This window comes from Rhipicephalus microplus, chromosome 3 (assembly GCF_043290135.1).
Source record: "Rhipicephalus microplus isolate Deutch F79 chromosome 3, USDA_Rmic, whole genome shotgun sequence".
In the NCBI taxonomy this organism is placed as follows: Eukaryota; Metazoa; Arthropoda; class Arachnida; order Ixodida; family Ixodidae; genus Rhipicephalus; species Rhipicephalus microplus.
In genome coordinates this window covers 219124498-219196586 of record NC_134702.1, presented here as the reverse complement: position 1 = coordinate 219196586, position 72089 = coordinate 219124498, and the positions used below count along the sequence as shown (strand labels likewise).

The 72089-nt window shown below is 46.7% G+C and overlaps 1 protein-coding gene across 1 annotated transcript; it reads left to right on the top strand.

Annotated features, from left to right (window-relative positions):
- Positions 1 to 14190: 14190 nt before the first annotated feature.
- On the top strand, positions 14191 to 67807 carry LOC142803138 (uncharacterized). The gene is made up of 4 exons (XM_075888240.1): positions 14191 to 14218; positions 14795 to 14860; positions 56744 to 56911; positions 67149 to 67807. Exons 1-4 carry the CDS (start codon positions 14191 to 14193, stop codon positions 67805 to 67807), a joined length of 921 nt encoding a protein of 306 aa, XP_075744355.1.
- The last annotated feature ends 4282 nt before the right edge of the window (positions 67808 to 72089 follow it).

The window sequence follows — 72089 nt, the reverse complement described above, 5'->3', positions numbered from 1 at the left end:
TCCCGAGGCACGTTTTCTGTTCGATGGCTATAAGATGTATGTCACGGTTTTCTATATAATATTACTACAAATATACCACTGTATATACTTATCTACCATCTAAAGAAAATGCGATAGACCGTGCGAATATACTAAAGAGCGAGTAAATGTAATGCAAGTAAACATCCAATGTTTGCACTCTCCTGTTTCCAGTGCCTTTTTACCAAATGCGACACCAATGGTAGAAAGCGACTAAATCCTGATAAAACTGGCAACTGAAGCGCAATACGACTAAACCATATTTACATTTGATGGTTCAGTGGATCCAGCTCTTTGAAGGCTTTGTGGTTATGATTTCAAAACACTGTGTTCGTCTTGCACAGCTGTCTGGCTTTAGTAGCATTGTTGTTTCTGCTGACGGCGTTGGAGAGTTTACGTGCACAACTGGGTCCCCCTGCTTACTTGTGGTTCAAGAATAAAGCTGCTCAGAAGGTTCACGATGGGTAAGTGAGCTTGCATTTTATGCTCAATTTGAATGAACGGAAAATTTGGCAGAGCCCACGTGCCTCGCGAATTCATGTTATACGAAGTATGGTGATGAAAGGTGACTGCGTTAGAATCTTTAATGAACAACACTTTACGATCTGGCATGAAACATATGTACAAATTTTGTAGGCAGAGACGTATGCTAAAGAGTCGCGTGCGTTCTTATAATGAGTGATTTACAGTAGTGTAAAAATGTCAACAGGGACACAAATATTAGAAACATCAGAAATGCTAAGCTGGTATCTACGCTTGTGCTATGGTAGCCGTGGACTCTGCTACATAAATCAACTTGACTTGATGTCGCTTACCTCTAATCGACGTTAACGAGAAGTAACGGCTTTGTCATGGTAATACTTTTGTGATCTTTTTGAAATGGCGTGACCAGCACTGCCACCAAAGTGGTCGTTTTACGAACATGACGCCTGCATAGGGGCTGTTTCGAAAGGAGTTCTGAGATCTGGCGTGGCTCTGTGGTAGAATACTTGATTGCGCCGCGGAATGCATAGATTTACTTGCCGCATTCCTCGGGTCAATGCTGTCGTAGTCGTTTTTTTAGATGCGAAGCACCTTATGGCGTAGTTTAGTTTGGTGGGCGGCGTAAACACCCTTACTGCGACTGCGCAACAGCTGGCCCAAACACTGCCAGAAGGCGCTCACGTGCTATTGCGTTCCGGCCTAAGTAAGGGGCTCATTAAGGCGCTGTGGCCCTTTACACTCCTCAGCGATCATATGACGGCGTCGGGGAACGAAAGTCCGCAAATGCACGATGAACCAACGCGTTGCATTATATTCAGAACGCTTTCACACGTGCTAGCGTGTTAGGGCCTGCATAAGTGGCTGTGTAGGAGGCTGCGGCCTCTCTCCCTTGACACTCTCTGAGCCTTAGATGGTCAAAGACAGATTCAAACGCGGTGTGCACTTCCCTCATTCTCCTTCACATCTCCTTATGTTCCCCTTTAGCGGGAGTTGAGGTGATGTTTTTCTCAACGTGCGCATATAAGTTATCATTGATGTATCTTGTCATCATACCTTGGCAGTTATAAACTGTCAAACGTTTGCGCACATACCCGCATACCTGTGACACATACCAACCCATGACTTACGAGTTTGTGCCATCGCGACACGTGTCTGGTGGGAAAGTTCTTACAAAGTACTCTACATGATTGTCACACTATTAAAGTCATCACCAACGGTCGTATTGGCGCAAACCATCTTACCATCCCATACTAATTGAGGTTTACAAGTTAAGGAGGTGGTCAGAAAAGCACCCAGACGTAGGCGGATAGATAGATGATAGATAGGTGATAGATAGATAGATAGATAGATAGATAATAGATAGATAGATAGATAGATAGATAGATAGATAGATAGATAGATAGATAGATAGATAGATAGATAGATAGATAGATAGATAGATAGATAGATAGATAGATAGATAGATAGATAGATAGATAGATAGATAGATAGATAGACGGACGGACGGATGGACGGAAGAACGGATGGGCGGACGGACGAACGGACGGACGGACGGACGGACAGACAGACAGACAGACAGACAGACAGAGAGAGGGGTAGGCAGGCAGGCAGATCAGCTGAGGTACCTGCAGTAGGCAAATAACTGCTTTGCATTTAAAACTATGGTACTAGCTTCTAACGCAAAGTAGTTTCAAGGTGGGGTCCACGAAGCCTTTAATGACGTATTGCCATCGCATAAATGCCACAGTAAATAATAGGTGTCTGAAAAAAACAAATACCAAGCTTCTTGAAGTAGTTAACTTAGGCGCCGAACGCATGACCTCATGGTCTGAGACAATCGCCGTGTCGTGCGCTCTTCGCGTTGCGCAACCGACGCTCACGCGTGATGCCTACTTGGAATACATGGGGCACTAGCGCCATGTATTGATGACGCTTTCTCCTTTTCAAGGTGAATTTGGAGGGGGCAAGCGGTGTTGTCGTATGGGATCGGCGTAATACTGCATGATGACACTGATAAGCTCCAGCAGTGAGGGCAGTGGCATTTTTAGCATTCGGTGCAGCGGGAAGCTGAAAGCCTTACGAGTTCACGTTTCAAGGAATGAACTGTGCCTCTCGCTTCTAACGTGTTCTTTCATATATGCGAAAGCACTGACGTATGTTGCCTCAATGCTGGGGAGGGCACACCTTAGCGTTTCACTCCTCTAATGATGAATCTTCCAATAAATGCAGAATGAGTACCAAAGTTGCTCGCTTGTTGATGCCATTTTGCTCGAGTTTCAGCTACCCCAACAGCTACTCCATCCGCGACAAATGGTGATATAACTGCCAAGCCCCAAAGGCATTGTTGAAGACATTGCACTTTAGGATTACTATACCGATTGCTATTAGGCAGGGATCACTCATGTTGCTTTCTTTTTTTGATTTTTACTGTATTCACATCACGTGCACGACTTGTTCTTCAGTTGCCGTCTTGTTGAGGAGGGAGGGGGGGACAGCATGTTATTCAGTTAACTACCACTTAAGGTGAACAGCCTAAAACATGGTTTACATCCTACACTAGAAAGTTTCTGTTTACTCTTCGCGTAATCATGATATAAAATTATTCTATAACGTACTTTGTGTACAACGTGCCGAGGTGCATGTTCTTTCCATTACATAAATTTAAACACCTTTTTCATTCAATAACTTTGGTACACGCTGTCTTTAAGCGTTAGATCTGTCTTTAAGCGTTACAACTGAGGCCATCGACACCATGTACCTGTGTCCATTAAAAAATGAAACCTGCCTAATAGCCAAGCATGCACATATTTTGTGGTTCTACGCGTGTGTATTCGCAGCAAATTGAAATCAAGCGCAATTACCTCTAAAACTGTTTTATGAGAAACATCTGCTATTACCGCTTTTTGTTTTTCAGGGGATACGTTCGCCCCGAGCTTCACTCCGACTGGCTACAACAAAACGGATCCTGATTTTGCAGGTGAACCTCTTTTTTTTTCAAAGAGTGAATTGAGTGCTACAGCGGCATTATTTATGTATGGTATGTTTGCCTCATCGCTCATTCTCTTTCGATTCACTACCATCATAAAAGTAGCTCACCATTATCTTTAACACTTAGCGAGAAGCAATCATAGTTTGTAATCACATTTGGATGCCATTTCTGCGCTATATCGGCAAGGAAATAACCGTGAACACAATTCTACAGGAAACTTTGACATTCTTGTTTACTAAGGTTTGTTTATATCATTCATGTTCGCCTCGAGCGTTCAAGTGCTATGGTTCCCGGCTGCTTACCCGAACATCGTGGTTCAATCACTGCTTTGACGGTCACATTTCGATGGACGCAAAATGGCAGGGGTCCGTGTACTCTGCGACGTCAGAGCACTCCAAAAGAGCCCCAGATAGTCTGAAGCTCTCCGCTACGGCGTCTGTCATTACCATATGATGGTTTTTGGACGTAACCTTCAGATAGCAGTAACATTGTTATTTGTATCGTTTCTGGAATAATAATTGTGACACGGTGGATATCTCAAGGCAGTGCAGTGTTTAACAAAGTGGCTTTTTTTTCCCAATAGCCCATCGTTTTGTTTTTGATCTCTGTAAAATGCTGGACACAAGCACAGCTATCTAATCTCATGTGAATAGATTGTTAAAATTATTTTCTGACGAAATATACCGTCACGCTATGTAATAATATAGATATTCGCATGGTGTGCAATCCAGCTGCAATTCCTATTCGTTGCTATACTTGTACTTAGAGTATAGGATTTAAAATATACTATAAATAATTCTAGCAATTACACTTGAGTGGGGCTCAAGATTGTTGGTCAGCAATACAAAATTTCGCACATTTTTAAACAGCCAAAAAGTAGCTTGTTTGAAAGGTATAATAGCTCTGCTTTGTGTCACCTGACTTTGATGTACGAACGAGAAAAAGTTTATTGTTTATGACGTCATCTCTTTCGACGGCACCTTTAGTGCATGTGCTAGAAACACAGCCTTCATAAGCATTCAAACAGTCAGATTGAAAAAAAAATTTAATGAGTGTTTTTGCTGTTTTCTTGTTACCATCAAAGTTTATATACCCAGCGTTAGGATTAACTAATATTACGCTTTCCGAAATATCTTTACGTGGCCCTTGTGAATTAAGTCAATTCATATATTTAAGCTTAAGAAGTTTTGAACAAAAGAACGGAAAATCTCAAGGCGGAAATTTCAGGAAATTTAACAGACAGTGTTTATTTATTTATTTATTTATTTATTTTCAATACTGCCAGTCTCATTCCGAGACCATAGCAGGTGGGCGTACAGATTGTACATGCAGGTGGTACATTAACAGAAATGTAGTGAAATGACAGTCATCACAAAGTACAAGCGCGAAAAATATACAAAGTATGTGTTGCCAAAGTATGTGTAACAGATTTAATTAGGAGTGACTGCAACGCAAATGTAAAGAAAAAAGAGTGGACGAAAACATGACGTGTTGCGTGCCGAGTAACGTGTCCGAGCATTGCATGCGTTATTCGAAAATGGCAAGTTAGGTGCCTGCTCGCGACAAACTATCTTTTCGTTCATTTTTTTTTCTCTGCATTTATAATACTCTAATAAGATACTTATACATCGCTTGGCCTTTTTGTCAGTTAAATCTCATTAACATTTAGGTGGCTATGTATTTTGCGAGAAACTTCGTGAGGTGCATGTTTTACGCCGGTGAATTAACGTATCAATTTTGTCACTCTCATCATTTTCGTGAACCTTCCGTTATTTTCATTTTGTTGTGTACACGTACCATGTGACTATGAATATTAGCTTTCTTTAGTTTTAAAACACCCACTTTACGAAAAACACTCACATTTTTCAAGATCTTTAAAAAGAGTGCAGGAAATCGTAAGACTGCAAGCTGAGATGTTACGACGCTGCTTCTTTAACGACACATCACAATAACCAAATATATGCTTATACTTCGAGCAGCTTTATAGAGGCTTAATGTGTTCCTGATAAAACCACGCACAATAGCCATGATCTGTTTGCATTATTACCCACAATGCCCTTTCGAGCGGTTCATTGTAAAGTAGTATGCAAGTTCACTCTTTCGTTACCACGTCTATTCAAATCGATCACCGGTGATCAACGCTTTGAATCGTCGATTTTCACATGTCGAATTAGTTTCTCCTGCACCCAGTACTTTTCAGTAGTTAGTCCAGCCATTTATCTTCCAGAAATAGTTTGAATTTGCCCGTTCTGCCAACGTACAAACTTTTGCCCGTACCAATGTTCATGTGTTGTTGAAAAATGAACTTGGCAGACGAACTTGACGGAAGTGTGTGCCCCGCGTGCTTATGCTGCAGTACCATCACAATTCTGTAATAAAAAGAGCCTTTGCAAGTCAAATATCAAATTAAGGTATAAGCTTCGCAATCTGAGGTTGTTGAGCAGTAATAATTGCCAGAACGTGACGCCAACCATTCAACAGACAGCTTTTGCTGCGAGTCAGAGAAACTTTATTCTACAAATTTATATTTCCGAAGGTCCGCCGCACTTAGAAAGTGTAGCGGTGACGTTCTCAACCAGTTTCCAGCAGCTTCAGTTTAGCTCGTATCATATCAGCCTCATGGCCGCATCTAGTGTCACTATAGTCGCTCCTGTGGCGGCGTCATTACACGGACATTTGTGCGCACCTGCGCCGGAAAAACACCTGCAGCTCGAAACTGTCTTGCCAACCACACCTGGATATAGTGTAGACGAGCTTAAAGTCTAAGGATGACCGCACCTCCACTTCAAGCGACATCATTATAACAATGATGTTTTGCGTCAGCCTGAGACTTCACCAGCCGTTTATGTGTTTGTTTTGCTTATGGCCTCAAGTTGTCTCCTCCGCTGCAATTGCGTAGCTGCTGACGTTTGTGCTCAATACTATAGCTAGTCTGGTTACGTGGGAGGTCCACACGTCACTGAGGCCATTGAGCCGGCAATAGAGCTCCTTACGACAAGAAGGTCACTGGAGCACATCTTGGCTCTCACTACAGAACACCGCGAAACGTTTTAGAACTGCGGGTGGTATTGTGAATTTTATAATAAGCAAAGAAATAAGCTTTCATGCATATTTCATGTAAAATGCCAGCCAATGCTGAGTGAGGTGGCTCATGAAAAGAGGTGATGCTAGACGAAATGTCACAGCGAAAGCGAGAAGAGCGGCCTTGGGGAGCCTTTTATACGCTCATTGGGTGACTGCTGAAAGCGCATTTCAAGGCTACCCACTACGCCATTATTCCTTGTGTAGCATTCAATATGCCATCCTCCGTCAATCTTCAGAGAAGCGTGGTATCTGCTGCACACTTGCAAGGAAAATTGTGCAATTTTAGTGTGCTGTGGCTGACGACGATGAGGAATTATGCCAGAAGCTTTTGTAATCCCCACAATCCTCCACAGTGGGCATGCGCCACAGTTCATAGGTGAACAAGACCAAGTTTTGTAAAGGGTTGGAGCAACGATTCACTCGTTGTGCAATTAGCATTATCTGACACGTAATCGTTCCTTTGCTGTTCTGTAAGGCTTTAATAGTATCGCGATTTCTTCTTTTTTTTGCATGGCTAATTTGCAAGGGAATTCCAAGCACCGGCGTGGCTCTGTGGTACAATACTGGGCTGGCATGAACTCAGTTCCCATTGCGTCCGTGGTGTTTTATAATCTACTGAATATTCTTCTTAATTCGTGCGATAGTGGTTGCGAAAACCGGCGGCGGCAGCAGACAAATATGGCGTGCACGTACCCGTGTTGTGATCTCATAGCAGCTTTCGCTGTAAAGAAGCAGTTCATCGAGGTGAAAGGCGACCCAAAACATCTGCGTTGCACTCAACTAATCTACGTTGTGCCGCATTAGTGTTATCGCTGCGCATCGCTTGCTGCATCAATGCCTTTAACGCTTTCAAAAAAAAAAAAACGCTGCTACCTTATCCGACTGCCAATATTAAAAGTGCAAATTTATTTTATCGCTTTCAGAATGTGCTATGCCACAAGTGCACGCGATCAAAACTGAAATAAGCAGCAAAAAAATTGGAAACTACACATTTATTGATATTTATAGCGCGCACTATACAAAAGCATTCCTATTCTGCTTAGACCTATCACGTTGCCTTTTTCATTTCTAAACATAGACAGAAGTCACCGAAATTCTAATAAGAGATCTTGTGCGGCATCGATGGATAATTGTCAGTCCATGTGTATTATGAACTGTCACGCCGATAAAGCCCTTGTGCGCACCCACATTCTGGCGAACAGTAGGGGGGAAGAGGGGGGCTCCTCCCCCACGCGTGTTCTCGGGGGCATGCTTTACAGTTGCTGCGCAAGTTAACAGTTATAAGCGGCCGCGGTGAGTTGTGGGCTGGGCGGAACCAACGTGCTGTTACGTCCAGTACCCACCTCTATTTGGAAACATGGAGTAAGGGGTAGGTCTACAGGCCTTTCTCCACATTGCTACCTTGTCAGCGCCGAATACACGTGACAACCCCCCCCCCCCTGCATTGCCACAGCTGTGACGTAAGCCATTGTGCTTCCGCGAGCAGGCTAGCAAGGCATTTTTTTTGTCTCCTGTGAAAACTTAAAATTATGTGCTGACAATCATAACCACATGGCTTCTACGTTTGTATGTGCTCTTGGCGCAGAAGCTAAAGACAGCGCTAGTGTTCTTGCGGTAAATATTGGGCACATTGATCGAACGGGCGTGGCCGTCCACCATGCATGGCGCGTGCATACATTCAGAGGGGTTGAGAAGACCTACAATACCTTTGTGCCCATTGTGTCCTCATCGCTAAGCTTGCTTTCTGCCTGTCAGTAACATGAAGGTCACATCGCTCACTGCAGTGGCCATGTTTCACCACTTCGTGGAGTTACGCCTAATGATATGACATCTAAGCACTTCATGTAAGATTACATTTCCTTTCTAGCACGTTCATTGCTTCAAAAGGCAGTTTTTTATGTATAACATGCCAAATTTATTATGTATTACTGCCATCTTGCGCGGTGATGTGTTTGCGCCCATGCTTGTGTTTTTGTGTTTGTGTGGCCTATAGGCTGGAGATCCGTCATCAGTGAATGCACAGCCCGTCAATTTCTAAGGCTAAATGAATGAAACATATTTTTGGTAATATAAGATCAGCTACAAAAATCAACTTATACTCTGAGTTCTTTATACTGGCAAAGTTTCGGCGAGGGTGGTGTTGCAAAGCAATTTCTGAAAATTCGTGGAGCATGTAGTGCAACACGAAAATGAATATATATGAATTTCATTGCAACGCAATTTCTCATGCAGCGTCATCGGCAGCCGTAAGTGTTGAATAAAAAGAAAAGCAGGTTTTAGCTGTGCACACGCTGCTGACAAAGGACTTTATTGTATATATATATATATATATATATATATATATTTGGTTCTTGCTATTTTTTCCTAACCCGTGCTTTACATTGAAAGAAAGCAGGACGAACTGGCCATATAAAAATACGACGGTTGAAATGTGACGATCGAATTCATTTTGCTTATGTTCTTCCCACTTTATGCACATCAATTCGAATCTTACACTGTTCGAACAGCAGAAGCCCTTATTATAAAGTAATCACTGCAAAACAGATTCAAGGTGGCCCAGTTTTTTGTTAAACTGTGATTAGTGTTCCTAGGTATGTCACTTATATTACCAAATAGGTGAAATATCAGTAATCATCAGTAAGACGAAATGAAAGCCGGTGTTAGATTTCACAAAGCTTTCAGGTGTGTAAGGTGCCTATTCGTAATTATTACATGTCATTAGGTAACATATGCACTCCAATTGGACTGTATATTACTCTGGATTTCTCTATTTGTTTTCAAAACATGAAAAAGCCCCTCTATTTGTTTTTAAAAGATAAAAAAGCCCCTGTATTTGTTTTTAAAAACAAATAAAACATTTTTTGCATACATTATTTTAAACAAACAGTTTAAAAGCCCTTTTATTTGTTTTAAAACTAAAAAATTGTATTTGGGTTGTTCCTTCGGCCTAGAGGTTCAGCGAAAATCGGCGTGTGTAAACGCGATGTCTAACGTTGATATGACGCTGATCCGCAGGTCGCGAGTTCGATCACGGTGGCGGCAGTCACACAAAGATGGTGGTGAAATGGTTGACTTCCGTGTGCTAGGCGATGTCACCAAACTTTAATGAAGAAGAGAGGGTTGCGATTCCCGGAGCATTCCGCTACAGCGTCTCTCTTAACCATATGGTGGTCTTACGACGGAAAACAGCAGATAATAATATTGTTATTATTCGTAATATTGATATTAGAAGCGAGGCAGCTTAATGCCCCTTATAACGCTATCCCTCCATACGAACACGTCGCGCGCCGCAGGTGAGGTCACGCCGCAGCGGCGCGTTCATGTCACGCTTTCCCTGCAGTGCACACTGACGACACTTCTCTCTCTCGCCTGCCACACGCTCGCCGCCACGCGCGCCCACAACTGCCGTCTCGTCCGTTCGCCAGCAACACTTACCACGACCGCCGCTCGGAACACCGCTGACTTGTCAATTCACGTGATAAACATGACGTGAGCCTTAGGTACGCGCCGCAACATGTCTCTATGTGTCCCCTACAAGACCTACGCCAGCCATCGCTTCAAACGAATTTTCCAGCGCTCACCACAGCTGGCGCATTCATCTCATGTTCCCACCCGTGCGCAACGCTACTGCTTCGCATCTCATCAAGGTTCCCTTCGGGAAGATAGAGTGAGTTTCTCGTGCAGCGCGCAACCAAGAAAAAGACCTTTTTCAAGCCCAGCAGCACCGCCAACGGGCGCGCAAGCGCCTATGGGAATAGCTGGTACGCCGCAGCTGCCGCCGCGATGAGCGCGCGGGCCTCACGCTGCACTTTTTCGTTTGCACCGGGCAAGCGCTTCTCAAATTAAGTGAACTTGGCGTGATATATTACTGCTTGATTCACTCACAAACGGCACTGTTTGGGTGCGATGTCATGCCAACGATTCGCACTTGTCCCCATGTTCAACTAGCTGAGCGGCTGAGAAGCGTCAGCTAGCCTGTCAGTTAATTATTCATATCCTTTAATGTCAGTCCGCCTTTGACAGAAACATAAAACAATACAACTTCGTTGCCTAAAAATGCAAGCACTGTCCACAAATTCATGGATGCATTAGCAAATAATTAATGTCCTTTGACGCTGTTTACGAGTAAATTGTACGGTTCTGGTTTATTTAAAGGGTGCTTTATAGATAAGCGCAATTTTGTAAATTAAAATACATTCACTAGAGCAATGCAAGCCGCTCGCAGCATATGCATCTACCCACTTCCCTTGGAACTGTAACTGCAGGTTGAAATAAAGCCTAAAGGCTGAAAAAAAGATGAACGACAACGAAATAATTATGCACATCGGGAACGCTCACTCACGACTAAAACATTATCGCACCTGTTAACAAACATATGTAACATATTAGAAAATTGGGGTGCATCGCGCATATCACAAAGAGGTACATAAAAAATTGGAAGATCCCACGTACAGTGGGAATCGATGATATGCGAAGCACGAATGAGAAATGTTAATATGTCACATTAAAATCAGTACAACGTTACCAGGTGGAGGTAAATGATGTCGTAGATTACTTCCGTGTCATAATTATTATGTTTGGATGTGCCGTTTACCTTCGTCATTAACGTCACCTGATACCAACTTTGGTATGTATAGAGCTAACGAAACGGCCGCGAGTGTGCTATTAGTATAGAATCAGTCATGTTTTACATGAAATCTATATCATAATTATCATATTTGGACGTATAATTTAAGTTCATCGTCCATTCATGTCACGTAATACCAAATTTGGTATATGTGGAACTAGTGAAACGGCCACGAAAACGCTATGAGCGTACCATGTTGTAATGTTTTACATGAAACGCATATTATGAATTTCAGGTTTGGACGTGTAATTTACTTTTGTCGTCTATTCACTTCAGGTGATACCGAATTTGGTACATGTGGACCTAGCGCAATGGCGGCGAGCGCGTCATGAAGGACCCGATATACTCCGACGCAACGTTGACGCGCGCGCAGGCTGGCCGCAGCGACGCCACACTAGCAAGACGCGAGCACTCTATTGTGTAATTCCAGGCGTGACTGGTGCGACCAGCATCTGTCGGCGCAGCCGGGTGGCAACCGGCGCAAAAATGCGACATGCTGCATTTCGCGCCGACGACATTACTTATGGCGTATTCAGCTGGCCGCTCTGGTCCTCTAGCTCAGAGTCGCCAGATGCAGAGGCCGCTCGCAATCCGAGCGCGAGACGCAACGTACCAACCGAATAAGACCCCAAGGGTGTATCAATGGTTTAGATGCAGGAGTGAAGCCCGAGGAAAGTTTCTCGTTTCTACTTCACAATCATTTTAGTGAATGACGCTTGGCACCTCTCTGAAGGTAACAGTGCAAGGCAATGACAGGGAGCACATGCGAAGTGTCTGATGTTCATTCTCAGGACTTCTACAACAATGTGAGTTTGTATCGGATAGTCACCAGCAATTGCAATTGTTGCCTCTGTTGACGTACATCTGGGCAGACCAAGGCATACTCTCAGTGCTTGGACTTGTACTGCCTGTAGAACACAAACATTCGTCTTGCAGGTATTGCTAAGCACGGGCAAGCTATGTTTCAGGAAACCGAGAAACAGGGCTCTGTAGAGTTACATTGTTGCGTCTACTGACATCCCCCATGTCTTTCCTGTAAGGAACTTACTTGAACAAGTGGGAAATAGCGGTCAGGTGCTTCTTCATATAGGCCACATGCGGACTGTAACAGAGTTCCCTATCAATAATGATGCCCAAAAACCGGTGGGTTTTGGTATAAGAAATCGGTCGCCCACATATTGAGATGACATAAGGGGTCATTGTTTTGCGAGTGAAGGCCACCAGCGCGCAATTTTCTGGTGATATGCTCAGACCTTGTTTTAAGAAGTAGTTGGCAGTCATGATTGCTGCTCTTTGAAGCCGGGAACATATCTGAGGACGAGTGACTGCCGAAGACCAGACACAGATGTCGTCCGCGTATATCGAGATTTTAATTGTAATTGGCAAGTATTCAGCAAGGCCAATTAGTGCAAGCTCGAATAGCGTCGGGCTAAAAACTCCGTCTTGAGGAACTGGCCTGGTAGTATAGCGTCGCGTAGTTGGGCCATATTCTGTTAACACAAAAAATGATCTTGCAGCCAGGTAACTCAAAATCCACCGCAAGACTCGACCACCAAGGCCAACCACTGCAAGAGCAGCCAAAATGGCTTCATGTAGGACATTATCATACGCGCCTTTCACATCTAGAAACAAAGCTGTAGACAGTCGCTTACGGGATCTTTCGTGCTGAACGTACGAAACTAGCTCAATGACATTGTCAATAGAAGAGCGGTCGTGTCGGAAACCAGCCATGGAATTCCGATAAATCTTGTAGTATTCCACATACCTCTCCAGGCGGCCTAGTATCATCTGTTCCATTGTCTTCCCTACGCAGCTGACCAGTGCTACTGGGTGGAATGAGGCGAGTTCGAGTGGGGATTTGCCCTGCTTTAAGATGGGTAACAAGCGGCTTACTTTCCAGTCGTCAGGAACCTTGCCATCCTGCTACGAGATGTTGTAAAGGCTCAATAGTTCTCTCCTTGCACCTTCCCCAAGGTTGCACAAGGCTCGGTACGGAACACCGTCTGGGCCCGGAGAAGTTGAACGCCTGCAGAGAGCTAGCACCGCCTCGAGCTCCTCCATTGTAAAAAGGAGGTCCATGTGGCAGTCATGGGAACGGGGGACGTCACCTCTCACTCTGGAATCTGGATGAGTGGCTCGGCTGATATTCTGCGCACAGAAATCTTCTGCGATCTTCAGCGACATCGATGTCTTGCCTCCTTTGAAATAGCGCGAGCGTTTTGAATGAAAAACGCTGTTCCGTAGAATGACGCAGACCTTGCACCGTTTTCCAAATACGTGAGAGTGGCTTGCGAGGGTCTAGTGACTGGCAAAACGTTGTCCATCGTTCCGACGCTAATCTATCCATGTGACGCCAAATCTTCTTTTGAATTCTACTGGCTGCCCTAAGATCATGAATTGATTTCGTACGCTGATACCGACACTCCGCCCGGCGTCGAAGTGCTCGGAGTCGCTCCATCTCTATGTCAAAGTCGTTTCGTGTGGAAGATATTGTCACCGTGCGAGTGGCGTTTTGCAATGTGCTCTTGATTGTTTGCTCTAATCCAGATCTTAGGCCATCGCTGCAAGCATCTTCCATGTCAGATTTGAAGTTGGTTCATTGGACTGCTCGAATGGTCGTCTGTGGACCACAACTAGACAAGCCTTTGATGTTAAAGTAGATCGCATGTGATCACTTCCTCGTGTCTCAATATCTGGAAACCACTTGACGTATCTCGCGAGGGAGTTTGAGACAAAAGCAAGGTCGATACAGCTGTCGTATTCTACCCCTCGATGAAAAGTGGGCCTACCGTCGTTCAGGACAGTAAGGCTATAGTCGCAGGCAATGTTTTCTAACCTGCGTCCTCTTTCATTCGTCGACATACTTTCCCATGCGTGCTGGTGCGCATTAAAATCACCTATAATGACCCATGGTGCAGACCACAATCTCAAAATATGTGCTAATTGTTTGATAAGTATGAATTCAGTGTTCCAGCTCACATTCTTCACGATGGCGTGTTTCGACCACACGTATGCAGGTACGTACATGCAGGTAGGTTAGGACTCTATCTAACAGGTGGCCGCAAGTTTCCTTCGTTTTGTGCTCGCACGGCGCCAGTGAGCAGCAGGAAAGAACGGCCGGTTTTCTTGGCGTACCAACTTTTTCCATTGCGATCCGCGCGCCCGCGGGGCGTTGTGAGATTGCTTGAAAAAAGGTCTATTATCGTGGGATCTCCGCGAGTACACGAGCTATTCGATACACGTCTAGCACCGAAGCTCAGTAATGTTGAAGCATGGCCGCTGGACAAAAAGGAACCTTCTCTTTAGTAATATTATCATTATTGCTAGAATAATAATAATAATAATATCATTAAGCTTATATGACAGAGTTCTACCATGAATTTCCTCATCGTTCATAATGCAAATCTGCTTTTGAATTAACCGTGTAGAGCTTTTAGAACTAACGTATTATTACCTTGGATGCTTGCGTTCGTTCTCTTCTTCACTGGTGGAGCTTTGTTTTACGAGGCCCAGCAAACTTTCATTGCTGCTGCAAGGATCCACAAAAAAGACGAACCAGAATTGTGCTAATCGAGATTGGTCTTTTATTTCAGACGACCCATATCTCCTCGAGTCGAGTGAATTCTTTGCTGAAGAAGTTCCTGAAGCTGAAGTTGCAAGTAAACGTATTTTGTGACGTTAATCACTGAATTATTTTATCTTATTTATTGGTACAATAAACGTAAATAGTTTAAGGGGCCTTATTTGAGTGAGTTTGCATAAATCTGCATTCCACCGGCAATAATGCTTCTTCAAGACGTAAAGGTGTTTAGGGCAAAAAATGCTTCAGAAGGACAATTTTATTGCCAAATGGGTAAAGTATTGTCACAATTTACCAGTATTTGTGCAAGAACATAGAGACTACGCGGAGAAATACACAGTAGAGTGAACTTAAACACTACAACACTCATATCTGCGTGATCTGGTCGAAAAAACTCATTAAAAACACACATAGCACATATTAGGATAGGATGATCAGATAACAAAAGCGAAATTGCTTTCTCTAGCAAGTTACTGCAGAGTGGCTAATACAGCTTTCTGTCTTTCATTTCAATCCTAAAGGCTTCCTCCATCTCTATGCAAATTTGTTGTGATGTCTGCTTCAATGGTAGTGCCACTAAAACAAGGCATGTGTGTGTCCTCATTGTGATGAGTGATAGTATTCATTGTGATGCAGTGATAGTCATTGTGACGCCGAACGGTAGTATTGCTTAAAATTACACTTGTAAACAGCGCTAATACACAATACCACTCGAACAGTTGCGCAAAATAAACAAACTGTGGTTCATTGTCGTGTAGTCCCGATACGTTTTGACACTTTCTAGTTTACCTGCATGGTCTTGCACCTACAGCGATATCTTTTTTTATTTGTGTGTTTGATAGATAACTATCAATGAAAGGCCTTGATGGGCATTTACCCTTAGGGCCCAAGTTTTCTTCATTTTGTAAAATAAATAAAATTTACTTGAGTTCAACATAGCCGTTTTCAGTTTATGCGTATACGTTTTAATGTTACCGTCTCACAGGGATAGCGTGTTGCCATTTCTGTTTTAGTTGAATGCATGGTATAGCAAACTTTCAGCTTTCCATGCTTGAAAGCTTATTTACATACTTATAAATACACTTTTACGTTTGGAAAAACGACTGAATTATAATATTGGTGCTTACACTGTGTTTCATTTTGATAACAAGCAAGCAGCGCTGTGGCAAAATGGTAATACTTCTGTTTCAGCTCCTTATGAATCCGAGTAAGTTGAACCTTGCACCAGTTTTAAGCGTTTCGCTTATACCTTGCTGTTCCCTCACGCATAATAGCGCGTAATGCCATGTTACTTATTTGGCAGTTCTCTGAAAAAGAACTGACGCTTCTTCTCGAATCCCCTTTAAACAGAAGCCTTTTTTCTCAGTTAACCCTTAAAGATATGCGAGCGCAGACCTTCTGCGCCACAACTTGTACTGCAAGGTGCTACCGAAAGCATCGCAGCCAGTTCAGAGGGTACCGGGATACAAAAGAGACGTTACACTCTCAACTATCCTGGACCCTCCAGTCATTATAACATCATACGATTCCGCAAGACTACTGCCAGGCCAGAGTCATCTGATGTAGAAGGCGTTTTGTAGAAGGCCACCCCTAGAATGTAGAAGGCCACCCCTAGAGTGGTTGCACTCACTGTCATGTGAGTGCAAACCACTCTAGGGGTCCAGCTTGTCCGTCTCTAAAGCTCAGGTGACGTCATCAGCCTTGCAATCTAGTGGTTACTGTGGTCCCAAAATATGGCTATCAAACTCCAAACTAGGCTAAAATAAATTAGCAAGATCTAAAGGATGCGATTTATAGAAATAATGAATGAATAACATGGAAACATGGGCTGACACCCGCGCCCGGTGAAGAAGGGTGCCATCGCCTTCACAAGTGAAGCCCCTAGAACTTTGCAAAGTAGCGACGTATGTGGTTATTCACGCACATCCTGTCTTTTCTTCCTCCTGTGACCTCTCCGAGACCGGCGCCGGGTCGGTATTGGCCAGATGCGGTCACGTGGGACCGCTCGCACTGTTCGTTTGTTTACAGTCGCTCGTGGCTACGCTCTTTGCTCTTGAAGCGCGGACTCCTTGGGGCAAAGCGCATCTGTTTGACGGATATGAACTTGTTCATCCGTGTACACGCCGTGCTGTGAAATACTTTTTATCGAAAAATGATGACTCTGCTCCTTATCGTGGCTGATTGTTGTGCCTTCTACTGCCGGCACAAGTCTAGTCATGACCGAAACGTCTTTATGATACCACCGATTACGCCCAACGTGTTGCGACAAAAAACATGTTTACATGTGATCGGAAGTGAGAACTTCAGGCCGTCATTTTAGAATCCACTTCGTGAAGTAATTTGCGCGTCTCTCATTATGAGTGTGGTTCAATATCTGCTAAATTCAATGCTTGCTTAAACACCATAAACAAGTCACAGTTATTATTGGGGGACGTCGCGATCTTTCATTGAGGTTTTATTACCGCTTCTACGGGGTCTGTTCATTGTGTCAACAATACTGGCTTATGTTTTCTGCTTGTTGTTATACGCCGACTGGTTTAAGACGACATTACTGGTTTGTACGCTAGAATTGTACGCGGAAAGATGCCCGAAATTGTGATTACGAAACTTTAGACCTTTCGAATCGCTGTTTTGAATAGACATAACTAGAGTGCAGTAACTCACATTTTGATTGATACTCTCCGTTAGTTTTTGTTGCGTGATCGTGTATATTTGGAAGCCAATTGCTCTCTGTGACTCTTTTACCTTGACCGTTCATCCAGAGAACTCACGATGCGAGGGCAGCTACGCAAACCGTGCGTGCCTTCGAGTATTTGGATGCGTGCATCGTTCAGAAGCATCACACATACGTGTCGTTTCGCGTAATGGTTTATTTGCTATTTTGTGTGAAGATTTATATGCACGAGCGGAGCTCTCACGAAGTAATCACGTATGGTGGCCATTAGTTCATTCATAAGCTAGCTCATTTTTTAGGCAATATAGTTCGTATAGGAGGTACGTTCACAAGGCGTACTTCCAAAATATCAATGGTGTGTTTGGCAACTTCACGAAACAACCACAGCTGTTCGAATGTATCAACTGTGCACCTCGTAACACTTTAATAAGGCCTTAGAATTCTCATCAAGCGCAAGAATTTGCCGTTGGCGGCATCGCCGTCTCGCGTCGACAGGGTCAACACAAGCTGTTGCTTTCACTGCATGACAATCACCGCGAATGCTCTCTGAACATATTTTGTACCCTATATACGATGATGCGTGTACCATCCACATGCTGAGTAAGGAAAGACAGTCACACTGTCCTTTCGGGTGCTATTGCGCCACCTAACAGAAAGCTTAGCCATTACAGCCTCACACGATCGTTTGAGCGATATTTTTACAGTGTAAAGCTAATTCATAGACGTGCTTAACGATGGGCCAAGAAAGAAATCCAGGGTTCTCTCTAACGATCAGAATTTTACTTTTGCGAACGTACAAACTAAGGGTGGTGCGCACAAAGTTAACAACTGGTCACTGCGATGCCGAGGGAGTCGATCAAGGCCTCATCACAGGTCTGCGTTGCACGTGGCACTAAACACAGCTGATATGGGCTAATGCTACACTTGTTAAGATAATTTTACGATGATTTACACAGCTGTCGCGAATGCTCTCAGTTTTCTGCGTGCCGAGCAAGCGCTGTCTTTGTGAAAGGGCGCCTACTACGCAGGAGCAAGGCAAGTGGCGCCACGTTCAATATGCGAGTGTGAAGGAGAGAAGATTGAGGAAAAACGCAAGCGGAGAAGGAGAATGTTGCTACTTTGCAAAAATGTACGGGCTTATTCTTAAACGCATGACTGCGCCACCTATGAGAACTTCTGCACTGCCTTCACGGCTACATCTGGAGGAGGAGACAACATGACAGACCCCTGTGCAGATGGAATGCAGCATCTAGACTACCACAACAATTACTGAATCAATAAATCGTGACAAATGGTTGAGCTGAAGTCGCATACTGAGTTTGATAATTTTCCTAACAAGATTTTAGTCATGCTGAGAAAGCACCACAAGCATGCCTCAAGACGTCATCGACTATTTGGTAAACGGAAATGTTGCAACTTGAAGAACGGAAATAGCGGGATGCTCATGCTGCGCACATTCCTAAAGCTTCGAAGTACTGATGTTACATTTAGTGCAAGTGTAAAATTACAAATCGCTTCTGGGTTTTCTTTTCATTGCTATTGCGTACTTCTCACAATGACGCGACTTTCTCTGACGTTCGTCTATATGTCGTGGTGTCACACGCCGGGTTGTGTGCGTGGTGTTTTGACGCTAATCACCAGTTTGTGGGCAGGTAATAGAACACCTAGATGGTTTCATTGGTGTCAACAAAAGCTCTCACCAAGTGGCAAAGTTAGCATGTAGTCAGTACGGTGCAATAATTATCTCACACTTCGTCATACGTTGCAGTGATTCGAAAGGATCTGGTGTTGCCGCTGCGTGCCTGAGCTGCCTGTTGTACCTCGGCATAATCTCTCTTATTTTCTTCCTGTTGACTACGGCGGCGGGCAGTGGTGAGTGCAGCGACATACAAGCGTGTGGGAGTGCGTGCGTGTGTGCGTGTATGTGTATGGGTTCGTGCGCGTTCGTGTGTGTGACAGGGTGTGCGTGCACGTGTGTGTGTACACGTGGTGGCAGGGAAGGTGAAGAGGATGGACTTGAGAAAACACATCCTTTTTGCTCATTCCCAATGACCGTGATCGCACAGCTGTTTATATAGCTATGCTAAGAGCACAAATGTGTCCTACAACAGTTATTTCAATGCTACCAAAAATACAAACTAGTTAATTAACCATTTATTCGATTGTGGAAGGAATGTCTTAGCAGATGAGGATTGGCCTAGATATTTCCCGGGTATTCTCAGCAGGTGAAGACAGATATTTTGGAAAACGTAAGGCGACATTGTTATGCGTCTCGTGAGTTGAGAAATCAGGCATCCGGCATTACCGGCGCAGAAATACATGTGCCGAAATCACTGCATGTTTCACCATCAGTTACGTGCCAAGCCGTCACCTATGCAAATAGCTAACACCATTCCTGTGTATCTCTTCAGACCATTGGCTTTCCCCTTTGCTCCCACAAGTATCCCGTCCGAAAATATCACTTCTTTGTCCTCTATGCAGTTGTACTGTGGGCTGAAATTATAGCAAAATACGTTTCGACAGTCCGACCCTAATTGAAATTGGCTGATTTAGTCACCGGCAACAAATTTAGAAAGTGTCCGCTTTTGAAGCATGCCATTTTTTGAGCCAGTTGGTTTATATTTTAGTGGTCGTTTTGGAGCCGTCACAAAACTTAATTCATCACTTTAGGCCTTCGCGGGATAATTTTATGAGCTTCTCGTAAATAAATTATAGGCAATCTTTTGCATGACCACGTGCTTCAACAATATTGACGTAGCAAGGCGGTACTGAAGGCACAACACTCCATTTTTGTTTGATAAGTTCGTATACGTGTCTCTACCTCGTTTAAATGCTTTTTTTCAGTGGTGTCAGCATATTTGAGGTGGACGCACGAAAGAGAGCGAGATATTAGGCCCGATAAGGCGAGCAATTCTTACTGAAGCGTTTACTGACTGGAACAAACATGAATTACAGCGTGCAGTATTGCATTGCCAAAGTTATTCAATGACTTGTACTTGTGAAACCACGCAAAAAGCTGCGGTGCTTTCTTGACCCTCTACATTACATCATCGTTAGCCATTTTTAAGCGTGACTTTTTTCTCACACAAAAAAGCGAGTGCAGTCAACGAAGTAGGACCGCAAGAATCACCTGTATAACCTGACGAGTCTGAAAAATCATTCAAATCATTTGACAACCTAAGGTTCAGTAATGTTCATGATAACCGCCACAAACAAACATAACGGAAAAGAGTCTTCCAACTTTGTTTGTAACTCGCGCACTCAGGTCATGACCCATAGAGTTTTGAGCTTTTTGTATTGGAACTTGATGTTGCTATTCTGCCACCGTGCGAAGGACAACATGAAAGTTTCGCAGATGCTTAGAACGTCTTCAAACAACACCAAAATTGGCTCGATTTTCGATTGGCTGTAAATCGAAAATACATTACTTGATAGGTAAACCCCTTCGACAAAGAATTCTGATTACAGTTTTTATGGCTATGGCGGGTGGTGCGGATTGGATCGATATGGCCGCACGTTGACCGTGGAACTCTTGCCTTCTTGTCTTTGTCTCGCCCCATTTTGAAAGATAGGGCAGGAACTGGTAGATTCGGCAAGGCAACATGAAGCAGCATAAGCGGCGCCGGTGCCTTTCACAGTGGGTTGAGGTATGCCTGGGCGTCCTACACGACTTCTGCGTCAGTGTAGAGTGAAGTCGCACTGACCTTCGACGTGGCTGGTGCTTGTGTAGAGTTTTCACTGGTGGTCTCTTTAAAGTTCTCCAATCAGCAATTCTTGAAACGTCACTGCGCAAAGGCGGGAGAACATTGTCGGATGCTGTTGCAACAGAACACTCAGGCTCCAAACAAACTGGTTCGATAACGTTGACGCCAAAAATCTCACAGACCTTCGTGTATTCTGAAAAGTCTTCTCTGAGCAAGTCATAAAGGCTCTTACGTTCGGCTAATGAATGTGTCACACGCAGATCCACATCCGTCAGGTCACTGATGGACATAGGGAAATCCACAGGCGCGCGCGTTTTATGACGTAGTATAACGTCCAGTAATATGGAAGCTGGCGCCTCAGCCTCTACCGGATGGACTGACGACTCTACGTCCGCCGGATGGCGTTCGTTGGGGTCTGTCGCAGGACGTTTCGCAAAGCTTGCCGTGATGGACCCACCGGACACAAGTGCACCATCGGGCTGCTGCTCCTCGACAGTGGAAATGTCTGTAAAAGGCACAGTTACCCTGTCGTGATGGTGCTGTTGACCTTGGCCACGGTGGGTGGCAAGATGGTAGTTGCCTGAGTTTAATCTTTTGGATTGGTACTAATACGAAACAATGGGCTAATTAGTTTCCGATTGGGCTCTTCCTGGGCTTTATCTTAAGGGGAGGTCGAGTTGCACAGGCAGGAAGCACAGGAAATCGGACCAAAAGCCGCAATGATTTTAGAGCTCCACTGCGCCAATGACTGCTGCCTCAAGCATTCATACCGGTGCGATGCCACTGCACCTACCCGAAGACGGTCTACTGCCACGGACCATTTCTGAGTATCCATCCAGGCTTCGCGTGTTAGTATCGCGTTGACGGTCACCACCCGGTCGTCAGCGTCACTCTCTAAGCCGTGAAACTCTGGTGTTTGGGCGACGCCTTTCTATGATATAACGGCAGGTGAAAATTCAGAGAGCGCCAACGAGAAGCTGCCCAGCTGGTCTGAAAGCTTCATAAGGGCATCTCGGTGCTCTCTGAGTTGCTCGGTTGGGCTGGCCTTCAGGGTATGTGAGGATGCTACATCGAGCGTGGAGTCGGCCATGCTCAATGCCGGCAGGATGGCAGGAAGCGCAGAGTGTGACGCTTTTAAGGCATTCACCATGCCACGGAGTCGCGCGATGATAAGCCACAGGTTCACGGTGTTGTTGAGGGTGAATCCTAAAGAGACAGGGATCACGCTCGGCGATTATGAAGTAGTTCCCCCACTAACAATAAAGAGATCCCCGAGAAGGGAAGCCCGGACAGTACTTTTTTGGCGGCCCGTAAGTTCGAAGAGAACTGGCAACGGAATGCAGGCTGTGGGAAGCATGAACAACATTCCCAAAAGATATGACTCCGTGCGTACTCCTGCCGCAAAGTGGTAGCACGGTGTCCGTTAGGCCATGCCCTAGTGCCGCAGGGGAGGCATGGACGCCATTCACTGATGGTCTAACGGGAAGCTGAAGTGGCAGCCAGATTGATGACTCCATCGTCAAGGAAGCGTGGAAGGCATTCCTGGATGGAAAAGCCAGCGCTGCCGATGACCAACGAGGCTGCGTACAGATGACATTCTTTATTATTTATTTATTTATTTATGAATACTGCAACCCTAACACTGGAAGTGTGGCAGCTTGGGCTAGTTGGTATGGCATGACGATAGTTATAGCGCGAGAACAAAACGACGACACAGAGACAAGAAGTGTCGTCGTTTTGTTCTCGCGCTATAACTATCGTCAGGCCTAACACTGAGTTTTGGCAGGGTGTATATACGTTTGATAAATTTCCAAATTGGTAAACAAATAAATATAAAACAGGTAAGGCATTTACACACTTTCAGAACGGAAAGAAAGAAGTGGTTTGTAATAAACCTGCATAAGAACATATAGAGAAAGGAGCGCTACATTCAAGATGACAACTTGTGGAGAATGGTTACAGTGATCGAAATAAACAACAGGAGCACATTTCATAAAATTTACACACTCACTGCTAGAGCTGCGCAGAAAACAGGCTCAAGGATGACTGGGAAACAACTTCGTTACAAAGGTTATTCCATTCGGTAATTTTCCTAGGGAAGAACGAATACTTGAATGTGTTATTACGGGTGGAAAATGGGGTTATTGTAAAGGTTTGAGCCTCAATTGTCAAGCTGGGCGATTGTAATGGAGTAAGAGAGACAATAAACAGCACTGTTGCTGTGGGCCGGCTGTTCTTTCCTACGCTTTTTACACCTCGCTCGCCTAGCATGCGTGTCTGTGCCAGAGGGCCAGTTTCAGTCTTCGTCATTACAATATATATATATATATATATATATACCCTCTTATACGCATCGTTTAGAAGAATAATGACACCATTCCCGGCTTCCTTCCTGCTTCAGCTACACTAGTTCTGGTACATTCGTTAATGGAAAGAAGAAAACCTACCGTTCGTCTGACTCCCGCTTCTTTTTAAGCTCTGTGAAGTTTAGATGAACCAGGTCGAAGGGCATCTTTGAACATTCGAGGTTCGTCATGACATTTGTAGACAGCTTGTACTTCACTTTGTTTACCTGGCAAAGATGGCACGTGCTGATATAATTAGTGGCATTGTTTTCCCTACCTGGCAATGCGAACTTCATGAGCAATTTTTTGTATGTGCGCCAGGAGCCATCGTGTCCACCTGATTCAAGTTTGGCATGGTAGAGTTGAATAATCTTTTGAGCCAGGGTGGTTGGCACATGATACATTCCATCAATAAAATGCAGATTTTCTGTACCTTCATTTAGCTGATTATGACCGATCATTTCTGAATGGCAGTAAGACGGTGAGTTGGGTCCGTTGGTTAGGATCTATCGTGAATTTATTTACAGCGCAATCATAAAACACAGGACAGCGCCATCTTTTCTTTCTCTTTTGATCCTCTTCTCTGTGTTTTCTGGTGTTGCGCTGTCAATAGGTTCACGATGCCTTTCTGAGTTTTAGCTAGTCTCATGAACAAGCAATCTAGACAAAGCTTCAGCATCGGCAAGAAGCGGGCCGGGACGGCCCAAAACGGTGAAATCGGATTTCTGGAGTCAGTAGACCCATTTAGATATGCGTCTTGAACTGAGCCCCTTGAAAGTAAGTTCCGAAATACAAAACTCTTTCTAAGATTGCCAGCGCTTCCTACTATTAAGTAGAGTAATTAATTTCTGTGGACTTAAACGTGGAGCTGTATTATCCCACCACGTAATTCTTCATTGGATCGGCCTATTTTGAGGGCCTATAATACAAAACTGCACGGGTTATGTAGTGTGATGCGTTCGTATTCAATACGAAAGGCAGAGTCCAGTATGCGCAGAATGGGATCCAATGATATTACCTCTACAAGGTCAGACTGAACAGCATCGTACTCCTTATTCCGTTGCAAAGGTACGTCTTTTTGAGGCGCACATGTAGAGCATCTTGTCTTCCGAGCGTAATTTTTGATAAAGGCTCTGAAGTGTCCCACCAGCCCAAGAAAAACACGCAGAGAGTGCACGTAAGGCTTTGCCAACTGAGAAATTCTTTCTACTAATTCCTGTTTCGTGCTTGTGGTACGCCCGTCGAACACTCTGCTGAGAAACACAACTTTGTTTAAGAAAGCAGTTTTATTGAAATTGACTTCAAATTGTGAAAAACTAAAAACACAAAGAACTTTTGAAAGACGATCACGGTGGTCTCCTTATTTTGTGTTTCAATACACAATAATGTCATCAGTGTAGACTTTGAAAAATACACCCAAATAGGGTTTAAGAATATCAGTCATAATTCTCGGAAACTAGGCCGGAGAATTTCCGCAACCAAATTGTAAGCAGTTGTATTCAAACAGGTCAAAAAGGGTTAAAATGCGATATACCTTTTTGTTTCTTCTGTGAGTGGGATTTGCCCAAACCCTTGTAAACGTGTATTCTTGAAAAACAACGGCAGCCACCACTCTCGTTAATGATATTGTCGATCCATAGATAGGGTATGAACTCTGTTTGTCTATTAAGTGCCCGGTAATATGCACAGAATCTGGCTATTCCGCCTTCTTTTGACGTAATAGTTTTGAAGAAGCAAATAGAGAAACAGAAGGGTGGAGAACACCAGCATCCAAGATTTCTTCCAGCTCCTTTTTCTGTCACTCTCTTTTATCTCTGGGCATGGTATAAGAAGCTCTGCGGACAACATTTCAAACTTAGTGATCGCTCATTTCAAACTTAGTGACTTTTGTCACTAAGTTTGAAATGAGCGACGTGAGATTTCATTGCCGGAGGGTAGCTGCCCATGCATGTAAGTTCTACTTTAGTTTATTTTACTATGGGTCGGAAATTATCCTTCTTTTGTTAGACACCTCAGGGAGATCTTCTGGTCTCACGTTGTCCTGTATACTTTGCCAGTCGTTCGAAGAGATGTTAATATTGTCACGGCGCAACGCGAACAAAACACAAGTACATTTTGAGACAGCGAAAACAACGTGTTCTCGACAGCTGAACCGCAAAATCATCTTGTACGTTCTCGAGCATACCCAGAGGCCCACTACCTAGTGTCCGCTCATAGACGGGTCTCATCCACCCTTCTATTCTTACTTTTCTCTTCTCTCCCCCCTCATTCCACTTCCTCCTCTTTCGTGTGCCTATTGCAGACGACTACAAACACACACACACGCACACGCAAATGCACACGCACACACTCATACACACACACACACACACACACACACACACACACACACACACACACACACACACACACACACACACACATATTATAATGTAAATGCAAGGTCAAAAGCCGTGTCAACGTCGGTACAGAAGCAGCAAGAGCTAGCCGGATATACGGGCAGCGTCGCAACAGCAACCACACAGTCTTAGCTTGTGCCTCGCGCCAATGTGTCGATGTCGCTGCAGTAGTGGGCATTCCTCTACACTACACTTCGTCCCCCGTCGGAAAAGAAGCCATCATGGCGACTCACGGTGAACAGAGTACGAGCGGATCGTAATAGGGTTTTGGCCGCTGTACGTGAACAGTTTCACGTCCCCGAAAGCGCTCGTCTGTGGATGGCGTAACGGGTTCGACGATGTAGTTAACTGGTGAAGTCTGCGAGACAATGCGGTAGAGTTCCTGGTATTTTGAAAAAAACAACTTCGAGGAAAGGCCTGTAGGCACTGCAGGAACCCAGAGCCACACAAGTGTGTCCGGAACAAAGTTAGGGTACGGGTGGTTATCGTCACGCCGAGATTTTTGTCTCCATTGGTCGATGGTTGTGAATGACTGGACGAGCTTACGGCATTCCTCGGCGCGTCGGCCAGCTTCAGAGATGGGCGTAGACTCGGAGGAATTGGGATGGTAGGGCAGAATTATATCTAGTGTGGTGAAAGGGTCTCAGTCATATAACAGGAAAAATGGTGAAAAGCCTGTAGTCGCCTGTAGAGCAGTATTGTAGGCGTATGTCACAAAAGGCAGAATGAGGTCCCAGTCGGAGTGGTCTGAGGCAACATACTTTGATATCATATCCCCTAGGGTACGGTTGAATCTTTCCGTCAATCAATTCGCCTGCGGATGGTAGGTGGTGGTAGTTCGGTGAATGATACGGCATTCGGCAAGGAGTGCGTTGGCGACTTCAGAGAGGAATACACGTCCTCTGTCGCTGAGAAGTTCACGCGGTGCGCCATGACGGAGAATGAAGTGCCGCAGGATAAAAGAAGATACGTCGCGTGCTGTGGCAGCAGGCAAAGCAGCTGTTTCTGCATATCGCGTCAAATAGTCGGCAGCGACAACAATCCAACGGTTTCCGGAAGCTGTAAATGGAAGAAGCCCGTACAGATCGATCCCAATGCGGTCAAAAGGCCTGGCTGGGCAAGGGATTGGCTGGATCGGACCAGAGGTATGATGAGGCAGTCCGTCGATGGCACTGCGGGCATCACTGAATGTACTTGCGCAAAAAGGTGTACATGCCTCGCCAATGAAACCGGGAGGAAGGCCGAGCGTATGTTTTGAACATGCCCGCATGTGCGCACTTAGGGTCAGCGTGGAAACCTGAACATATTGCAGCACGAAGATGGCGAGGTATGACCAGTAATCACTTTCGGCCATCAGGCTTGTAATTCCTGCGATAAAGGAGGCCATCGCGGACCTCAAAGTGAGCCGCTTGACGACGCAACGTTCGAGAAGATGGAGAAGTCGACGGATCTGAAAATAATCGTAGATGAGAGCTGATCCAGTCATCCTTGCGTTGCTCAGACGCCATGTCACAGTTTTCTGGGAACGCAACCATTTCGCCCACGGCAGATAAACATGCAGAGCTTTCGGAGGTCATAGGTGAGCGTGATAGAGCGTCGGCATCAGTGTGACATCGGCCAGACCTGTAGACAACACGCATGTCGAACTCTTGCAACCGCAAAGCCCAGCGAGCTAAACGGCCGGAGGGGTCCTTCAATGTGGATAACCAACAAAGCGCATCGTGATCGGTGACTATGTCGAAAGGGCGACCATAAAGGTACGGTCTAAATTTACCTAGAGCCCATATATTTGCCAGACACTCCTTCTCTGTCACAGAACAGTTCTTCTCCGCTTGGGTGAGGGTCCGGCTTGCGTATGCGACTACGTACTCCTGGAATCCCGATTTGCGCTGCGCGAGCAGGGCGCCGAGTCCAACACCGCTGGCATCGGTGTGTACCTCCGTCGGAGCAGTCGGGTCGAAATGACGCAAGATTGGCGGTGACGTTAACAGGTGGCACAACTTTTCGAAAGCATCGTCACAGGCGGGTGACCAAGCGTAACTTTTCGAGTCTCTACGTAGAAGTTCAGTGAAGGGGGCGGTGATAATAGTGAAATTCCGAATAAAGCGGCGGAAATACTAGCAGATGCCAAGAAAGCTGCGCAGATCCTTCAGAGACGCAGGTTTAGGGAACTCTGCAACTGCCCGAAGCTTGGCGGTGTCAGGAAGAATACCCTTTTTAGATACAACATGACCGAGGATGGTTAGCTGACTTGCGCCGAAGCGGCATTTCTTCAGGTTGAGCTGAAGGCCGGTGTCAGTTAGGCACTGCAGCACTTCATCTAGCCCACGGAGATGCGTTGGAAAATCCGGTGAAAATATAATCACGTCATTCAAGTAGCACAGGCATAATTTCCACTTCAGGCCACGCAAAAGAGTGTCCATCATCCGCTCGAATGTTGCGAGTGCGTTGCAAAGACCAAAAGGCATGACACAGAATTCGTAAAGGCCATCAGGTGTGACAAAGGCCGTCTTGGGCTGATCTTCAGGTGCCAGAGAGACTTGCCAGTAGCCACTCCGTAAGTCAATAGAAGAGAAGAGCTCCCCACCTTGGAGGCAGTCGAGGGCATCGTCGATTCGCGGTAACGGGTAAACGTCCTTTTGAGTTATTTTGTTAAGACGACGGTAGTCAACACAGAAGCGAATTGACCCGTCCTTCTTCTTAACGAGAACGACTGGAGATGCCCAGGGGCTGTTCGAAGGCTGGATGTCACCACGCTTGAGCATGTCAGCTACTTGGTCATCGATAACGTGGCGCTCGGCTGCGGACACGCGATAGGGTCTTTGACGCAATGGCGCATATGTACCCGTGTTGATGCGGTGACACACGGCTGACGTGCGGCCGAGGGGAGTATGCTGGCAGTCGAAGGAATAACAGAACTTGTTCAGCAGTCGTAGAAGCTGAGCACGTTGCGAAACAGTTAACGTGTCGGCGATGGAGCTGCTCAGTACGTCCGGCCTAGTAGTCTGTGGCGAAGAGGCACAGGTCACTCCGGCGACTTCGTGTTCGGCAGAAGGACCAGCCGGCATGTCGATAATTGCAGAAGGGTCGAGACTGTAAACACGCCCGACGCACTCCCCCGAAGTAGTGTTACATGACATGACCACAGGTTCGAGATGAGCAGTCTGCTGGCACCGTCATGAAGTTATAGAAGGGCATAAGGTAGCGGTGAACACTTGCGACGAACGAAAAGAGCAGATGGCGTGAAAAGGGCACTAGACTCGGCGAGAGAGTTGCAAGACACCATGGTAAAGGCAAAAGAGTGCGGCGGTATGATGACGTCTTCAGCAACAAATGGTTTGTCACGGTTTCATGAGCATCATATAATGGAGCGTCGTCAAACACTTCAAATGCCACCTCAGCGCGAGAGCAGTCGATGACGGCCTTATTAGCGGAGAGAAAATCCCAGCCCAAAATGAGGTCATGGGAGCAGGAATCTAACACTAGCAATTCAACGACATAAATGAGGCCATCAATCGCGATGTGAGCAGTACAAGCAGCGGCCGGTGTGACGTGATCTGCGCTGGCTGTACGAAGGAATATACTTGCTAGTGGCGTCATAACTTTTTCGAGCAAGCGGCCGAGTCTAGCACTTACCACTGAAACTGCCGCACCAGTGTCGACAAGAGTGAGTGCAGCGACGCCGTCCACATGTACGTCCAGAACATTCGTTGGTGAAGTGAGAGGCATTGGTCTTTTCGCTGGTGACGCAGTTCCTGCCTCTGGAACTGCAGCCATTAGGTTTCCCGCTCCGGCGATGAAAGACGACGACGCATCGGCGATGGCGAGCGGCGTCGAGGTGATGGCGAGCGGCGGTTAACAGGAGGGCGGTGGTCGTCGTACGATGACGCCTGGTCGGGGGGCTGAGAGCCTGTGAACGAAGGGCGCGCTGGCACATAAAGGACAGGTTCGAAGGTCTGGTCGTAGCTCTGGTGGTAGACAAGGACGTGCCGACGGCAGTATCGCGCTATGTGGCCAGGTAGCCCACAGGCAAAGCATATTGGGCGATTGTCGAGTGTATGCCATTGTCCACTACTCTGGATAGACATTAGCTGAGCGAACCGAGGAGTGGGTCGTAGCGGCATGGCTGAGGGAAGTGACGTAAAAGTCTGAAGAGGTGGTCGAGCCGCTAGTTCAGCATAGCTTGGAGGTGCATTTACCTCTGCACAGGCAACAGGACTCGGCAATGGTGAAGTGTCATGGGCAGATGGCAGAGTAGCGCAAACTTGCTCCTGGATGACCTGGCGAATGTTTGCTGGCAGAGATCACGGTGGTTCGCCGGCTGTTGATAGCAGCGATAGCTGACGAGCGACCCCTGCACGCACAAACTCCTTGATCTGCGATAGCAGCGACTGAAGGTCAGATGTGGTGGTCAGGCTTGAGAGGCTGTCATCCGGGACATCAGGGCGTCGCATGAGAAGACGCTGTCGTCGCAGCTCGTCAAAACTCTGACACAACTCGATGACCTCAGAGAGAGTGACAGGGTTCTTGGAGAGCAGCATTTGAAAGGCGTCGCCGGAAACGCCTTTCATGATATTGTCACAATGCAGAAACAGCAGCAGTCGAATACAGGAAACTCACTTTAATTGTACCAGAACACTGGCAAACTGAACGGAAGAGAACCTCGCCTTCTTCTCTCGCTGCGCGTGTTCTTCGTTGTCCTCTTGGTGCTGTATATTCAATGTGGCATTTGCCCCCCTCCAAAGATCAGCGTCCCGATGCTCTTCTACAAAAGACGGTGTAGTAGATGTATGGTTTGAATCAGTCCGAAAAGTAGGGCTTCATTCGCACAACGTGCACGATTTCTGGTTTTTGCTGGCGAGTTGTCGAGGGGCTGTCAGAAACGACCACGTAATTAACGTCACTCAGGCGTTGTAAAACTGTGTAGGGGCCAAAATACTTCTTCAGCAATTTTTCTGACAGTCCCCGGCAGCGGATAGGACTCCATACCCAGACTTTGTCGCCGGCCCAATAGACGACATGTCGGTGTCGCAGATTATAACGTTGGGCGTCGTAATTTTCCTGCTGGGTGATTCGGACGCGCGCAAGCTGCCTCGCTTCTTCTGCTCGTTGGGTAAAAGATACAGCGTCCAAATCGATGTCATTGCAGTCGTGCAGTAACATGGCGTCAAGCATCGTTGTCACTTCACGGCCATGAAGGAGACTGAACGGTGTTCTTCGTGTAGTTTCTTGCTGTGCTGTATTATAGGCGAACGTGATGTACGGTAGAATGTCATCCCAGTTCTTGTGATCCACGTCAACTTACCTACTCAACTTGTCGGCAATAGTCTTGTTGAAGCGTTCTGTTAAGCCGTTAGTTTGTGGATGATAGGAAGTGGTTTTCTGATGGGCTGTTCCACTGAGCTCAAGCACCGTCTTCAGGAGCGCGGCCGTGAAAGCGGCACCTCGATCCGTTATTATGAATGTCGGAGCACCGTGCTTCAGGACGATATTTTCCACGATGAATCGTGCGGTTTCAATGGCGGTGCCACTTGACAAAGCCTTTGTTTCCGCGTAGCGCGTAAGATAATCAGTGGCGACTATTACCCACTTGTTGCCAGCCTAGGAAGTCGGATATGGTCCAAGGAGATCCATTCTAATTTGGGCAAAAGGTACCGTGGGCACTTGAATTGGTTGTAATAGTCCAGCTGGTTTTAACGGCGGCAATTTTCGTCGTTGGTAATTGAGGCACGTGTGCACGTAATGCTTCACAATAGCTGGAAGTCATGGCCAGTAGTATTTCTGTTGGATTCTGGCCAATATGCGTGTGTAACTGAGATGACCAGACGTTGGCTCATCGTGGCAAGCACAAAATATCTCCTCACGGAGTGACGTCGGAACGACAAGTAGGTGGGTGCTTCCTCTGGGAGAAAAGTTCTTATAGAGAACACCACTACGTAAGCAGAATGACGGCAGGCTCCTTGCAAATCTTCTAGGGATGGTTGTTGTCCGGCCATTCAAATATTCAATAAGGGGAAGCAACTCACTGTCTTCTTTCTGCTTGCACGAAATCGTAGTGGTGTCGACGACTCCTACAAACGCCATGCTGTCATCTTCTGTGTCATCATCGCGCTTTATCGGTGACCTTGATAAGCAATTGGCGTCGGCGTACTGCTGTCCGGACTTATACACGACCGTCATATGAAACTCTTGAAGGCGTAAGCTCCACCGTGCGAGCCGACCAGACGGGTCTTTCAAGTTGGTCAGCCAGCAGAGGGAATGATGGTCGCTGACTACGTAGAAGAAACGACCGTAAAGGTACGGACGAAACTTCATAACCGCCCATACGACAGCAAGACACTGTTTTTCTATTGTGGAGTAGTTGGACTCGGCGCGGGAAAGCGTCCTACTAGCATATGCGATCACACGCTCGGCTGAGTCTTGCCACTGGACGAGTACAGCGCCTAAACCCACGTTGCTGGCATCTGTGTGGACCATGGTAGGAGCATCCTCATCAAAGTGAGCAAGCGCAGGCGGAGTCTGCAGGCGTTGTCAGAGATCGTCAAATGTCACCTCTTGATCATCGCCCCATGTGAACGAAACGTCTTCTCTTGTGAGTCGTGTTAATGGCGAAGCTATGCGGGAGAAATTGGCAATAAACCTTCGGTAGTATGCGCATAGGCCAAGGAAACGCCTGACTGCTTTTTTGTCTTTTGGCATCGGAAATTTCCTGACGGCCGCAATCTTATCGGGATCAGGTCGAACACCTTCATGGCTCACCACATGGCCTAAAAATTGGAGCTCCTTGAAACCGAAATGACACTTCTCGGGTTTCAGGGTCAGGCCGGCAGACCTTATTGCCCTGAATACCGATAGCAGCCTGCTCAGGTGTTGCTCAAATGTTTTTGAAAAAACAATGACGTCGTCCAGATAGACCAGACATGTCTGCCACTTAAGGCCTGACAGAACGGTATCCATCAGTTTCTGAAATGTTACGGGGGCTGAGCACAATTTGAATGGCAAGACTTTAAATTCATAAAGCCCGTCAGGCGTTACAAAAGCCGTTTTTTCTCTATCTCGCTCGTCGACCTCAATTTGCCAGTACCCACTTTTGAGGTCCAGTGACAAAAAGTAGCGTGCATATCACAGCCGGTCGAGTGAATCATCGATGCGTGGTAATGGGTATACGTCTTTCCTTGTCACACAGTTCAGCTTGCGGTAGTCGACACAAAATCGCAAGCTTCCGTCTTTCTTTTTAACCACTACCGGCAATGCCCAAGGACTTCTTGACGGCTGGATGACATCATCATCGAGCATTTTCTTCAATTGTTCCTGAATTGCTTCACGCTCTTCCGGTGCTACGCGGTATGGGTTATGTCGTATTGGCCTTGCCATCTCCTCCGTTATTATCCGATGCTTCGTCAGTGGCGTTCGACTGACCCTCGAGGTCGATGAAAAACAGTCTTTGAACTGGTGAAGAAGATCTACTAGACGCTGTCTCTGCGCTGGTGACAAATCCGTGCTTTCATCAATAGGTGGTGGGGCTGACGTGGCTTGCGGCTCGTCCTGTTGTACTACACAGTACTCGCGGATTTCGGTGATCTCGTCGAAGTAGGCAACTGTAGTGCCTTGGGTAATGTGTCGTCGCTCGTTGGTAAAATTCGTCAACAGAACCTCTGCTTCACCGCACACTACATTGACGATACTTCTGGCAGTTGCAACACCGCGAGAGAGTAGAAGCGTCAATACTTGTTCAGCGATTCCTTCTCCAGTATTTTGCTCGCTGCACGTGACTGAAACAAGGCGGCACGATAACGGAGGTACGGTCACATCGTCAATGACTCGCAGGGATTTTCGGTGTAGCACTGTACTTTGATCCGCTGAAAAGGTCAGTACACCGTCCGGAATATTGATGATGGCACCATATTCATGCAAGAAATCCATCCCCAAGATTGTCTGTTTGCAACACTCAGAAAGAATAACAAAAGTGGCGACGAAGGATGCATCCCCTATCTTCATTCTTGCGGTGCACTTTCCGGTAGGTGTGAGTAGCTGCACTCCAGCTCCTCTAATCTGCGGTCCTGTCGATTCCAATCTAACCTTCCTGAGCGTGTCTGCCAGACTCTCACTCATTATTGAGAAGTCCGCGCCAGTGTCGACCAATGCCATGACGTCATGTCTGTCAATCGTAATTGCAACTTCGGCAGTAACAACCCCATCTTTCGTCGATTCATTGAAAATGTGTCTTTCTTCGCTCGGCAGTATTGGGGGATTTTCAGCAGTTCGACGATTCGCAACCTTCCGCCCTGAGTTCGCTGCTTTTAGTTTCCCCGGCGTGGACTAGGAGACCTCCCTCTTGGCATGTCAGTGGTGCTCCGTCTAGAGGATTGAGAATAACGCCCAGGAGAGGGTGAGCGTGACTGAAACCCAGGAGGAACATCCCGTGGGGTCATGACACTCGTGTCGACGTCAGGTGTTCCGTTGAAATGGCGCCGAGGAACAAAAAAAGGAAACACTTGGTACCCTGCAGCGCGATACGGGCAATACCGAACGATGTGGCCTGCTTCCACAAAGTGAAAGCACAGGGGCCTATGATCAGGGGTACGCCAGATGTCAGTTTTGCGAAGTGGTGGCCGCCTCGGTGTCGAAGTTTCTCTGTAGTACCAAGGCACTGTCGGCGGATGTTGCTAGTGGTACTGATGTGGTGTCGGCACGTTCGCTGGCTGTCGGTGGACTACGTCTGCATAGCTTGCCCTGGGAGTGCTCGTGTTCGGCTCAGGAAGCGAGAGTGCTTGCCTGATCTCCTGGCGTACAACTTCCGTTACTGAGGCGATCGCGCAGTCATTCGGTTTGGCGACGAGCTTCTTGACCTCTTCTTGTACGATTTCTCGTATTAGTTGGCGCAAACAACCTTCGTCTGGTGTTGTTGCTGTGGTCGTGGCTGCCACGCTGATCGGTGCACTGTGGGTTGGGCGGTCATACTGGCGATAACGTAGATGCAGTGCACATTCGATAGATGTCGCCTCCTTAGAGAATTCCTCCACACTTGTAGGCTGGTTTCGTACGAGACCAGCCTACAAGAGCTGCTACAAGGAGCCTACAAGAGCTGCTCCTTAACGCCCCGCATGAGGTGGCTAACCTTTTTGGCCTCGGGCATATCAGGATCTGCTCGACGAAATAGCCGTGCCATGTCCTCAACAAACATCGTAACGGATTCATTTGGTTTTTGAATCCGCGACTCGAGGAGACGCTGTGCGATTTCTCGTCTTTTAGTGCTCGCGAACGTGTCGAGGAACTTCTGCCGGAACTCGTCCCAAGACGACCACACGCGATTCGTGAAGCACGTTCAGGCTCCGTCTTGAAGCGGAAAATAAACGTAGCCCAATTTCTGTGTCGTGTTCCACCCGTTAACATTTGCTGTGTGCTCGAATTCCTCGAGCCAGTCATGTGCATCCTCATATGCGTTTCCGTGGAAGTCAACCGGAAGTCGAGGGTTCAAAACAGTCACCTAGCTGTGTCGTGCTTGAGCTAGAAATGTTGGGTCCAGTGCTTCCAGGCACCGTCATGCTTTTTGGCACAATCACGCTTTCCGGCAATGGACCAAACTCCGGGCTGAGGCCTAAAGGCGCCGGCTGCTGCGGTGAACGGGGGTGTCGATGCGCGGAAGTCTTTCTGAACTAGATGCGGGGCTGTTGTCAGGCGTCTCGAACATGTACCCAGCGCCTCCACCAGTGTCACAATGCAGAAACAGCAGCAGTCGAACAGGAAGCTCACTTTATTTGTACCAGAACACTGGCAAACTGAACGGAAAAAAACCTCGTCTTCTTCTCTCGCTGCGCGTGTTCTTCGTTGTTCTCTTGGTGCTGCATATTCAATGTGGCAATATGTCGCCCCTTGTCAGTTTCTGCCATCGACGGGTCGACACGCCGGCAGAGGTCGAGGATGTCCTCTATGTAGCTGGTGAATGTCTCACCAGTTTGTTGGGACTGGTCTCGTAGCTGTTGTTCTGCGCGAAGTTTGCGCACACCAAGGCGTCCAAAAACATCTGCGATGCAGGTTTTGAAGGTAGTCCAAGTGAGGATATCCGCCTCATGGTTTCTGTACCACAGCTTGGCAACACCCGTTAAATAATACATCATGGTACCAAGCTTTGTGGGATCGTCCCATTTGTTAGTAGCGCTGGCTCATTCATAAGATTCCAGCCAATCCTCAACGTATTTCCCGTCGGTGCCGCTGAAGATGTCGGGTTCTTGCAAGAGCTGGGCACCGGGACAGCTCCTACATGGCGAAGCTGGTGGGGGCGTGAAGACAGCGTCGTCAGGCATGACGGACGGCAGCTTTCGGCTACGCCGTTCCAGGACTGGGAAAGACCGCAGCCCTCTCCACCAGAATATAATGTAAATGCAAGGTCAAAAGCCGTGTCAGCGTCGGTACAGAAGAAGCAAGAGCTAGACGGATGTACGGGCAGCGTCGCAGTAGCAACCAGGCAGTCTTAGCTCGTGCCTCGCGCCAACGTGTCGATGTCGCTGCAGTAGTAGTAGGAATTCCTCTTCACTACAATATATATATATATATATTTATGAGATCCAATTCTAGTAGACAATGATGCCAAACGATGTATCGGGGAAGTTATTAGAACCAATGTAATGTAAATAAGAAGAAAAAAAAGTGGGTGAAAAAATACCTTGCCGTGAGCAGGAATCCCACCTACGACCTTCGAAATAACGCGTTCGATGCTCTATCACTTAGCTATCATGGCGGCTTTTCCCCATCCCGAATCTTTATTGGGTTTATATGTGAAGTTAGACGTGGGAGCATCAGTCAGGGTCACCTGTAGCCATGGTGGCAAGTGTGGCGACTTTTTTGTGATCCTATATGGTGTCACGTAACACGTGAGCTTATTACGAGCAGGCAGCTGTCGAATATTCCCTCGTATACAACCTAGCGGCACCAAGTCTGCCAGTGCCAGACCCTCGTTAATGAACAATGGAAAGAAGTGTATTCCTAAGGACTTGTTTTTTATGTTTCAACACAATGCTAATGAGATATATTGGACACTAATGCCAAGGAATGTATATGGGAAGTTATTAGAACAAGTGTAATGTAAATAGGAAGCAAGAAACGTGAGTGAAAAGTGACTTGCCGTGAGCAGGAATCAAACCTACAACCTACAGATAACGCATTCGATGCTCTGCCATTGAGCTAGCACGGCGGCTATTCCCCGCAGCCACTTTATTGGGTTTAATATGTGAATTTAAACGTAGAAGTGTCAGTCAGTGCCACCTATAGCCATGGCGGCGAGTGTCTATTGGTCATTGTTTCTATTGTTCTATTCGTATACGAGTGCATTGGTAAATACATTTCTTCGTGTGCGTTATGTAAACAATGAAAACAACCCACTACTGCACCTTCTGGTTTTTGCAACCTCTTCCTTGTCCCACTTTGCCATTCGAAGTCGCGAAATAGATTTTTACGGCTCCTTTTCCGCGACCTCCAATGGAAATTGTTGCATTGTGACGGCTGTTGACCACCTCACTCGCTACGCGGAAACAGCCTCGCTGCAGGATCGTACAGCCACTGAAGTAGCGATTTTTTTTTCGTCGTAACATATTTTACGCCACGGAGCTCCACGTGTTCTGCTCAGCGACCGCGGCAAGGTTTTTTTTCTCTGTCGTTGCTGAGGTTCAACGCGCTGGCAACACCACCCGCAAGACAACTTCCACTTATCATCCGCAAACAAAAGGCTTGACAGAAAGCTTTCATCCTACCCTCTTGGACATGACTGCCATGTACGTGAACCTTTACCACACAAACTGGGATGACATTTTGCCATTCGTAATTTTCCCACAATACGGCAACGCAACGCACCACCTGCTTTTCTCCCTGGTTTCTGGTTCATGAACGCTGTCGAAGTGTAACTCTAGACTTATCCTTCTTTTCGGCTCCTTATACCTCAGCAGGTCATTTATCCGCACAATTTTTGTCTCACCTCACACACTGCCAATATCTGGCCCAAATTAACACCAACATCTTCTAGAAAGCTGGGAAGTCTCGCTACGAATCCACTCACCGTGCTGCCACCTTTTATTCAGGAGATGATGTTCTTATCTGGACTCCCGTGCGTGTGCTTGGCTTATGTGAAAAATTGCTCAGTCGATTTAGAGGACCTTATACGGTCATTGAACAAAAGTCCACCGTCAATTACCGTACGTCGCCAATTAAGGCACTATCCAACCACCGTTGCTGTGCGACAGAAATCGTGTGTGTCTCGACTGAAGCTGCATACCCGATGCGATTCTTAATATTGTCTGCCACGCGGTCAGTAGGCTGCTTTCAGCGTGACGGGTAATTAGTGTGAGTGCAGTCACTGGCTCTTCTTTATTATTCGGACCTGTCATTTTCATTTGTATACATTCTTCATCTGAAGATACATTATCAGTGTGTGCCAGCTCGAGCGCGTCTCGAATAAAGCCCTTCCTCAGTTACATATATATATATATATATATATAAGGGAAAGAAGTGTATACCTAAGGGCTCGTTTTTCCGTGTTTTAACACAATAAAAATGTGATATAACAGACAGTAATTCCAAGGAATGTACAGGGGAAGTTATTAGAACCAATGGAATGTAAATAAGAAGAAAGAAAAGTGGATGAAAAAATAACCAGCCGTGACAGCAGTCGAACCCACTACCTTCGAATAACGCGTTCGATGCTCTAACCACTGAGCTATCACAGCTGAGCTATCACCACTGAGCTATCCACTTTTTTGGGTTTATGTGTGAATTTAGAAGTAGGAGTGACAGTCAGCGCCATCTATAAGCAAACGACGAGTGTGAAAACACTCTTATGCGCATGTTTGGCGTAACGTAGCACGTGAACTTATGATGAGCGGGCAGCTGATTAATTGTCCCTCTTTAGAGAACCTAAACACACCAAGTCTGCCAGTACGAGACCCTCGTTCAATGAAATAAGGGAAAGAAGTGTATATCTAAGGGCTCGTTTTTTCGTGTTTCAACACAATATTAATGAGATATAACAGACAGTAATGCCAAGGAATGTACAGGAGAAGTTATTAGAACAAATGGAATGTAAATAAGAAGAAAGAAAAGTGGATGAAAAAATAACCAGCCGTGGGCAGGAATCGAACCTATGACCTTCAGATAACGCGTTCGATCCTCTAACCACTGAGCTACCACAGCGGCCTTCCCTCCATCCACTTTTTTGGGTTTATGTGTGAATTTAGAAGTAGGAGTGACAGTCAGCGCCATCTATAAGCCAAACGACGAGTGTGTAAACACTCTTATGCGCATGTTTGGCGTCACGTAGCACGTGAACTCATTATGAGCGGGCAGCTGATTAATTGTCCCTCTTTACACAACCTAAACACACCAAATCTGCCAGTACGAGACCCTCGTTCAATGAAATAAGGGAAAGAAATGTATACCTAAGGGCTCGTTTTTCCGTGTTTTAACACAATATTATTGAGATATAAGAGACAGTAATGCCAAGGAATGTACAGGGGACGTTATTAGAACCAATGGAATGTAAATAGGAAGAAAGAAAAGTGGATGAAAAAATAACCAGCCGTTGGCAGGAATCAAACCTACGACCTTCGAATAACGCGTTCGATGCTCTAACCACTGAGCTACCACAGCGGCCTTCCCTCCATCCACTTTTTTGGGTTTATGTGTGAATTTAGAAGTAAGAGTGACAGTCAGTGCCATCTATAAGCCAAACGACGAGTGTGAAAACACTCTTATGCGCATATTTGGCGTCACGTAGCACGTGAACTTATTATGAGCGGGCAGCTGATTAATTGTTCCTCTTTACACAACCTAAACACACCAAGTCTGCCAGTACGAGACCCTCGTTCAATGAAATAAGGGAAAGAAATATACACCTAAGGGCTCGTTTTTCCATGTTTTAACACAATCTTATTGAGATATAACAGACAGTAATGCCAAGGAATGTACAGGGAAAGTTATTGGAACAAATGGAATGTAAATAAGAAGAAAGAAAAGTGGATGAAAAAATAACCAGCCATGGCCAGGGATCGAACCTACGACCCTCGAATAACGCGTGCGATGCTCGAACCACTGAGCTATCACTGCGGCCTTCCCTCCACCCACATTTTTGGGTTTATATGGGAATTTAGAAGTAGGAGTGACACTTAGCGCCATTTATAAGCCAAACGACGAGTGTGAAAACACTCTTATGCGCATGTTTGGCGTCACGTAGCACGTGAACTTATTATGAGCGGGCAGCTGAATAATCGTCCCTCTTTATACAACCTAAACACACCAAATCTGCCAGTACGAGGCCCTCGTTCAATGAAATAAGGGAAAGAAGTGTATGCCTAAGGGCTCGTTTTTCCGTGTTTTAACACAATATTACTGAGATATAACAGACAGTAATGCCAAGGAATGTACAGGGGAAGTTATTAGAACCAATGGAATGTAAATAAGAAGAAAGAAAAGTGGATGAAAAAATAACCAGCCATGGGCAGGAATCGAACCTACGACCTTCTAATAACGCGTTCGATGCTCTAACCACTGAGCTACCACAGCGGCCCTCCCTCCATTCACTTTTTTGGGTTACAAAAAATCAGGTTACAAAAAAGGACGTTTACCCGCTGCCTCGTATAGACGACTCTCCCGATCGACTATGCCATGCACGTTATTTTTAGTCGATGGATTTACGGAGCGGATATTGGTAAATAGAAGTTGACGAAAGAGATCGAGAAAAAACAGCATTTGTGACACCCGATGGTCTATGAGTTTAAAGTTCTCCCGTTCGGCTTGTGCTCAGCACCGGCAACGTTTCAGCGGCTCATGAACACAGTCCTGTCAGGCCTAAAGTGGCAAACGTGCCTAGTATATTTGGACGATGTAATTGTATATTCAGCGACATTTGACGAGCACTTGAAGTGACTACACACTGTGTTTCAAGCGATACGATTGGCAGGACTAACACTCAAGCCAGAAAATGTCAGTTTGGCTTCGAAGAGCTTCTTTTCTTGGGACACCTTGTCAGCAGTGAAGTTGTACGGCCTGACCCCGACAAAATAGCCACTGTTGAAAGTTTTCCTACGCCATCAGACAAGAAGGCAGTGCGGCGATTTTTAAGCCTGTGCGCCTTTTACCAACGCTTCATTGAGAATTTCTCGCGTATCGTATCACCTCTAACACAATTCACCCGAAAAGACGTCACGTTTGTGTGGGGTGAAGAGCAGCAGGAAGCGTTCAACGAGCTGCCACAACGTCTTCAAAGCCCGCCAGTTCTCGGACACTTCGATGATGACGCTCCAACAGTGGTTCACACCGACGCCAGCAATGTCGGCTTAGGAGCTCTGCTCGTTCAGTGGCAAGATGGTGCCGAACGAGTAATTGCTTATGCAAGTCGGACTCTCTCCCGTACAGGAAGAGAATTACTCTACCACTGAAAAAGAGTGTCTTGCGGTGGTGTGTGCAGTCATCAAGTTTCGTCCATATTTATACGGACACCCGTTTAAAGTCATCAGTGATCACCACTCGCTTTGCTGGTTGACGAACATGAAGGACCCGTCAGGACGATTGGCGCGCTGGAGCCTCAAGCTTCAAGAATTCGATATGGCTATAGTTTACAAATCCGGAAAGCGACATACAGACACCGATTGTCTCTTTCGCGCCCCACTAGAAGACGTAAATGCTAAAGATGATGACTATGCGGCGTTTGTTGGTGTAGTCAACACGTCTACAATCGTACAGCAGCCACGCGACGATCCCGAGGTGCAACCCTTTATTGATTTCTTAGAGGGACGCACATCTGCTATGCCATAGCTCTTCGCAGCAGGGGTAGCATCGTTTTGTTTGCGCAACGAGGTCCTTTATAAGGTGAACTTTTCTCCGAGCGGCAACACTTACTTACTTGTCGTCCCAACACCACTCAGGAAAGAAGTACTAGAGGCGTGCCATGACGAACCGACATAGGTCATTTAGGCCACACACGAACGCTATGCCGAGTGAGACAGAAGTATTAGTGGCCGAAACTGACGGCAACCGTTCAACAGCACGTTCGGACTTGTCTTGAGTGCCAACGTAGGAAAGTGCCAGCCGTCAAACCAGCAGGGCTCCTCCATTCAATTGATGTGCCAGAAACTCTATTCGCTCAAGTCGGAATTGATCTTCTAGGACCATTTCCAACTTCAGCTGCTGGTCGCAAATGGATAATTGTACCCACAGACTGCCTTACTCGCTACGCCGAAACCAAGGCTTTGGAGCGGGTCACAGCAAGTGAAGCAGCACAGTTTTTTATTGAGAATATAGTGCTGAGGCATGTCGCTCCATCTGTAGTTATAACTGACAGAGGAAAAGCGTTCACAGCCGAGCCATTGCACAGTTTTAAGTCTAAGTGGGACATCTTACCGGCGCACAACGGCATACCATCCACAAACAAGTGGTCTGACGGAACGGCTGAACAAAACACTTGCGGATATGCTTTGCATGTACGTCGATGTGGAACGTAAAAACTGGGACGAGATACTGCCTTACGTCGCTTTCGCTTACAATACGGCACAACAAGAGACAACACGCATGACCCCATTCCGCCTTCTCAGTGGCCGTGACGTCACAATCATGCTCGACGCTATGTTGCCGCATGAAAGTGATGACGTTGACACAAGTGCAGACTACATAACTCAGCTTGCTGAAGAAGCCCGCCAACTTGCCCGCGTACGTATTCGTCACCACCAGGACTATGATACAAGGCGCTATAATCTTCGTCACCGACCTGTCTCTCGTGAACCAGGACAGAAATTTTGAATCTGGACCCCAGTTCACCATCGTGGCCTCTCAGAGAAGCTCTGGAGACGGTACTTTGGGCCGTATAATGTCCTCCGTCGTCTCAGTGATGTTAGCTATGAGGTGATTCCCGACAGTCCACATTGTTCAAGACGTCAAAGACATGCACCAGAAGTTGTGCACGTGGTTCGAATGAAACCTTATTTATCCGAATGAACCCGTGGGCTGCCAGTGACTACAAAACCTTCCGCCATGATGACGAAGCATCGGGACGATGCCTTCTGGAGAGAGAGGCTAATGTCACGGTTATTAGCCGTAAGCACAAAAGGAGGAAGAAGCCAGCATCACGTGTGGTGGTCTCTGGCGTTTTCGAGGAAGACGACGTTGGGCGTCTGCTCTTGCGCTTTGTTTTTGTGTGCCAATAGAGCCTTGCTGTTAACGTTGAAAGGAAGCCTTGTGTCCTGTTCTTTGCACGCTGCGACAATATATATATATATATATATATATATATATATATATATATATAAATATATATATATATATATATATATATATATCATAACGTGTGTGTGTATGTATATGAAGAAGAAGGTGGCCTTGAATCCAGTGCAGGTCTAGTGGCTAAGCTAGTCGGCTACTGACCCGTAGATCGCTGGATGGAATCCCGGCTGCGGCGTCTGCATTTACGGCGAAGGCGGAAACGCTGTAGGCCCGCGTGCTCAGATTTTTGAGCATGGTAAAGACCCCCGGGTGGTCGAAATTACCGGAGCCTTCCACTAAAGCGGCTTTCATAATCATATGGTGGTTTTGGGACAGTAAACCTCACATATAAATCGTCATAAAGAGAATCTAGTGGAACAATACTATGAAGTAGAGGACAGGCAGAACGAAAACATCCTATTGTGTAAAAATAAGAAGTGTTTGTTTGGCCCATCTTCATACAATATATATACTGTGAGCGCAGTCACTGACTCTTCTTTAGCAATTGGACGTGTCATCATCATTTGTATAATTTCCTCATCTGTAGATATCATCATCACTGTGTGCCAGCTCGAGCTCGCCTCGAATAAAGCTCTTCCTCATAAGTGGTGGAAGGTGCTTCTCGATCCCCAAGTCCTCTCGCACGTTACCACTGGAGCTCCGCTAGGGCATCGTCTACTACCACCTGCTATGGCAGTGCAAGACAATCCTGGTCCATCCAACACCACCAGCCCCGTGCAGCCTCCGCCGTCGACCCTGGCCATCCACAGCCACCACCGTGATCCGCCAGTATTCTCGGGTCTCCAAAAAGATGACGTTGAAGAATGGCTACACACCTACGACCTCGTCAGCGAGTTGAACATAAGGAATACTCTACAAAAGTTGCGTATGGTCCCTTTCTACCTTACTGATGTTGCCAAAACCTGGTTTTGGAACCACCTACAAGATTTTCTCGACTGGGACACGTTCGCACGGCAGCTTCGTCAGATTTTTGCTTCCCCCAGTGTTCGCGCTGAAGCAGCAACGAAGAAGCTTGCTGAACGCATTCAGCTGGCGGGTGAATCATACACCTCGTACATTGAGGATGTTCTTGACATGTGCAAGCGTGTAAATTCAGCTATGCCTCAAAACGAAGAAATACGCCATATTTTTAAAGGCATAAATACCACCGCATTCAACGTCTCTGCGTCGCAAAACCCTGGCACGACTCAAGATGTCATCACCATTTGCCAGAGACTAGAACTTCAGTCTCATCGTCTTTGCCATGATGCCTCGGACACTCGTCTTCCTGCTGCCCTCGACATTCGTGCCCTGGTCCGCGACATCGTTCATGAGGAGCTTCATGGGCGCTGCTTTTCCTGCGCCCAACCGTCTACTTTAGCCAACCAACTTGTGGGACATCATTAGGCAAGAGACTGCATCTGCGTCACATTCACCTTGTTCCGCCGAATCCAGACCTTGTCAGAAAGCAACGTACGCAAAAGTCGTGGCGCTCTCAGCACCCACCACTATCCCAGAGGCTACACCAGGTGGCCATGTACCTGTGGCGTCAGTGTCACCACGGATGCGCCCACAGCCGTATTACGCCATGCCGCATCCTTAACGCTCAATCAGTTATTATTGTGGCTATAGGGCTTATGTTATGTATTATGTTCTTCGGCCATCCCGAGAAGAAGTAATTAGCGTTGATTACATCAGAAATGTGAATGGCGACGTGCTTCTACTACCTTATGGCCACACGGTACACTGAGGCATTCTGATCATTCCAGGCCTTGTTCGTTTTTCTGAAGCGTCTGCTTTTATTACTGCGTTAAATCAGACCCCCAAAGCCTTATTGTTGCCCGGTGGATCAACGGTCACATGCGCTATTGACCCACATCCTATTGCAATTGTTGCCCTTTCAAGTCAAGAAGACCTACCAGAGCCAAGCACGCCGCCACTCAACTCTCCCACTCCTCTATCGGTGACGATAAGCCCTGATCTGAAAGCAGCCCAGAGTCAAGAATTGCTGAATTTATTGAACAGACATCGCCCTTTGTTTGACGTTCATTCCGCTGTCCTTGGTATGGCAACTTCTGCGACACACTGAATTCAGACTGATGGCTCCCGAATAATTCACCGGCGCCCATACCGTGTGTCTCTCGCAGAAAGGAAGATAATCGAGGAAAACGTATCAGACATGGTTCGACGGAATATCATACCTCCTTCCTCGAGTCCATGGTCTTCGCCAGTTGTGTTGGTGCAATGGTGCAAAAGAAAGACGGAACGGTACGTTTTTGCGTTTGTAACCGGACACTGAACAAAATAACGCGCAAAGATGTTCACCCTCTCCCACGAATTGATGACGCACCAGATTCGTTGCATGCCGCAAAGTATTTTTCGAGCCTTGACCCGCGATCAGGCTACTGGCAAATACCAGTGTCCGATTCTGACAAAGAGAAGACGGCTTTTATCATCCCAGATGGGCTATATGAATTTATCGTAATGCCTTTCGGACTTTGTAACGCGCCTGCTACCTTCGAATGTATGATCGACAGCGTACTGCGTCGCCTGAAGTAGAAAACCTGCTTATGCTACCTAGACGACATCAGTGCTTTCGTCTACCTTTTCGCAACATCTACAACATCTAGCAGAAGTCCTAGCCCTTTCAGCCCTGGAATTTTATTTTGGTCAGATACACTTTTTGTGCGCATTTTTCTCGTAGTTAAGACCTCAGAATACCACAAACAAAAAATTGAACCAGTGGTACAAGTATTTTCGGATCAATTAACGTGGCATCAAATTCGGTAATTAGGGCCCTGTGGTTGGAAAATGAAAAAAGTGGCTTATTTTTTTCTGCCAATCAATGGTGCACACAAAATGAAAACCAACGTCTTACTTTTCAGCCTAATGCTCACTGAAACAGCTTTGGTACGTCGTCCCGGAAATGGCGCTTACCCGCCTCAACTTACGCGCCTCGGCTTCACGGAAGACCTCGGTCACGCTTCTTCTTCTTTGTGGCTACTACCTCCACAAACGTGCCGCAATATTGGTGTCAATTGCAGTGGGGATCATTGAAGAACTATGCCCCCACGAATGAGCGGTATTAGTTACGTTTCTGAGATACTATGGGAAAATTTGTGCGGTGGTGTAAATTGACACCGCCAGGGCCGAAAAGGCTAGGTTGCCTCGTAAAAGCTAGTTTACAGCTGAATACGAAAAAATGCACCTTTCCAAGCAGACGATCAAGGTTCCAGGGCACTTAGTCAGAAAAGACGGTATTCGACCGGATCCTGAAAAGCTTGCCGCCGTCCTCAAATTTCCCGTCCATTGCGTCAAAAAGACCTGCGCAGTTTTTTTTCAGCAGTGCATCCTACTTTCGGCGCTTCATACTCAATTTCGCAAGGCTTGCCTCTCCACTCCATCAACTGCTCGCAAATAACACGGCATTTCTCTGGTCTGAAGACTGTGAAAAGGCTTTACTGGCGTTGAAGCAACCCTCACATCCGACCCGGTACTATGTCATCTCGATCCAGGTGCACCCACAATTCTTTACACTGACGCCAGCGGTCATGGTCTCGGTGCCGTTCTACTGCAGCGTGACAACACCGCACGCGAACGTGTCATCGCTTACGCCAGTCGTGCTTTGACTGCTGCCGAGAAAAATTACACAATAACCCAACAAGAGTGCCTTGCTGTTGTGTGGGCGGTACAAAAATTTTGTCCATACCTCCACAGCCGTCACTTCACAGTCGTCACCGACCACAACGCATTGTGCTGGCTATCGTCACTAAAGAAATTATCGGGTCGTCTTGGCCGCTGGGTGCTTACTTTACAAGAGCACAACTTTGATATCGTCTACAAGTCTGGTAAGAAGCACCAAGATGCTGATGCTCTCTCTCGCAGCCCTCTACCCAACTGTAACAGCCCACCGTAACCAATTTCCAACACAGCGTTACCCATCGCAGGTCTCAGTTGGCTAAGATTCGTCCGCCCTTCTACCCTTGTCGCGCATCAACGCGTTGACCCTTACTGCCACTCCATAAGAGCACGCTTAGAAGGTACATCCACTCCTGCGAACGCCCGACTTCGCCGACAACTGAAACAATTCAAGCTTCACGATGGTGTTTTACATCGCTATATTTACCACGTTAAAAGAAACAAATGGGTCGCCGTTGTACCACGTTGTCTTCAACGTCACGTTCTTGAGACATTCCACGACGATCCTGCTGCTGGGCATCTCGGATATCACAAAACGTACGACAAAATATGCAGTCGGTTCACCTGGCCTGGCCTCTCATCTGCGATTGCCAAATACGTTTCTTCGTGTGCCTTATGTCAATGGCGGAAACGACCCACTACTGCTCCTTCTGGCGTTCTCCAACCTCTTCCTTGTCCCACTTTTCCATTCGAAGTCGTTGGGAAGACTTGTACGGCCCCCTTACCGAGACCTCCGATGGAAATCGTTGGATTGTAACGGCTTTTGACCACCTCACTCGTTACGCGGAAACCACCTCACTGCACGCTGGTACAGCCACTGAAGTAGCTGATTTTTTCTGCGCAACATATTTTTACGCCATGGAGCTCCACGTGTTCTGCTCAGCGACCGCGGCAAGGTCTTTCTTTCCTCTATTGTTGCTGAGGTTCTACGCGCCACCAACACCATCCAAATAACAACTTCTACTTATCATCCTCAAACAAATGGCTTGACGGAACGCTTTCATCGTACCCTCTCGGACATGATAGCCATGTACGTTAACCCTCACCACACAAACTTGGACGCCATTTTGCCATTCGTAACGTTCGCCTACAATACAGCTGCGCAACGCACCACCGGCTTTTCTCCCTATTTTCTGGTCCGTGGGCCACTCTCCAAATGTAACTCTGGACGTCTCTTTCCTTTCGGCACCTGCTACCTCAGCAGGTCCTTTATACGCACAATTTTTGTCTCGCCTCGAGCACTGCCGTCATCTGGCCCAAGTCAACTCTGGCATCTCTCAGGAAGCTCGCAAGTCTCGCTACGACACAACTCACCGTGCTGTCACCTTTTCCCAAGGAGACGAAGTTCTTCTGCAGACTCCCGTTCATGTGTCCAGCTTATGTGAAAAATTCCTCAGTCGTTTTATAGGGCCTTATACGATGATTGAACAAACATCCCCCGTTAATTACCATATCTCACCACTTAACGCTCCCTCCGACCACCGTAGCCGTGGGACAGAAATTGTGCACGTTTCTCGTCTTAAACTGTAAACCCGACGCAATTCCTAATATTGTCTCTCGCGTGGCCAGGAGGCCGTTTCCAGCGTGACGGGGAATTAGTGTGAGTGCAGTCACCGACTCTTCTTTATGAATTGGACGTGTCATCATCGTTTGTATAATTTCCTCATTTGTAGATATCATCATCAGTGTGTGCCAGCTCGAGCTCGCCTCAAATAAAGCTCTTCCTCATGATATATATATATATATATATATATATATATATATATATATATATATACATATATATATATATATAATATTGTATATGTGCTGTGAGTGCGTGAGCTATAAATGAATGCTTAAGCACTCGCCCGGGATAAGCAATGGCGTATACGGATCCACCTATTCACCATTAGAACTGGTACACGGACGAGCAGTCCGACGGCGCTGGTGGTGGTGGTGGCCGCCAGACGGATGCCACGAAGGATCCCACGTATTCGCTCGTATCCAGAGTCAGCGGAGAGCCGCCATCAAATGTCATCACATGGGCAATGTCTGTGCTGGTAACGAAGTCATCACCACGACAACCCGCATCTCGTCGCAACGAGTCGACAGGATGTAGGCCTGCCAGTACGCAGCAATCTCCTATCAGTACGCAGCAATCACCACCATGACGGAACCATCAGCTGTCCTTGACATCCACAAGTACACCGGCATAGCGCACGATGACCCCGAGCAGGACTAGCTCAACCCTTTCGAGCTCTATGCCACTGCTGCCTGAAGTTAGCCACACGCTCTCGAAAAAAAAAAAACCGGTCGTTTTCCCAACCTTCCGCCTGATTTCTAGTTTCCGCGAATATCTTCAATGCTTATCTATTCGCTGCATGAAAGTATTCAATCTACGAGTGATGGCTCAGATGCAATCAATACTTTGTGCCGCATGCGTACTTTGCACACTCGCCCGACGCCACCTGTCATCAACATTACTGATAAACCTGACAAATCAGCGCGTAAGATTGTTGCATTTACGCATGACGAGATAGTAAATGCGCATGAAACCAAACCATACAACAAATGTTCACAGAAATCTCAAAGTATTCAGTATTCGGCTCAGTAATTCCACAAGGACAGAAGCATTCGCAATCAGAATCTTGTGAAGAAAAGCCTTCTGCAGAAGCGTCCAGTGTTCATCAATCACAAGATTGAAGCGACGTGAATCCAGTATACAACCCCACTGCCAACAATGAAAAAAAAAGCGCAGGTGAAACTTCTGACGACACCAGTACACTTCAGAAAACGACCAACAATGTATGATTTATAAATACAGGATATTCAAGTGCCCGAATCCCACCACATTTTCTTGCGCCAGAAACATCTGCATTGGTTAGTGTCGTAAAAGGCTGTGGGGAAGTTGCTAAAAATCCTGGCACGCCACGATCAATGTCACACCATAAGCAAGTCAACAAAACCAAGAAACTACAACGTCAACGTACACTTCAACATTGTCAATGACGAAAGAAAACTTTATGAAAACTACTCTTAAGGCTTAAAGAACATTGCAAAAAGTTCCATTCTCGCGGATACATTCTGTACCAAAGATCAAGTTTGCGCCTTCGATCCAGACATCTGTGCTATCGCCATAGGAAAATCCCAAAAAGCCACAAAAGCACCTCTTGTACTCGACAGGAACACGGGCAGTGCCGAATACCTGCATAAACGCGCACGGAAGCTTCCTACAAGGCCTGTGTATCACACGTGACGAGCAATTCGACGCTTACGAAATATGAACTCTCGATTCTGCTAGGTTTGAAACCTCATTCATTCTTCAGAAAAATGCCGGCTGTGATTTTTCCTATCCCAACGTCCAGAGCATTTTGTGTTATTCAGGACGCAACCACCAGCCTTGCTTACCAGATCTCTTATTACGGATGGCTGCACTCTCCCCTCAAGTCATTGCGACGAAGAATACGACGCGTGCATTTTGACATGTGTAGAACTATTTGACATTCATGACTTCTAAGCCACTCCTTGTGTACTTTTTCTTGTTTGTAAGTTGTAAGTAGTGCCTTCATTCGGGGGGAGGAAGATTCATGTGGCGTATGGTAGAATGGATGGTATGTAGATGCAGAGAAGGAAAGAGTGTTATGGAATAATGGTATAAACATGGCTTATGAGCCAGGCCACGTCTTCCATCATATAATATATATATATATATATAAATATATATATATATATATATATATATATATATATATATATATATATAGCGGAGCGTCGAACGCGTTATTCGAAGGTCGTAGGTTCTATTCCTGCCCACGGTTGGTTATTTTTTCCTCCACTTTTCTTTCTTCTTATTTACATTTCATTGGTTCTAATAACTTCCCCTTTACATTTCTTGGCATTACTGTCTGTTAGATCTCATTATTATTGTGTTAAAACAGGGAAAAAGATCGTACCACACTCGCCGCCATGGCTACAGGTGGCGCTGACTGACACTACCACGTTCAAATTCACATATCAACCCAATAAAGTGGCTCGGGGAATAGTCGCCGTGATAGCTCAGTGGTAGAACATCGAATTTGTTTTTCGGAGGTTGTAGGTTCGATTGCTGCTCACGGCAAATTATTTTTTCACCGACTTTTCTTTTTACTTTACTATAGTGATATTACTTCCCCTATACATTCCTTGGCATTCTTGTCTGTTATATCTGATTATTATTGTGTAAAAACACGGAAAAACGAGCCCTTAGGTATACACTTCTTTTTCCTGTATATATATGTATATATATATATATATATATATATATATATATATATATATATATATATATATATATATATATATATTGTCACGTTAAAGAGACAGGAGACGTTTTTAAGGCGTCCTCACAAAAGTCCGAAGAGCGGTCGGCTCAGCGCAGCCAAAAACAGAACAATGGCACGAGGGGAACTGCCACTTCGTCTGCCTCTTTTGCGCTGGCAGATCAAGCGCGCGGCACTGCCCCTCCTCCCTGAAGAGCATCGCCTCGATGCTAAACGAAGCGTGTATCGTAAAAAAAAAACATTGTCACAGTGTGTGGTACGGTTTTAACCGCACCACGTGCACAATCTCGGGTCGTAGCTGTCGGCGTCGGGGTGGTTGGCTTCCGTCCGGAAGGACTTCGTAATTGACGTCGCTCACTTGTCGTAGCACTTTGTACGGGCCAAAATACCGACTGAGAAGCTTCTCAGAGAGACCTTTGCAGCGCACAGGGGTCCAAACCAACACCTGGTCACCTGGTTTATAATCGACTTGTCTGTGGCAGCGGTTGTAGCGCTGTGCATCGACGCCTTGTTGTTTCTTGATGTTTACGCGGGCTAGTTGACGTGCTTCCTCGGCTCGTTGCACGAAACACTCAGCATCTTCGTCGAGATTCTCGATGTTGTCAATGTCGCATGGGAGCATTGCGTCCAACATCGTCTGAACGTCCCGACCGTATAGAAGACGAAACGGAGTGAATCGTGTGGTCTCTTGCGTAGCGGTATTATACGCGAATGTTACGTAAGGCAGTATTTCATCCCACGTCTTGTGCTGTACGTCTATGTACATAGACAGCATATCAGTCATCGTTTTGTTAAGCCGCTCGGTCAGTCCATTTGTCTGAGGGTGATACGCTGTTGTCTTGCGATGCGTGGAGTAACTTAACTGAAAAACTTGTTCAAGGAGCCTTGCTGTAAACGCTGTTCCTCGGTCTGTGATGACACAGGATGGAGCACCGTGGCGTAATACAATTCTCTCGATGAAAAACTGAGCAACTTCACAAGCCGTGCTTTTAGGAAGCGCCTTAGTTTCAGCATAGCGGGTTAGATAATCTGTAGCGACGATTATCCACTTGTTGCCGGAAGATGACAAGGGAAACGGACCCAGGAGGTCCATGCCGACTTGATCGAAGGGTGTTCTGGGTGGCTCGATAGGGTGAAGTAATCCCGCAGGCTTAACAGATGGGGATTTTCGGCGCTGGCATTCGCGGCAGGCTTGAACGTACTGTTTAACGCAAGCGGCAAGTTTCGGCCAGTAGTAAGACTTTCGTACCCTAGCGATGGTTCGGGTGATGCCCAGATGGCCCGATGGAGGCTCGTTGTGGCAGGCAAATAGAATTTCCTCACGCAGCTCTGCGGGGACGACCAACAGGTAAGTTTTGTTGCTGGCGGCTGCGTTCTTCTTGTACAACACGCCCTGTCGTAAGCAGAAGGATGACAATCCGCGAGTTATATGCTGGGGCAGTGATACGTTGCGGCCCTCTAGATGTTCAATGATAGGTCGCAATTGAGCATCTGCTCGCTGCCGTAAAGCCAAGTCTGTTACGCTTACGGAGCCAAGGAAAGGGCAGTCCTCTTCGAAGCTCTGAGCGGCAGGCTCAACTGGCGCGCGTGACAACGTGTCCGCATCTTCGTGTGCACGACCGGACTTGTACACGATAGTGACGTCGTACTCCTGCAGACGTAGGCTCCACCTTGCCAGTCGTCCGGAGGGGTCTCTGAGGTTCGCAAGCCAGCACAGCGAGTGATGATCCGTCACTACTCTGAATGGACGGCCGTAAAGGTAAGGTCGAAACTTAGCAATTGCCCACACGACAGCAAGGCACTCCTTCTCCGTGGTACTGTAGTTTGACTCCGGGCGTGTTAGGGTTCGGCTTGCGTAGGCGATAACCTTTTCAATTCCCTCCTGCCGTTGGACGAGTACCGCGCCCAGACCGACGTTACTGGCGTCGGTATGAATTTCTGTTTCGGCTTCCTCGTCGAAATGTCCAAGAACAGGTGGTGATGCCAGGCGAAGCCGAAGCTCTGTGAATGCTGATTCTTGTTCAGCACTCCAAACGAACGGCGTATCGTCTCTAGTGAGTCTAGTTAATGGTTCGGCAATTTTCGAAAAATTGCCTATAAAGCGCCGGTAGTACGCGCATAGACCAAGAAACCGCCGTACACTTTTCTTATCGGCAGGAGTCGGGAAGGCTGCGACAGCGGCGGTTTTCTCAGGGTCAGGACGGACGCCTTCTGCGCTTACGACATGTCCAAGGAACTTTAGTTCTTCGTAACCGAAATGGCATTTTTGCGGCTTTAACGTAAGGTTAGCCGTCCGAATCGCCTCAAGTACTTGTCGTAGTCGCTTCAGATGTTCGGAGAAGCTGGTTGAAAACACGACCACATCATCCAAGTACACAAGGCAGCTTTGCCATTTTAAGTCAGTCAACACAGTGTCCATCATGCGTTGGAAGGTAGCTGGCGCAGAGCAGAGTCCGAACGGTAGCACCCGAAATTCGTAGAGGCCATCCGGCGTGACAAAGGCGGTTTTTTCGCGGTCGCGCTCATCAACCTCAATTTGCCAGTAGCCACTCTTTAAATCCAGGGAAGAAAAATACTTCGCTCGTCGTAGTCGGTCAAGCGAGTCATCAATACGCGGCAGCGGATAAACATCTTTTTTTGTGACGTTGTTGAGCTTTCTGTAATCTACACAGAAGCGAAGCGTACCGTCCTTCTTCTTAACCAGAACGACCGGTGAGGACCAGGGACTGTTCGAAGGCTGGATAACGCCGTCGTCGATCATTTCTTTCACTTGCTGCTTGATAGCTGCGCGTTCTGTCGGCGAGACGCGGTATGGCTGTTGGTGAATAGGTCTTGCGTCGTCGTAAGTGATTATCCTGTGCTGTGTAATTGGCGTCTGACTCACTTTAGACGACTGAGCAAAGCACGCCCTGAATTCAAACAATAGCTCTCGCAAGGCCCTCTGGTTCTCTTCTGGCAGTGCACTGTTCATGTCAACATCTATTACGGTTTGTCCATTGCGGCTACTGTCTTCACAGGCAAAACACTCAATGACGTCCTCCAAGGCTTCAGCGTAGGCGACCGCAGTGCCCCGGAAAAGGTGACGATGCTCATTGGTGAAATTTGTAATCATGACCTCGGCTGTACCGTTCCGAATGTCAATGATGCCTCGTGCCACAGAAATTCCAAGCGCCAGCAGCAGGGAGACGTTGCACTCTGCCACTGTTTCACCGTCACTGGTTCCTTCGGAAGTCACCTGAATTAGGATACTTGCACGAGGTGGTATTGTGACACTGTCGTCGGAAACACGGAGGGCGGTTGTACGGCGGTTGGAGTCCCTTGACGTAGCGTTGACTGTCGAAAAGGAAATGCAGCGTCGCCGTAGGTCGATTACGGCGCCATATTCCCGAAGAAAATCGAGGCCGAGAATTAATTCGCGGGAGCAGTCACGTAGCACGATGGAGCTGACCAAAAACGTGCAGCCTCGTATTTGTAGCCTGGACGTGCACAAACCAACCGGCGTTACAACATGTCCGCCAGCTGTACGTACATGCGATCCTGTCCAAGGCATTATCACTTTCTTCAAGGTACGTGCCAATTGTCCGCTAATAATCGAGTAGTCAGCACCTGTGTCTATTAAGGCAGTTAAATTGCGACCGTCGAGCAGCACAGGTATGTCCATTGAAAAGTCGCTCAGCTGGGATACAGGCGCCGGCGTAGTCGAATTTCCGTTGGTCCGATGTCGCGTCGATTGGAGGGCGAGGTCTTCATCACGTCGAGAATCAGCGGCCTCGCCTCGAAAGGTCGCTGGCGTTAGTTTTCCAGGCGAGGGCTCGGAGACCGTCCTTGCGGCCTTCGATTTCCGTTGCCTGAATAAGATGACGACCGCGGTGACGGTGAGCGCGACTGACGCCTGAGTGGGACGTTCTGCCGAGCGATAAAATCTTCAATTTCTGGTGGTCTCTGTCCAAACCGGGGGCGGGGTGAATTGGCAGGAAAACCCTGCAGCCCAAGTCGGCGGTACTGGCAGTCTCGGTAGAGGTGACCCGCTTCACCGCAGTGGTAGCAAAGCGGTCGTCGGTCGGGCATGCGCCATATGTCGGATTTACGCATGACGGGTCGAGTGTCTGCAAAATAAGGGACCACCTGTGCGGACTGCAGTGTGGCGTACGGGGTTGCGGCTGGTAGTGGGACTGGTGCAGGTGCGTTGTGTTCGAACGTGTCGGTATAAGTGGTGCGCTGGAAACCACTCACTGGGGATGGTGTCGTGGACGACGGAACGGTGCGTCTCAATACGTCTGCGTAGGTCACCCCTAGAGGTTCACTTGAAGTTGCGAACGCCTGAAGTGGTGCAGCAACCTGCGTTGGTGTCTCGCGGCGAGGTGTGCCGAGCGCATGCTGAACTTCGTCACGTATGATGGTGGCGATGCAATTCGTGGAAGGCTGCTGCTGCGCCTGGTTCAGCTGTTGCAGCTGTTGTAGCTCGTCGCGAACAACCGAACGTATCAGCTCGCGAAGCGCTCCCACGTCGGTCGGGAACGAGCCTAGCCCGGTGGTATAGGTAGCATTCACTTGCCGATCGTACTGGTTCCGCTGCTGCAGCGCCTTTTCCATGGCGACGGCTTCAGTGAGGAACTCCGCGACCGTTCTAGGCGGACTACGAATGAGTCCAGCGAAGAGCTGCTCTTTCACACCTCGCATCAAGTGTCGCAGCTTCTTGTCTTCCGGCATGGTTGGATCGGCGCGAGTGAATAGATGAACCATATCCTCCACGTATGTAGCCACACCTTCATTAGGCATCTGCATGCGGGACTGGAGGGCCCTTTCAGCGCGCTCTCGACGATCGAGACTCGAGTACGTTTCGCGGAGCCTGTGACAGAACTCATGCCACGACGTTAGGAGGCCCTTGCGGTTCTGGAACCATGTGCGAGCACCATCCAGAAGACTAAAGTACACATTCTTGAGCTTCGCTACTTCGTCCCACCCGTTGAAATCCGCTACGTACTCGTACTCAGCCAGCCAATCTTCCACATCTTCATAGAGGCCACCACGAAAGGGACTCGGAACACGTGGTTTTTGTAGCGTGTAATGAGTGGGTGCAGCTGCGGGTGCAGCGGTTGGAGCAGCGGCGGCTCCAGCGGTAGGGGAAGCGGTGACAGCAACAGTATTCTCCATACCAGTCGACGTACTTGTACTGTGAGGCACAAACTCGGGGGACAGTCCTCGAATCCTCCGACTGAAACGGTGTACCGGCGTAAGCTCTGGGTTTTGGGTCACGTTCCGGCTGCTAGAAGGAGTCTGTTGCATAGGTGAGGTTACCCAGCACCTCCACCATTAAAATGTCACGTTAAAGAGACAGGAGACGTTTTTAAGGCGTCCTCACAAAAGTCCGAAGAGCGGTCGGCTCAGCGCAGCCAAAAACAGAACAATGGCACGAGGGGAACTGCCACTTCGTCTGCCTCTTTTGCGCTGGCAGATCAAGCGCGCGGCAATATATATATATTGTGGGTGTGTTGTGGGTTCACGAGCACTAAATGAACGCTTAAGCACTCGCCGGAGGCAGAGCTAAGCAGTGGCGTATACTGATCTACCTGTTCACCTTCTCAACTGCCATGGTACGCAGACGAAGAGTCCGACGGCGCCGGTGATGGTGGGGGCCGCCGGACGGATGCCACGAAGGACCCTACGTATTCGCTTGTATTCAGAGTGAGCGGACCAGTGCCGTCAACGGTCATCACACGGGCAACGACTGTTCCGGCAACGAAGTCCCCGCCACGAAAACCCGCGACTCGTAAGTCCAACGCCTACGCGTCCTCCAGTAGCAATCCAGCACACCACAGGTGTGCTCGCTGTCAAGGCAAGACATTCACGATAAAAAGGGTGTTTTACCGATCAGAAACAGTTTTATCTCGAACGGTTTCGGTCAGGAGTGCAAGTGGTTGTTCTGAAAATGGTAACTAAGCTGCCACATTGGACGTTCCGCAGCACTGTTTAGGCATTGGCAATGAAGCATTCGGCAAAGTACACTAGCGCTTTAGAACAGTATTTATGTCATTTGCGACAGTTCTAAAGTAACGTTGTGCAGTCAAAGCATTTGGAATGGGGTTGGTGAGCTCAGTAAGAGATAGGCATCGTTCAGTCAAATACGTCTTTAGTAGTGAACTTTAATAGTTGTAATTCTGCCCACGTTTTTTGTAATGTTACTATCACCCGCCTTGGCGGTTGATAGTACTTGACGTTTAAGAAATTTTCAGAGCAAGTTACCAGACGACTATTCTGGTGGTCATGAAGGCGAAGCCCGATTTTCAAAGTGGCGATAAATGACCACTTCCACGGTAACGTAAATCTCGAATACAAACAATGGTGTTGAAATTCAAGGCACCCTCGAGGGACCTCTTCAATAGATACATGTGTACGAAAGCTCTCGACCCGACGCCTCACTCTTCTCTTCATTTTTATTGCAAAGCTACATAAAAACAAGTTTCATCTGACCACCTTGGTTACTCGTCATGAACTTTCAAGAAATTGTTCAGTCAAAGCTACTAACGTAAAACTTCACATGCTTCGGCATCGCCTACTGGGTAACGGGAAGCAACTTGGTCCGAAGAGGAATTGCTTCTTGATGGGTCGCATCATTCAAATGCAATTCTTATAGCCCACCAATTCCTATAGGCACCACCAGAAGGTGACGTCACCGCTAACTCCTTAAAACGAACACGCAAAGGATGACATGCCACCTTCGAAAAAATTAGGTTTTTCTATAGAAACATCGGTCAGCAATTCTGAAGCACTTCCACTGTTAACCCCGATTGTCCCACTACGTTGTTTCCATCTGTCAGCCCCCATCTAGATTTTGTATAGCCCACAAAGAAATAAATAACGTGGGGGTTCTTACGGCTGAAATACTTGTATACTTATAGCGCGAGAATAGAATGATGTCAAAAAGACAAGAAGGAGACGGTCATCATTCCATTCTCGCGCTGTACATATCGTCATGTTATACCAAATAGCTTAAACCGCCAAAATTGAAATACTACCTTTTGCTGTTGCCAGCTTCAGGTGCTTGGGGAAGTGTATAATCCAAATAAAGAAAATAAGTTGGACACGCAGTAAAAAACCACCGGGATCCTTTACTCAAAAAAACTAACGCCAGCTATGAAAAAAAAGGAAATTCAGAAAAATATTTTCGGCAGAACCCATGAACCTTGGTAATTGATGTTATGTAAACGTACGAATTAGAGATAACTGTAATGTAATTTCCTTATTGAGCGAGGTGCTATGAAGTGGAGCTAAAGATATGTACAAATTCTCGCACAAAAATTCGTTAAACAGCTGTATGTGTTTCATATAACCAGTTGTCTACAGTTGCGTAGCGATGTTAAGAGCAAGGGAAATTACCAACACAATAAGCGGTAACCTGATATGAAGCACTGGTGCTCACAAGAATGGTAGCCTTGGACGCTGCTAGATATATCATCTTTGGGGAAAGCACCTAACCAAAATTTGCTTTTTTGAACATGAAGGCTGCATCTTAGGAGCATATATGTAATGTTTATAAAATTCAGTAGGCAGCACTTCAACCGCAGCGACGTTTATACACTCTAAGGCAAAATTACCCGAAAAACGAGTAACGAAGCTCAAGAGGCACGTGCAATGAACGAATAGACAGTTGAGGAGGAACCACAGAGAGAGCGTGCCGCGTGCGAACCACTTAGTCTCCAAACACGTTCCATAGAGATAAACTACCTGGGGAATGAAGGCAGCGCGCCAAGCATTGCCAAGGTCACTATCCGATTTCCTTCCCTCCTGGCTCAGTCTTTCCCCGTATTTTGCTGGCGATGGTTCGCGTTGCGTCGCGCTTGAGTGCTCGACTACGGCATCCTGGATTCGACGATCTAGGAACTACAACGTGGTGCTTGTGTGTACGCTTAGATCAGCGTAGGCTGCTGCTTTTACGTTTCACTGCACCCATTCAGTCTGGAGCAAGCCTCGACTCGTCACCATGCCGCGCTGTATATATCTGGCTTCAAGATGGTCACCATCAACACTCGACAGCAACAGTTGAAAAGGCCAATATAGCGACTGAAAAGACAGCAGGCCTATCGGATATATAATTTAGTCCGACTCAGGGCAGAAATCAGCACTGGATTCTTTTGCAAGTAGGTTATCATTCTTTAATCTACTCTAGGTGTCGCATGTGCGATACGGATCGCGCTGGCCAGCAACGGGCTCGGCCGTGTTGTATATCGCACGCACGGAATGCACGGCGAAGGTCAGCTTGGGCGTCTGCAGTTCGGCTGTGCTTTACAACCGCCTGAAAATCGGCCGCCATTGCCGTCGGCCTCTCGTACGCTCGCTCATCGAGTGCTCGCCTGTCTTCGCCGCCACGACGAGCTCCGGGCTGACGATATAGGGCTGAGCCCTCGTCGCTGTGTTGGGAGTCATCGAAAACACGTTGCGGGTTCTCGTAAAGAGCTTGGTTGTAGTATGTAGCGCGCTGTAAGAGCACCAGCACGGGCTGGTGGGGCTTTCGCTAGCGTCGGAACTCACCGAAGATTGGTCGTCATTACAGTTGACTTTCCCGCCAGTCGGTCGCAAGCAGCTCGGCGCCATCCGTTGGCCGCGGCGGCGCACTCGCGTTTGCGCACTGCTCTCGCTCGAGTTTGTTGAAAAGGGCCGCATTACCGTCGGTTTCTTCGGCGCTAGCTCCAAACCAGCTTGGCGCTGTTCGCGGCGGCGGCCAAGCGTACGCTCGCTCTCCTGTTTGAAGTTCGCTGGCGGTAGACACTCCACGTGCAGCGCCGTGCTTGGTCTCACATTCGCTTGCTCTAGCTGAATGACGTTGCCCGCTTAGGACTCGCCAACTTGTTAGCGGCACGGTGGTTCGCGGAGTTGCTGCTGCAGCCGCCGCTTCTAAACTGTTGCGCTACGGGGATCCAAATGAGTCTGACGAGGTGTGCCATAATGGTGAAATTATTAGCATGTCATATCTCACGTATGTTTTTATTTCACCTTGCACATATTCCTCATATTCATTCGTATTCATCCTCTGTCACGTGTGACTCACTATTTTACATACTTATTGTGCAGCCGTGGGCACACACCACGCTGAAGGCTATGTGCGCTGCCGTCTGCGATGCCTGTCATCCATCTCTATCGTCAGGGCAGCTTCAGAAGGACTGTGCGAGATGCGAAGTTAAAGTTATTCGTGTCTCACATTTTACACGCACGTTTTTATATTAACTTGCACGTACTTGTCATATGCGTGCATCTTTAACTTCTGTCACGTGTGTCTAACTATTTTTACTATGTCATTGTACGTACAGCCGTGGGAACACAAAAGGCAGAAGGCTGCATGCGCTGGCGTCTGCAATGCCTGTCATCTATCGCTTTCGTCAGAGGAGCTCCACAAGGAGTGAACAAGATGTGATAACGAGACTGGACTTGTACACTTCTCCATGAATTCACTTAAGAGAATGGAGAAACTTCATGTGTATGTAGAAAAATAAAAGATTTCGATGTCTCACTTTTGTCGTTCGTTGTTGCCGTGACTGCAAAAGCAGTAACACATAAGTGGCTAACTACTTTTTCGCGTGTTCTTTTCTGCGCAATTTTTTGCTCACTGCGCAGGAAAATAGGCGAAAAAAGTATTAATCATCGTGAAAATAAACAAAAAACAATGTTTGCACTGAGGATAAAACGTTCATCCAATTGGAGTATTTGAGTGGATCAACCGTTCGTCCGGTGAGGTGCAACTGTGAGGACGTAAAGTTGTCCAGTAAGGTATAAATGTGGGGATTAACAGTTGCTATATAAAGTGTTAGTGTGAGGACTAAATGTTAGTACTTTGAGGTGAATTGGGGGGTAATGGTTACTCACTAGGGTGTAAATGTGAGGACTAAATGTTAGTTCCTTGAACTCGTCTGTGGGGACTAACAGTTTTACCTGGTAGCGTTAGTCTTTAAAGGGATTGATGACTGTGGGCTGTGGCGGCTGCATTTCCGATGGAGGCGGAAATGTTGTAGGCCCGTGTACTCAGATTTGGGTGCACGTTAAAGAACCCCAGGTGGTCAAAATTTCCGGAGCCCTCCACTACGGCGTCTCTCATAATCAAATAGTGGTTTTGGGACGTTAAACCCCACAAATCAATCAATCAATCAATCAATCAGGGATTGATGACTGTGGCAGCCCCATTAGTATATTTTATTTTGATACAATTATATGGACACTCACGGCTGGATTTAGCCGCCAGCGTAGGCGTCAATTTTATGTACCGCATGTACCGTATCTATATATATAAAAACGCAAGAAATAAAATTAATCCAGAAAAAAGATTAGAGTGCGCAATCAAACGTGGGGCCTCCGCGTCGTGAATGCGAGGCGTCAACCACTGAGCCACCGAGGCGTAACTCCTGGAACTGTCTGATGGCAAGCTACTAATATGTACCACTTACCGCTGTTGGCGGGAATCTCGGGGGGGAACTGTTATGTTTTAAAAAGCATTATAAGCAAAGAAGAAGGAGGAAGAAAGTTTAGGCGGAAAGACAGGGAGGTTAGCCGGTTCTTAGACCGGCTGGCTACCCTGTGCTGGGGAAAAGGGTGAGGGGAATGAAAGATGTTAAAAAGAAATGTTGCGAAGAGAGGGAGAAATTACAGAAAAAAATTGCGACAGAGGAAAGGCAACATCAAAGAGCATAACACACTAAAATCTGTCTCTGAGGCCAGTTGTCCGCAAAACGCGCTGAGGTTTCTTGCTGGAAAAACGTGGGGTGCATCGGTGCGAGCAATGCTCCAACTCTACACTGTTCTGTTCCTCGGTTATATGCGATACAGCTTACCCGTGCTTTGCGGGATCCGAAGAACAAACTTGCACGTCCTCCAGTCGATCCAAGCCCAAGCCCTGAGAATATGCCTTGGTCTCCCGAGATGCGTGTCTACAGCAGCGACAGTCATCATTGCGCGTGATTATTCAATCGACGCATGCATCCGCGTAGACGCTTTGAGAATGCACATAAGACATTTCGCTCAGCTTCCATCTCATCACCTCGCCTCACTTCGAACTTCCAGGCCCCACTCAGCGTTCAGCGCAACTGTAGCTCAGCATTGCGTAGTGCTTCCATTGCACTTCACGCATGCAGCACAGCCGCCGATACCATTATGGTGCCTAGACCCACCCAAAGCCCTTCATACAATTCCTGGCATCCAAAATAAGACAAAGTTGTCGCATCTAGCCCTGAAACGGGCCACATTACTTTTCCTGCAAGAGAAGCACAATGGACGCCTTCAAATTTACACGGACGGCTCGGTGTCTTCAGTAAGCACTGCAGGGCCGGTGGTTATTCTCGCGAGGCACATCACAATTAAATTCGTGACATCGCATTTGACGTCGTCGACAGCTGCACAACTTGCAGCCATACGTGCAGCTCAGGAGTTTAAAGTAAAAGAACCTTCGGGAATTTGGTCGGTCTTCTCGGAATCGAAGGCATCTCTTCAATGTCTTACGTCACCCTTTCGCCATGGACCTAATGAACAGTTAGAAGCTGTAATAAGGCTTCTTCATCACCAAGCAATCGAAAAACAGCACAGCATAGTGTATCAGTGGATACCAGGTCATTGCGGTATATATGGCAATGACCGCGCAGATGAAGCCGCTAGATCTGCACACAATGGTACCCAATACAAAGCCATCCCGTTCTCAAGAACCGAAGCAGCTACAAGACTTCGTTCGCTTTCACGTTACCTCACACTGGTACAGTGGAACTCAACAAACTTCACAAACGCGCGCCTGCATAACTTGGATCCCGATCTGCAGCTTCGTCTTCCTCCAAGGATATCTCGAGCTGAGGAGACTCTTCTATGCCGCCTGTGGCTTGGAGTGGCCTACACGAACGCATACTCTGATCTCATAGGGATGGCCAGCTCTCCTACATGCACTTACTGCAGTTGCGAAGAAACCATCGCGCACCTTCTGTGTGAGTGCACCCATTTCAACGCGCAAAGACAAGAACTCACTACAGCTCTGGATAGACAAGACGATCCGCCTTTGTCGGAACAAAGGATTCTGGGTCATTTGCCGAGCCCATCCTCAGCCCAGAAGGCTTTGAAAGCTTTGCATTATCAGCAAGATGGCCAATGAGCTTACGGATGCTCCCATCTTACACGGGCACTTTGATACGCCGAGAGGAGGATAGTGGACAACCTCTGACGCACCCTTATCTCCTGGTGTGGAGGATCCTACGTCTTCGCTAGTGTTGGGCTTGCACTGTAAAGATTCTGTTGAGGCAACGGGCGCAAAAAAATTGCCCGCAGCTTCCCTCGGGGGAACACTGAGGAGGATGCGGAGCATATAATTGGTTAACGGGGTGTTAAAGTGCGACTTACTTGGGTCGATGGCTAAATTGGTTAACGTGGTTGTGAAATGGGGTGTTAAATTGCGACTTACTTGGGTCGATGGCTAAATTGGTTAACGTGGTTGTAGGAGGGTATGTTAAATGAGTGAACACGTACACACGTATGCGAAAGGGCGGCACTGGTCGAAGGGACGTCGATCATTGTGTTTGTGGATTTGTTGGAATTCATTTCACCGCGACCTTGGACGTCGACGCGCCGTACAAACCAACCGACGAGCGGCAACTGAGCGAGCGAGCGCCGACCTTGAGTATATATACAGCGCCACGGCGCATCAACTGTTAGCTGTTGAATGTTCTCGAAGCGCGACGCCACATGCGCGTCCACTGGAGAATCAGGAGAATTGTAGATGTCGAACGCGGTGTGTAGAGGAGGAAGGGTGCACAGATGGTGGAGGAGTGAAGCGCGCGTGGTGTGTAGAGGAGGAAGGGATGCACAGATGGGGGAAGAGTGGTCGACGGCGCGACGGCGCATGCGCGCGCGTCAGCTGTCGAATGTTCGAGAAGCGGTGCGGACGGCGCGGACGGCGCACTACAAGGCGCGAGTATAAGATGCTTCCGCATCTAAAACGTCACTGCAATCGTTCACAGAATTCGTTTGCGGAAAGAGCGCACTTTTATGACACAGCGAAGTATCAACTGAAACACTTATTTGCGTTCATCTGTACCTGTGAGTACGTTTCGTGCGTCATTTGTGCGTAAGAAACGCGGGGCACGTTTCCATCTGCTTGCCATTCTGGTCGTGACTTTCCAATTCGTTGCTATCGCGTTCATTGCTTCGTCATTGCGGTAACGCTGTCACTTTTTTATGAACACAATACAGTTTATTGTCACATGAAGTATAGGGGGCTAAAAGTTGCGGCATTTTCATACCTGGACTTTGAGGTCATACGTCTGCCAAACTTCCTCCTCCAGCCACCCTGCTTAAAAAGTGCTTATAACAGCATTGGAATGTTTCAAAATGAGAAAGGCTTTCACATATACAGCAGAAGTAATGACGCATACAATTGTTGGCTAAGCCTACTTGACAAAATCAGTTCAGCTGATAATGCTGAAAACAACCTTTATCCCTCGAGACGCCCGCCAACAGCGGTAAGTGGTAGATATAAATAGCTTGCTGTTTGAATGTTGCAGGAGGTACCCCTCGGTGGCTCAGTGGTTGACACCTCGCATTCACGAAGTGTAGGTCCCACATTCGATTCCGCACGCCGGAGTCTTTTAAAGACAATAGTCTTTCTTAGCGACCTGCGAAACAAAAAATTTGATCTGTCATTCTGTCTGTCTGTCTGTCTGTCTGTCTGTTTGTCCACCCGTAACGGTACAGGGCACGTTAAACGGCATCAGCGGATACCCCAAACGGCCAACCCCATCTGCAGCGCCCACCAATGTTGCTCAAGACACAGCGTTCATACCATTGCAATTTTCAATTAAAAAGCAATTATCACGCGCATATTCTGAGGCACCATAACACTACGTATATATTCTCTATGTGCATCTTTTATTTGAAAAAACGTCATAAGCAATTTTCGGGGACCGCAGCCTTTATCATGCGACGCTGACCATGCGAAGCTTGCACGAAAATGGAAGTGTTTCCAACGTTTTCGATAAGACGACAAAGTTGTGGCACCTACTCTTCGCCTTGCGTTTTACACGTTATCACCTCTGAAACGGGCGCCTACGCCCGTAACGTAGCGTTTTCCAAGATAACTGCCAGATAGCGCTCATGTTTTACGTGTGACGTGACTTGGTGCGCTCGTTCGCCTCTACTGCATGCTCATGGCACTGCAACAAAGCGCCTTCGGAGTATCAATCACCGATTTCCTTGAGCCGAACATCAAAAAGACCTTTTCTTCAATCTCTCCAGACGCAAGACTATCGTCTTTCGACGACACTTGTAGATTAACATGCAGATACGGGGCCAATTTTTTTCTGGATTTCTTTCTTTCTTTCGTTTTTATATAAGTAGATACTTATACATATGAAGTGCATGACATCTACGCCGATGTCGCAGCAAAATACAGCCAAGAGCGTCCCTCTAATTGCTGTTGCAGTGAAATATAATGATTATTTACCCCCCCCCCCCCCCTGCCAGAATCAGTCTAAACACCAATTTTAACAAATAGCCCCTCCGCGGTGGTCTAGTGGCTAAGGTACTCGGCTGCTATATTAAGTAATATTTGCTATATTATTAAGTAATATTATTATATTAAGTAATATTTGCTGCTACATTAAGTAAAATATATTAAGTAATATATGGGACTGCGAACACGCGTATTGAAACACTAACCTGTTGAGATAGCTTGAGCCTTACGGCATCGCACTTTTAGAATGTAACTGCAAACACCACTGACGTTGCCGGGATGCTGAAATGTTTCTATTTTGCACGTCCACATATACAGGCACACATATACACGCATGCTTGATCATGCATAAAGTATGGCTGAAGCCCATTCCCCCACAATTCACCTTAGAACTTTTAAATATTTTGGCTATGCCACTGGTAATAATACAGCCGTGCTCAGAATAGACATGCTTAAAGAAATTTTGAGATAGGAAACGCGGGTTGGAAGTAAGTGCAAGATGAAATTCGAAAAGAGGAAGGTGAATGGGAATAATGGTTATGTAGTTCAATTGACTACAAGTAGGTTGTTTATCCATAGCAGTGGAGTAACGTTTCAGGTATTAGCACGTTTGAGGCAGAGAGTGCAAGAGAGGTAAGTGTACATGAGAGTTGAATGCTATGATGTTGTTAGGAAGTAGGTGAAGGCTTCCCTTGTCGTATTTAAAAACGTATGAAAGTGACAACTTGTGCTGTATGATTTGCCATAATATATCTTCCCAAACGGATCATTCGCCGTCAGCACTAAGCGATGCACTTTTTTTATTGTCAGGTGATTAACAACGCTACTTCGCTAAGAGCCTTAGAAATCAACTTTTACAGATTATTTTCAACAGCATCCGTGAAACGATACTACTCACGTGAAATCGGCTGTGGTGCCCGCTAAGGGAGTAATGAATCTTTAAAAAGAAAAATTGCATTTCTGTCATTGTTGATGTTTGGGAACTCTCCTTTCCCCCAAGCATCCTTTTACGCGTTTTTACTCGCTGTGATGTTTAGAGAGTGTGTAAAAATTCATAACGCTTCAGGCAGATGCTGTTACTATAGCACCAACTTAAGAATCATGCTTCATTGCTATAGAATGCGATGTAAGGCTTGGTGAAACAGCTTTATGCACAAATGCTTGCATAGCGCTTCTGTTTTCGGCAGTTGGCATTGACACAAGGCCGAGCTAGCCCACACACTGGTGCTATAATAATAACATAGTCAGTGACCGGCTTGTGCATCGTGGTGGGTGTCTAGCGATGAAAGTGGCATGTGCTAGACAAGGCACGCACCGTTAACGTCTCACTTTACGCGATGTCGCAGGTGCGCCGATCACTACGACGAGCGTGAGAAGGACGACCAGACGAAAGACCACGACAACGTTAAAGACCACGACCACGTTAAAGACCACGACCACGTTGAAGACCACGACAACTGAGACCACCATGACAACGACGACCGTGAGGACGACGACCAGACGGAAGACCACGACCACGTTGAAGACCACGACAACTAAGACCACCATGACTACAACGACTACCACGACGACGACCACGACGACTACCACGACGACGACCACGACGACCACCACCACGACAACTACGACAACCACGACTACGACGACTACCACGACGACTACCACGACGACGACCACCACCACAACTACGACTACGACCACCACCACAACTACGACTGCAACCACCACGACCACTACGACAACCACGACTACGACAACCACGACTACGACGACTACCACAACGACAACTACAACAACTACGACTACGACAACTACGACCACGACAACCACAACTACGTCGACGACCACCACGACAACTACAACAACCTCCACTACGACGACCACCACGACGACGACAACCACAACTACGACAACCACGACTACGACGACGACAACCACCACTACGTCGACGACCACCACGACAACCACCACTACGTCGACTACCACGACGACCACCACCACGACAACTACGACAACCACGACTACGACAACCACGACTACGACAACCACAACTACGACAACCACAACTACGACAACCACAACTACGACTACGACGACTACCACAACGACGACAACCACGACTACGACGACAACCACGACTACGACGACTACCACGACAACGACTACCACAAGTACAACAACGACCACCACGACAACTAGACCTACGCGTAGTATTTCTTCGACATCGCCCTTCCCAGCAGGTAAGCCACGCATCATTTTTATTGGGGAGAAAACGTGCGTAAGCTTGTTAGCTGATAGCGCATTGTGCTGAAAACTGATTTGAACTAAGGCTGTCGGTGCTCAGTAGATATAGAGACAGTGGAGACAGCAACACTATGGTGTTAGAAAAACTTGGTGTTCCCACGTAACGAAGTTCGCAACTGATGGGCCCTCAGACGCAGAATTGATGGGGCCATTATGTGTATATCGTGGCCCTTGTGCACGATTTCAGGTACCCGTGTAGACTAGAGTAGTTATGCTATAGTATGTGTACTGTCAAGTTCAAAATTTCGTACTTAGTTGTCATTGTGATAAACATGAACGCATAAGACAGGGAACGCACAAACATGGACACTCACGCACGCATCGCCTAATTAATTTTTATTACAACGTTCATACGACGCTTTTCACGCCAGTGTAGCGGCTGTCGTTAGTACACGTCGCTCTGGCTTTTTCTTTCACACATCCCTCACATTTACTTTCCCGGGTTGTGATGCAACTATAATTTGTGAGCTTTCCAAGAGCTTCCCCAGAAACGTCGTTTGTAGACAGTTCATTTTTGATACTGGTTCACAATGATGACTTGGTGGGCTAGTTGGGAATGCATCCTGATAATCTAAACCGCAGATGGGTCAAAAGTAAGAACACGCTAGACACGGCACCTTATATTGTGTGCGCTTCCTTCATACACGCCTGTTTGCGATATTAACTATCGCATCCAGATATTAACGTTCGGAGTGTTCGTCATGACGGACAAAATAAAGTATGTAATGCAAACATGTATGACAACATAAATTAAGAGAAAATGTTTTATTATTTAGCCTTTGGAGATTGTAATTCACTTGTCGGGATATCGGTATACGATATTGTAATTACAGTTTGCATACCAGCGAGACAGCCAGTATGTCGATGCTCAGGCAAACTAATTCCCAGCTGCGAAAGGCATACGGATATTGAAAACTTAAAATACCAATTCGAAGAGCGTTTTACTTGCTTAGATGTTCCAGTCTAATATTGTACAGTCAAAGTAACAAATATATTTAGTGTCTTATTAAAAAATTGTTACCAATGGCTAAACAAAAAAGCAACAAAATGCCGGTGGAGTAAGGAAAAGCTTTTCTTGTTCTGATGCTTGAACAACATTAAAAATATAGGCAACGCTGTCAAGCGTCTTTCGACGCCCTATCGCTTACAGGGGGGAGGCTTACATTTTTTACCCATTACCATCATGACGCCGATCATGATATTTTGGTTCACACAGCAAGAGCCTCACTCTACTCTGAAGCATGATATTAAAACTCGCAGGATTGATATATATAGCGTATAGCGTCAACTACGAGTTTTTGTGACAGGAAGCTGCAAGACTTTACGTTATCCCTTCAATAACGGTGCCTCGAAATTGCTCTGTTATACTGGTCTTTAGCTATTTTTGTTTGTTGATGCGGAACGCTTCGTTAATTTTAGTAAGGGCTGGGCGACTAAGAAAAGATGCATACTCGGAAAATCAGCGGAAACACGACAGATACGCAGGAGTTGTATGATACAAGACGAGCACCGTCTAACCACTGATTCTGGCATGCATGGTGCTGGTATTGCCTGTTTGTAATTGCGTTTGCACTAAAATAGGGTTTACAGAGAGCGCTCGTCTCTCTCGCCATTTGTCTAGCTCGTCTTTGCGTGGGTTTTTCAAGCAATTTTAATAAGTCTTGCAGTTAGCTCACCACCTTCACTCGAGAATATTTCTGTCGCTCTGATAATCAACAAGCATACAACTTGAACTATACCATACATAGACAGTGGTTGAACCTTATTTACACACCAAAGATTTATATGACGTGAGCATATTGTATCTAACCCTAAGGGCGGTAACGGCGCACAAACTCACGGGACGAAGAGAAGAGACACAAACAAACTCGTCCCGTGAGTTTGTGCGCTGTTGCCACCCATGTTGTATTACCAAGTAGCCCAACTATGAGTCCTGTATCTTGTATGTGTGAGCAAAAACGCATGTGCCACACGAATTCGCCAAACCCCGTCCATAACCAATGGTTCGTTTAAAATTAAAAATGGAACACATAGTCGGAAAGCGCGAATTATAATCGTGCATACACCCACCACGGTGGTTTAATGGTTATGATACTGGTTATGGTAAGTGCCGACTCGCAGATCGTGGGAGCGAATCGTAGTCGCGCCGGCCGCATTTTTTGATGGAAACGAAAGTGCTCGACAGCCATGTACTTAGGCGCGTATTCACAAATAAATCTCAACCTCGTTCCAAGTTTTCCTCATCGGTTTTAAGCCGTTAATGCGATGGCCGAACGAAGTAGGCTAGTATACATGAACCAAACTTGTTGCTATATTTTATACCCTGTTACCATTTCTGTGTCCTTAAAACGCACGTTGCGAGTACAGTAGCTTGAGGAAAACGTGAGGAAAGGCCAAGGCTGGTTTGTGAATACCGGCCTTAGATTTAGGTACACGTTGAAGAACCTGGGATGATCGAAGTTGCTGGAGTCCTCCACTTTAAGACTCATCACAAAATTATCATGGTTTATTTACATAGGGCCACTATAATTAAGAATGCGATGGCGTAAGACACCTCATATAGCAGAAAGTATGGCGTCGGCGTATTTGTCGTAAGCGAAAAATCATCTTAAGCATGAGAGAAACATTGGTAAGTATAAAAGTGAAATAAAAGGAGAGAGTTTCTGAGTCCCTGTGAGAAAGAACTCAAGTAGTTTGCGTGGCAAGTACATGGTCTACCACATAGCCACGCGCTTTCGTGGAAATACATTGAAAATAACTTCTTTTGGTTGGAACTGCAATAAAAAATTACATTCATGCTTTTTTGAAACACACGCATTCTATAAACTGGCTTCCCAGTACAACATGTATTACTGCTGTTATATTGCGTGGTGCATCGCTATGGCACGTAAGAGCATGGAATTATCATAGTGAGTTCAATTTCTTTTCATTTTATCTACTACTTCACAGCGATAAGGGCATGCGAGGAAAAAGCAGGGCAGAGCTTGACTTGGCTTCACAGCCTGTTACAATTCACCGTCACGCAGTCACACTACACAAATTTTGTGCAGTAAAATATACAAAAAGAACAAAATGAAAAAAGTTATATGCAAAATTATCAGCATTGATAACAACATAAGATCTTTGATTATTTCATGACGGCCACTCCACATTCAAAAGTGCAAACATTAGTTTCTAGAAAAAAACGCTAGCAGCTAAGACCTACGATAAGCGTAATGGTCGACATTGTTTTGTGTTAAAACATTCAAAATCGAGGGTAAAGTAGTTCTTGACGTTGGGGCACCATCTTTCGTGCGTGAGCACTTTACAATAAATTTTTCCATTAGCCGCAGAGTTTAAAGCTGGCTGCCTATAATAAAAAGCAGATGCATTACTGCGCGCATTCCCGTGAATTACCTAGGGGGTATAGCTAGTTCTAAAACAATTCACGGGTATAATCACTTGTCGTTTAGAGCATGCTTTGGGTCGAATTCAACCGTATATGCGAAAGCTTCCCTGAGACAAGCCACTATCAACTTTATATTACGTGCATGGTAATCTACAAATGCAACTTCTCGAGTAGCATCAAATAATAAAAAGGTAAACTAAGTGGTTCAAGTACGCAATAAGGGCACGTTATGGCTATCTCAAATAATTATTAAAGTCGAAGTTTGGGATCTTCCAACTTTAAATATTAGGATCGTGATAAGTGTATGCTAGACGAGGCGATGCATAAGTGGAGATAGTGGAAAAAATACGCTACTATCATGCATGTCAAATGCGAAACATTGGAAAAACATCAGGGCTGCTTCTTTCGTTGTGGCAATAATTGGTGGTATGTGGGCTTCAACGTTCCAAAAACACCATATTTTTATAAGAAAGTGTAGGACACAGGAAATATCGACCACCTGGGGTTCTCAACGTGCACCTAAATCTAAGAACACAGGCCTACGACATTTTCGCCTCCATAAAAGATGCAGTCGCCGCAGCTGGGATTCGATCTCGCGACGTGCAGGTCAGCACGTTGACCGAGCACCTCAGCCACTAGACCACCGCGACGGGGCTGCTTCATAGTAGCGAGCTTCATAACAAGGAAGTGAAATGTTTCTTCATAGATGTAGTGCTCACTATATATGGGAGCTTGCACAATGTTGGTGTGTGCTTGGTAGCTGTGGCGCCACTTGACGTGGGCAGCCAC

Coding starts and splice junctions, on each gene's coding strand:
- LOC142803138 (XM_075888240.1), top strand. CDS start 14,191: ATGGCGTGTTTCGACCACACGTATGCAG. Junction 14,219..14,794: donor TTTCGACCACACGTATGCAG/GTACGTACATGC, acceptor CTTTTATTTCAG/ACGACCCATATCTCCTCGAG. Junction 56,912..67,148: donor GCCACGAAAACCCGCGACTC/GTAAGTCCAACG, acceptor ACGACAACTAAG/ACCACCATGACTACAACGAC.